The following is a 72,089-nucleotide window of genomic DNA, read 5'->3' as shown; positions in this document are numbered from 1 at the left end:
AATGTTTTATTTATTTATTTATTTATTTGTTTGTTTGTTTATTTATTATTTATTTATTTATTATTTATTTATTTATTTATTTATTTATAATGGCATCACTAGATCACATTGATTTATTAATCATCGGATGTCAAACATTTGTCATAAACAGGAAACTACATTTTTCAGTTAGTAGCAAAGGGTCATTTATATGCACCATCCCACAGACAGGATAACACATGCCACGGCCTTTGATATACCAGTCGTGGTACATTTGCTGGAACGAGAAATAGCTCAGTGAGCCCACCGACGGGGATCGATCCCAGACCGTTCGCGCATCGAGTGCTTTAACACTGGGCTACGTTCTGTCCCATCCACGCAGCGTTACATACCTTTATATTGATCATTTTCGAGTTCTCTGTAAACAAATAGTTGGCATATTCATCACTAATGCACGCATTAGAGAAAGAAACCCGACAGCATCTACGTATTCAACCGGAACATTGTCTGGTTTCTTCCTGTAGTGTGTGCATTATTGATTAATATGTGCAATATTTGTTATTGGCGAACTCGAAAATGATCTATGTAATGGCATTTAACGTCAAACATATGCTTATTGTTGCATTATAGCGGGAATCTTTGCCAATCTAATTAAAATTAGCTCCACAATTACATGTGGATCTAACACCAGCCAGTTGGAGCTCATGTCCACCAAACAAAACCTTACTTGCAGAATCCTGCCAGTGATTTAAAACTAACAACACTGCGTAGTCCCCAATGTCCAGGTAACATTTCGTCTGTAAATAATAATTTAAATATTGACCAATCACACTTCGCCTTTTATAACGGAGCATACAAATTCTAAAAATATCGGGCGAGTCTATTTTAGTGGCCGCAGTACAGCGAACCATACCAATACGTACGGGGTGGGTTATCAGTCTTCAATTTTACATTAAAAATTATTTATTTATTTATAAAAAACCCCAACTAAATCAGTCTTCAGTTTTACATTACAAATTATTTATAAAAAACCGGCCTCGGTGGCGTCGTGGCAGGCCATCGGTCTACAGGCTGGTAGGTACTGGGTTCGGATCCCAGTCGAGGCATGGGATTTTTAATCCAGATACCGACTCAAAACCCTGAGTGAGTGCTCCGCAAGGCTCAATGGGTAGGTGTAAACCACTTGCACCGACCAGTGATCCATAACTGGTTCAACAAAGGCCATGGTTTGTGCTATCCTGCCTGTGGGAAGCGCAAATAAAAGATCCCTTGCTGCTAATCGGAAGAGTAGCCCATGTAGTGGCGACAGCGGGTTTCCTCTTAAAATCTGTGTGGTCCTTAACCATATGTCTGACGCCATATAACCGTAAATATAATGTGTTGAGTGCGTCGTTAAATAAAACATTTCTTTCTTTCTTTCTGGATTAAAAATCCCATGCCTCCACTGGTATCCGAACCCAGTACCTAGAAGCCAACGAGGCCGGTCTCAGCTAACAAGTACAGTGTAAAAAATCAACATTGGTCGACCACAATTTTTTTTCAGTCGGCCACCTTCATATCAGAGTAAGCCTACCGCCCCGTGTTGCTGTTACACAAGTGGCACTATACCACTTGTACAGTTGTTATCAGTTAGTACTACATACAACGAGCCACCTTCATATCAGAGTAAGCCTACCGCCCCGTGTTGCTGTTATACAAGTGGCACTATACCACTTGTACAGTTGTTATCAGTTAGTCCTACATATAACGAGCCACCTTCATATCAGAGTAAGCCTACCGCCCCGTGTTGCTGTTACACAAGTGGCACTATACCACTTGTACAGTTGTTATCAGTTAGTACTACATATAACGAGCCACCTTCATATCAGAGTAAGCCTACCGCCCCGTGTTGCTGTTACACAAGTGGCACTATACCACTTGTACAGTTGTTATCAGTTAGTACTACATATAACGAGCCACCTTCATATCAGAGTAAGCCTACCGCCCCGTGTTGCTGTTATACAAGTGGCACCATACCACTTGTACAGTTGTTATCAGTTAGTACTACATATAACGAGCCACCTTCATATCAGAGTAAGCCTACCGCCCCGTGTTGCTGTTACACAAGTGGCACTATACCACTTGTACAGTTGTTATCAGTTAGTACTACATATAACGAGCCACCTTCATATCAGAGTAAGCCTACCGCCCCGTGTTGCTGTTACACAAGTGGCACTATACCACTTGTACAGTTGTTATCAGTTAGTACTACATATAACGAGCCACCTTCATATCAGAGTAAGCCTACCGCCCCGTGTTGCTGTTACACAAGTGGCACTATACCACTTGTACAGTTGTTATCAGTTAGTACTACATATAACGAGCCACCTTCATATCAGAGTAAGCCTACCGCCCCGTGTTGCTGTTACACAAGTGGCACTATACCACTTGTACAGTTGTTATCAGTTAGTACTACATATAACGAGCCACCTTCATATCAGAGTAAGCCTACCGCCCCGTGTTGCTGTTATACAAGTGGCACCATACCACTTGTACAGTTGTTATCAGTTAGTACTACATATAACGAGCCACCTTCATATCAGAGTAAGCCTACCGCCCCGTGTTGCTGTTACACAAGTGGCACTATACCACTTGTACAGTTGTTATCAGTTAGTACTACATATAACGAGCCACCTTCATATCAGAGTAAGCCTACCGCCCCGTGTTGCTGTTACACAAGTGGCACTATACCACTTGTACAGTTGTTATCAGTTAGTACTACATATAACGAGCCACCTTCATATCAGAGTAAGCCTACCGCCCCGTGTTGCTGTTATACAAGTGGCACCATACCACTTGTACAGTTGTTATCAGTTAGTACTACATATAACGAGCCACCTTCATATCAGAGTAAGCCTACCGCCCCGTGTTGCTGTTACACAAGTGGCACTATACCACTTGTACAGTTGTTATCAGTTAGTACTACATATAACGAGCCACCTTCATATCAGAGTAAGCCTACCGCCCCGTGTTGCTGTTACACAAGTGACACTATACCACTCGCACAGTTGTTATCAGTTAGTACTACATATAACGAGTTACTTTGACAAAGCCCTGGGTCACTTAAATACTACAGAGGTCAGCCTTCTTGTAATCATCAAAGAAAGATACAAAAAGGCATATAATAATTTTGTAGTATTGTTACTTCTAGCGTCCAATGAAAATACCTAGTAAGTCACATTTTGCAAAAAAATTAGTTACGGTCAAAATGGGACTTACTAGGTTTGTTCCAACGTAAATTCATTACAATCATTTGAAAAATGTTCACCAGTGCTTCCGTATTACAGAGGGAAAACATAACAAGTCCACCACCTTGACAGACATCCAAAGGTAAAACCTAGTAAGATCACTTGCTAGCTTTTTCCATTGTGCATTCCACAGGCAACTTGTGAGTTGCTAGGTTTTTAGATGTTGCCTCTGCCTATATAAAATGTGTCGTCTTTTGTGGGTCCAAGAAGGTTCTATTCTGGGTTGATAACTGCGCGGGACAGAACACAAACTGGACACTTTTTACAGTTCTTGTGTCATGCGTAAATTCTGAATGGGGCCCAGACATGATAAAAATCAAATATCTTGTAAAGGGTCATACATACATGGCTGCTGATAATGTGCACGGTAGTATAGGGATCAACATGCGGAAGGCACATGAGATCCACACCTTTGATGATTTCGTTGCTCTGGTTGACAACTCTGCCAAAGATATTAAGCCAGTAGTTTTGCAGGTCACTGATTTCTATGATGCCCAGGCAGGAAATAAATCTCGGAATTCCAAATCGGTTACAATGCCTCTCCTGAGCAATATTGTTGAGGTTGAATTCAGGAAGTCCTCTACATCCTTGTATTTCAAAGAAGGCTCATTTAAGAATCCAACCAAGGAAGTCGCATTTCTGAAGCGGAATTTTGTTGCTGAAATGCCAAGCAAACACACCACCCCTCGAGGTATTCCTGCTGCGGGTATCGTCAACGTGTTGCAGTCAGGTGTACTTCCAGCAAAGAAGAAATGTTGGCTAGATATCCCAGAGATCGATGTCCCAGATCTTACAGACAATAATTCCTAGAGTATGGGATCTATACTTTCATGACTTTCATGTCGTTGAAACAACTATTGTAATGAAACCTACACCATGACATGTTTGATGTATATTTACTGGCATGGCTAGGATATGTAGCTATAGGCCAAAGCTCCAAGCCAGTCATCACGATGAATGGGCATAGGCCTGTATTCATCATCATTGGGGTAAATGTTTAAATCCTGTACTTCCACACACTTACAAAACTTACTGACTGATGAGACTGCTCCGAACTGTGACTTACTATGTTTTACATTTGCATGAATGCCAAGGTAAAACATAGTAAATCACACTAAATCATGTTATATAAAATATTTTGGACTGCCTCTAAAAGGTATTTCAGAACAACTGATAAATAATGTTCTCCACCATTAAACTCCTCAAAAGTATCTCAGTGAATCTTTATGTAAGGGTTAGTCACATATACCCATTTTTCTCTAAAGTGAGACAATGTGACTTATTAGGTATTTCCATTGGACGCTGGACTTAATGGGGAACTATTTCCTACAACAGACTATATTAAGTTGCTACAACAAGTAACGACACATTAACGAGCTACTCTCGATTCACTAATATCAAAATCTAGCTCGGCCATTTAACTTTCGACCGACCGTTCAAAATTGCGCCAAATTCCCTCGATCAAAATTGCGCCCCCTTTTCTCTTTGGCATTTAACTGCTCCATTCAAATTCCATAGCACCACCACCACCCCCACCCGCCTGCTACCGATTTGATCGGGCTGCTGGTGCTCCCTTGCACCTGCCAGTGCAGGCGGTCCCTACTCTCCCCCCCCCCCCCCCCACCTTTCCTGTCATGGACGGAGGAGCCAGCCAAGGCCGGCTCTTGTGCTCACGACAGACACGCGCTACAACAGCTTGTTCTGAATGTGCACGTAAAACCCTATGACATGACATAACAGTAACGACACACCAAATCGTGGTGTGTTGTGTTGCCTTCACAGGTGTATCAAAGTGTATGTATTCTTGTCCGTGGGAAAGTATAAATGCTGTCAAGCGTAACGTCTTTCCGGGACATTGTTGTGTATGTGTATGTGCCAATTTGCCTGTGAGAGGGAGTACGTATAGATAATTATGTGCGTGAGTTTGTATATGCATGTATATACATGCGTATTTACCTGTGTCAGTCAGAGTGAATGTGGGTAGGTATTTTCCTTCCTGTGTTGGAGAGAGAGAGAGAGAGAGAGAGAGAGAGAGAGAGAGAGAGAGAGAGAGAGAGAGAGAGAGAGAGAGAGAGAGAGAGAGAGAGAGAGAGAGAGGGAGAGACAGAGACAGGGAGAGAGAGAGGGAGAGACAGATACAGATAGAGAGAGGGAGGGGGATGGAGAGATAGAGAGGGGAGGCAGAGAGAGAGGCAGTGAGTGAGAGAGAAGGAGGGACGGATGAAGAGAGAGAGAGAGAGAGAGAGAGAGAGAGAGAGAGAGAGAGAGAGAGAGAGAGAGAGAGTCTGTGTGTATAAGATTATAGCTACACTAATGCAGCCACCTGCATTAACGGGATACTGGTCTTAAGAATTTCCCATTGTCACACATTTTCTGTTGGATATTTGCTCGTATCAGTCGACCACCAAGACTTCACTGAGCGTGGCCGACTGACAATCACGGGCTTCCCTGTAAGATATACTAGCCTACTCACTAACAAGTTGAGCAGTTTATGATACAAATGATCTGTTTGTCTAACTGGAATGATGAATAATCGTCAAACATCCACGTGCCATCCAAATGGGTCATTAAACTGGAATGATTAAAACAAGACACGTGGTTTGATGTAATACCCTAGTGTGTCATAATCAAACGTATGCTGAATAAAAAAAAAGTTAATACAAACATAAAGCTAAAGGTATTAGCTACTGGATGTCAACCATACATCTTACCTAGAACAATCTGTTTATTAAACCGGCCTCGGCGGCGTTGTGGTTAGTTCGTCGGTCTACAGGCCGGTAGGTACTGGGTTCGGATCCCAGTCAAGGCATGGGATTTATAATCCAGATACCGACTCCAAACCCCGAGTGAGTGCACCGCAAGGCTCAGTGGGTAGGTGTAAACCACTTGCACCGACCACTGATCCATAACTGGTTCAACAAAGGCCATGGTTTGTGCTATCCTGCCTCTGGGAAGCGCAACTAAAAAATCCCTAAAAAACGGTGTCAGAATGACCATATTTTTTACGCCCAATAGCCGATGATAAGATAAAAAATAAATGTGCTTTAGTGGCGTCGTTAAATAAAACAAACTTTACTTTACTGTTTATTAGAGTTATTGTTATTAAGTAGTTATCGTCATCAGGCGTTGTTATACCTTCGCGACCAGAGCTCGGGCTGTCGGTAAACCATCCAGTGTTGCAATACCTGGTAATCGTCCATGAGATGCGCTGTTTAATCTTTAGGGGTCATATTCCCATTTACCATTCCCATGACCTCACTGCTAGTTAAATGTTGCCTAGCCGTGTCTATAGTATGTACACACAGGTAAAACTTAAAATTGTTTTTTTTAATTTAACGACACCACTAGAGCACATGTTTTATTAATAATCGGCAACTGGATGTCAAACATTTGGTAATTTTGACATATAATATTAGAGAGGAAACCCGCTACATTTTGTTTTGTATTAGTAGCAAGGGAAGGGGTGGCCGGATGTATCCCAGTGGTTTTATTTAACGACGCACTCAACCATCGGTCTACATGCTGGTACGTACTGGGTTCGGATCCCAGTCGAGGCATGGGATTTTTAATCCAGATACCGACTCCAAACCCTGAGTGAGTGCTCCGCACGGCTCATTGGGTAGGTGTAAACCACTTGCACCGACCAGTGATCCATAACTGGTTCAACAAAGGCCATGGTTTGTGCTATCCTGCCTGTGGGAAGCGCAAATAAAAGATCCCTTGCTGCTAATCGGAAGAGTAGCCCATGTACTGGCGACAGCGGGTTTCCTCTCAAAATCTGTGTGGTCCTTAACCATATGTCTGACGTCATATAACCGTAAATAAAATGTGTTGAGTGCGTCGTTAAATAAAACACTTCTTTCTTTCTTTCCATAACTGGTTCAACAAAGGCCATGGTTTGTGATATCCTGCCTGTGGAAAGCGCAAATAAAAGATCCCTTGCTGCTAATCGGAAGAGTAGCCCATGTAGTGTCGACAGCGGGTTTCCTCTCAAAATCTGTGTGGTCCTTAACCATATGTCTGACGTCATATAACCGTAAATAAAATTTCTTGCGTGCATCGTTAAATAAAACATTTCTTTCAATCTCCATTGACGTCACACGCATACAATATGTATGGCGTTGTCATGACATTATTGTCTCAGACTCTATTAAATGTATTATAAGCACCAGGCCAGGTCACCAGTGTCATACATTCAATGACAAAACAGCGCGATCGAAATCGATTACATTGTGAAGTGTAGTTAACCTGACAATCATTTGTCTGTGACGCGTAAGTTAGCTACATGTGCAACAGCTGTAAATAACGTGTAGTCCAAAAAGATGTTAAAATTTGCTTAAAACCTGGGGTTTTTTTTAGGATATGTAAGATATAGAATACTACATTCTTGTCCGTTAGATACCACTTATCAACATACAACTGAAAATAATATTTATCAGGGAAAAAGCTCAACTAATAAAAATTGTCTTAACTGTTTGTAGGTAGTATATCTGTACGACCCAGTGAACTCTAGAAGGCTTTTGCTGATAAGATAGCAATACTAATTTTAAACATATTATTATGTATGTAAATCTTGCATTTTTCCTCACATTTAGATAGACGCTCGACAAAAAAACCCCAATATAACATCGTCTCAGCTCTTTTTATATAGAAAAATAACCCAGTGGTAAAGCGCTCGCTTGATGCGCGGTCGGTCTGGGATCGATCCCCGTCGGTGGGCCCACTGGACTATTTCTCGTCACAACCAGTGCACCACGATTGGTATATCAAAGACCGTTGTATGTGCTATCCTGTCTATTAGGTGGTGCTACTAATGGAAAAATGTAAAGGGTTTCCTCTCTATGACTGTGTCAAAATGACCAAATGTTTGAAATCCAATAGTTGATTATTGATAAAACAATGTGCTCTAGTGGTGTCGTTAAACTAAACAAACTTTATTCATCCATTAATTGCATTCAGCATTTTGGACAGAAGTTCCTGTTAAGAGTTACCCTAAATCCGTGTTGCCAGAAAGAAAGTAAAAATTTCAAGATTATTTTAGTTAACGACACCACTAGAGCATATTGATATATTAATCATCAGCTATTGGATGTCAAACATTTGGTAATTTTGACATATAATCTTAGAGAAGAAACCCGCTACGGGTAGCATGGGATTTTTTATATGCACTATCCCACAGACAGGATATCACATACCTCAGCCTTTGATATACTAGTCGTGGTGCACTGGCAGGGACGAGAAATAGCGCAATGTGCCTACCGACGGGGATCGATCTTAGACCGACCGCGCATCAGGGGATTGCTGTACCACTTGGCTACGCCCCCCCCCCCCACCACCACCCCCTCTCCGTTATTGATCAGCTTTTGAATACTCCCCAAGTTTATCGGGGTAGTCTGCAGTTTAATAAATCAATGTGCTCTAGTGGCGTTTTGGCTAGAAGTTCCTGTTGAACGTAACCATGTTTCCGTTTTGCCAGAATGAAAGTTAACAATTACATTTTATTTTTTTAACGACACCAATAAAGCACATTAATTAATTAATCATCGGCTATGGGATGTCATACATATTGTCATTTTGACACAGACATATAGAGGAAACCCGCTACATTTTTCCATTAGTAGCAAGGGATGTTTTATATATGCAGCATCCCACTGAGAGGATAGCACATACCACGGCATTTGATATACCAGTCGTGATGCACTGGTTTGAATGAGAAATAACCCAATCGGCCCACCGACGGGGATCGATCGCAAACCGACCACACATCAAGATTGCACTTTACCACTGTGCTACGTCCCGCCCTGTGTTCATATAAAACTTCCTTGCTGCTAAATGAAAATCGTACCTCATAGGACTGGAGGTAGTGAGTTTCTTCTCTCGTTCCGACCAGTGCACCACGACTGGTCAAAGACCTTGCTATGTGATTTCCTGTCTGTGGGAAAGTGCATATAAAAGATCCCTAGATGCATTAAAAAAAAATGACGCGGGTTTCCTCTGATGACGAGTCAGAATTACCAAATGTGTGACATCCAATAGCCGATGATTAATTAATCAATGTGCTCTAGTGGTGTCGTTAAACAAAAATACTCTTTTAACTCTCCTTATGTGTGTGGTCCTTTTCAATATGTCTAACACCATATAACCGTACAGGCCTCGGTGGCGTCCTGGTTGGCCATCGGTCTGCAGGCTGGTAGGTACTGGGTTCGGATCCCAGTCAAGGCATTTGGAAATACGGCGAACACTTTGACGCAATAATAACTTGACGCACTTTGTTTAGACTCATTCCCAATACCAAAAATGTGCAGGATTTTACTGTAATACTTCTCAATAAAATAAAAATGTATAATATAAAGATGAAACAAAATACAAAAACAATTTTTCTTAAACGTCTTTTTGTGAATACTTTAAGAATATTTCTTTCATTTCAAAGTTGCCATTTTATTTTCACTTTCCTGGAATATCATAGCAGTTATATAATACAGTGATGTTCCAAATGTTTTGTTTTTAAAAAGCTCATTTTGCGATGTGAGTATTTTTCAAATTTTCTTACACTTCTGGATTACTGTATACATTTAAACTGTTTTGAACATTTGTAAAATTATAATCAACACATTTTATTACTAAATATATTCCTGTAAAAATGAAACAGTAGAAAATTATATAACCGTAACCAACAATCCGTGAGTATTGTTTCAAAACATTTGGCTCGACTCTATACATGGCATTTAAATTTAGACTGGTCGCAAGTTGTCACTGTTGCAATATATCGCATTTGTTAACGTCTATTCCTGTGCTGCGCATCAAGTATATTAAATCAGTCTAAAACATTTGTTAGAATAATACGTCTGCGTTCGCGTGAAATATTGTGCCCTGCAATAGCGACCCGTTTACCTTTTATTCCAACTGGTGGATTAATTAGAAGCAGAACAGAACTTTATTTCACTCAGGTCGCTATTCAGCGGCATATGAGGGGAATCATCCCACTATCCCTGATTTCACTAGCCCTGGTACCACTAGCCCTGAAAAATGACCAATTAATGGCTGCCATGGATGTTCCATTTCTTTAGACTACTCCCCTGTACATATAAACTATTAATAAATAAACATGTCTTGTTTTACTGATTAACTAGACACAATAGATGAGATACCCTTTTAATGCCACGGATTGATGAGTTTAATACGTACTTTAGGGTGACATGATTAAATGGTCAGTATCCTTTGGTTCAATGGAACTTTTTTAAGCATGAAGGTCCTCGCACAAAATCACGTAGAAGGTTTCCACGCTCGCCTGCAAAAGAAAGCCGAAATATTGCATCCAAATATATACGAAGTTGTTGAATTGTTTGCTCATGAAGAAACTTCAACTGCTGTATCCATGCTCCAACTCGAATCTGGACAGAAAGCACCCAAATGAAGACGAAAGTATATTGACATTGACACTCGTACTTGACAAACTCGGGCTTGCCTACATTACAACAGAACGGACCCTAGACTCCCACCTCAGTGCCATTGGTCATCTGATGGATAGGAAGTGTTGAACAATCAGTTGCTAAATGTGTCAGTGCTATGACGTATGTTGCATTGTTTGTATTGTTTTGAAATGTCATGTTTTAAATGTATTAATTTAAGTGCTATTACAGTGCTATTACCATAAACACTATCGAATAAAACATTTATTTAACTATATTCATTTTTGTAATTTTTGTAATTATTTATTTGATTTAGTTTGTTTATAATGGGGATGACAACCGGTGGCAGTAACAGCCAATATGACTGACAATCTGGGGCTAGTGGAATCAGGGCTAGTGGGGCTAACTCATATGAGGTACATTAACATTAATTATATGACAGTGACAAGATGGGGGTTTACAGGAGAAAATTTACATGTACAATATCAAAACAAAAAAATTCTAATAATAATAATAATACAAAATGAAATATATTTCTAATAGTAATAATCTATATATATATATATATATATATATATATATATATATATATATATATATATATATATATGCAAACATGGATAGTAGTAGTCGGAATAAGACAGCATAAGCTTGGGAAACAATTCTTATTAAGGTTTACCGAATTTATCCGTAATTTCTTTTATTAATTTGCACAACTTTTTTAGAAGACTTATTTTGTCATTTGTCATTAGTTGTTTAAATTTAAGCATATTGGGTTTGTTATAATAATATGGCTTTAACAAATTTTTTCGGGAGTTATTAAAGAAAGAGCATGTAAGTAGATAGTGAAATTCGTCTGAGATGTCATTTTTGTTACATAGTGTACATAGTCTGCTTTCTACTGGGGTGTTGTTCCATCGTCCTGTTTCGATTGGTAAGTAATGGTTTGATGTTCTAAATTTTAGTAACGTAGTCCAGGATATTTGTGGTAATTTTATAATATATTTTTCTAATGTTAGGTGTTCTTTAAATGTGGTGTACATTTTACCCCTTGATGATGAAGCTATGTCGCTATTCCATTGTTGTAGGTACTGGTCGTTTTGTCTTAATTTAACGTGATGAATAAGTAGTGGTATAGATGAAAAGCTTTGTGACTTCCAAATACTGGCCATACCTAGTTGGTTAAATATATGTTCCACGTGTTTTATCCACTTATAATTATATCCACATATGTTAGAGTCGTGTAACATTAGTTTATACAATAAGAAGGATGTTTTTGTTTGTTTTCCAGAAACAATTCGGGCCCAGATACTTATCATCCTTTGTTGGATAATTAATTTAAGGGGTTTTCTTCCAAGTTCACCGTATATCATGAATAGTGGGGTTCCTTTCCTTACTGGTAGGATGTGTTTTAAACATTTAATATGAATAGCTTCAATAATATCAATATTTTCATGGCCCCATATTTCACATCCATATAAAAAAATCGCGACAACCATGGAATCAAATAATTTTAATTTACATTCAACTGAAAAGTTATTGTCTTTAGATTTTGATAGGATAAAGTACATTGCTTTTGTCGCCTTTTGTGTTAGCAGTTTTTCTGGTGATTTTAAACCTATTTAATTTGGTAAAAGTTAACCCTAAATATTTGTACTCTTTTACGTTTTCGAGTGTTTGGTTTCCTAATGTAAATACCTTCTTGTAGTCAGTAGAAGTACCATTAAAAATTATTATTTTAGTTGTGTTTACGTTAACTTTAAGTTTCCATTTATTGCAATATTGTGAAAAGGCATTAAGGGATTGTTGTAAATCGAAGGCGTTTGTTGCGAGAAGCGCAGTATCGTCGGCATATAATAAGCATAGAAAATAAAGAATGATTTCCGAGATTGTTACTATGTCATCTGTGGCTATAGATACCCCAGTACAATTGTGGCTTTTTAAGTAATTATCTAGATCATTTAAATAAATAGAAAACAAAACAGGTGACAAAATTTCTCCTTGACGGACACCGATATTGCAAGGGAATAGATCTGATGTTTCATTGTTTGTACAAATGCAAGATTTTATTCTTTGATACATTTTGATAGATAATTTTGAAGAATTTTCCATTTATGTTTAAACAATTTTTGCCAAAGACATGTCCTAGAGATTAGATCAAATGCTTTTTGAAAATCTACGAAAGCGGAAAATAATTTCTTTTTTCTTTTCTTCAGAATTTCGATTAATGAATGTATATTAAATAGGTGATCAGTGGTAGAGTAACCTTTTCTGAAAGCTGTTTGAGCTTCGTTTAATATATTATTTTCTTCAATAAAGGTATTTAATCGGTTGTTTAAAATAGTCGTAAATAGTTTCGAGATGCAACAGAGCAGCGTTATCGGCCTATAGTTTTCAGGGAGTAAACGATTTCCTTTATTTTTAAAAATGGGTTTAATTACCCCCGTCAACCACTAATTTGGAAAAACACTGTTATCGAGAATTATGTTAAATAACTTGGAATAAATTGGAAGCATCATGTCGGCAGTCACTTTAATGTATTTATTTATAATATTATCGATTCCAGGTGCCTTGCCATTTTTCAGTTGTTTTATAGCATATAATATTTCTCCTTCTTCTATCTTTCTGTTTAAAACATTTTCACTGTGTGTATCTATGTTATCCAGATTTATATTTATTTCGTCTTCGTCCGGTTCGCCTTCATTTAAAGTTTTGAAAAAATGATAAAAATCGTCAAGTGGGGGGAAGTTATTTTCTTCATTCTGTGGTTTTAGTAATTTGTAAAAAGCTTTGGGGTCATTTGTTCTTAAGATACGCATTTTCTTTTCAATATTGAATTTATTTACGGAATGTTCCTTTATCAACGACTTTTTATACGATTTACTTGCATTAATAAGTCCTAGTTTATTTTCTAATGTTTTTTTTTAAAGTTGTAATTCTTTTTAGCCTGATGATATTTTCCACGGAGTACTCGACAACCATGCGACTTTCCGTACAGTGACTGATGACCTTTGGGTTTTGCACGTCGGTTGATCGTGCGAGAGCGTGCTTGACCTAGAGTTGATTCAGCCGCGTCTAAAAATTGGTTTTTCATTGTCTCTGTTGTATTTTCGACACGTGTTTGGATGTCAATAGACGAGTTGTTTAGGGTTGTTAGTATGTTATCGAGTGAGTCTTTATTAATGCTATTTTTAAATTCAGTAGACGCTTCGGGTTTCCACTTATTAGGCTTGTTATTTGTTTAGTATATAATACAATTTGGAATATCGTTATCACTACATGCAGCATTCTCGTTTACATTCAAGGTAAGTATTAGGCCGCAGTGTACATCTGACAGAAGTGGGTCAAATTCATACACTTGAAAATATTAGCTATTTTAAATATATGATGGGTGCCAATGGCATAGTCAACCACACTGCTACCTTTACAAGTAACTTTTCCAATGTTTCTGTCATCTCCTATTCGACCATTTACTATATAAAGATTGTGTGATTTACATAGGTTCAGTAATTTCATCCCATGCCCGTTGGATTTGCCCATATCTTGGCTTGTTCTTTCTATGGGTACATTATATGATTCTAATTTGAATATGTCATTAAAGAAATCTAACATATCATTATCTATGTCGTAAAATATGTCTATGTCTGTGTCAATTATAGTGTAATCTGGAAAACATTTAGTTCTAGCATTAAAATCACCTAACAGTAAAAGTGGGCTGTGTTGTGCTGCATTTTTAGTAATTTCATTATCAATTTGGTCAAATGTATCTTCTTTATAATATGGGGATCCAATGGGGGGGGGGGGGGGGGGGGGGTGTATACAGCACCAATAGTAAGTTTTTCACAAAGGCCTGTCATTTCTCGAGGATGCTAATCCAAGACACATATTCAGAATTATTTGTAACATTAAAATCTATACTAGATGACAATTCATTTTTTTTATACCAATGGCTATTCCGCCAGATGGACATAATCTTTTTCTGCGGTTATTCAAAAGAATGTTTAGCCTGGTAGTAATGTTGACATGCAGTCGGTTTGATCTGTTTTTGTTTCAGTAAGACAAAGAATGTCATACTTGGATACAAATTCTACAAACTCAGGAATTTTAAGTTTACTTCTGAGTCCACACACATTAATACTGAGAAAGGTTAATTTGGTATTTTTAGAACTGTCACAAGAGGCCAGTGGTTTGGGGATGTTGTGGTCTTTTTTCTTAGCTACACAAGGCTGATCAGTTGTGACAGTGCTAATAGGATGGGAGTCAACAGTTGTATAGGACATAGGAGCTGTATGTACATTTGAGGTATATAAATATGGTGGATATACATATGGAGGTAAAAATACATTTGTACTACTACAACATGGTGGGTCAATATATGCCGGTAAATTATTACCCGTTTGTGGATATACATTTCGAGGTAAAAATACATTTGTGCTACAATAACATGGTGGGTCAATATATGCTGATAAATTATTATCTGTTACTGAGTATACATTTGTAATATTATCACAGGGTGGGAGAACATTTATACATGAAGTATTGATAGGGGGTAAATATAGGCTTGTGTGACGGAACATACTCTTATCTTTTCGCCGAAAATAAGTTGAAAATGAAATTAAGGCCAGACCGCTACGCGTTATGTGATATAGGTACTATATATCAGGACACAATATTTCACACGAACGGTCGTTCTGTTCACGTGTCGGTTACGCAGCTTTAATTCCACACAAACTGCCAGTTGGTTACGTGGTGAATCGTCACATTCTATAATTAATCGGTTACCTGGATGAAAATCACGTGAACAGAGTTTCGGTTACCTAATATTTTAAAATATTGTCACCTGTATATGGAACATAACAAAAACATAAAAAAACATCCGCTCATTCACATATACATGCATATGTCCTTATCAGTATACCCGTCCATACATTTATATACTTGTTCGTCCGTCCGTCCGTCCGTCCATCCATCCATCCATCCATCAATTCATCCTTGAACTAAAAACAATCACTGCAACACTTTCATTCCTTCTCTTCTTCCCTCTCTCATTTCCTTCCTCCCACCTTCCATTCATCCATCAATTCATCCATATATAGATATCTGTCAGTCCGTCCGTCTGTCCATTCATCCATCTATCCATCCATCAAATCATCCTTGCAGTGAAAACGCCAATCACTGTATCTCTCCCTCATTCATTCTCTTCTTCCCTCTCTCAATTCCTTCCTCCCACCTTCCATCCATCCATCGATCCATCCATCCATTCTTCCATGTATGTTCTTTGGTTTTGTCTTGCATGCGTGTAACTACATAGATTTACCGATGGCGGGAGGTAGCCCAGTGGTAGAGCGCTCGCTTGATGTGCAATCGGTCTAGGGTCGATCACCGCCGCTATTTCTCGTTCCAGCCAGTGCACCGTGACTGGTATATCAAAGACCGTGGTATGTGCTATCCTGGCTGTGGTGTGGCGCATATAAAAAGATTCCTTGCTACTAATTGAACAATATAGCGGGTTTCCTCTAAATGTCAGTTTATCAAATGTTTGAAATTCAATAGCTGATGATTAATACATCAATGTACTCTAGCGGTGTCGTTAAACAAAACAAACTTTCTTTAACGCTGCGTGGAGTGAAAACTGAAAAAACACCGATTCTGGTTCAAGCACGCTGTTCTGAACACACACACCTCGGCTATCATAGCTGTCTGTCATGCACAGGGCTTAGAGGTTAGTGGCTGGTAATGTGAAAATGTAACGGGTTTCTTCTCTTAGACTATATGCCAAAATTACCAAATGTTTGACATCCAGTAGCAGATGATTAATAAATCAATGTGCTCTAGTGGTGTCGTCAAACAAACAAACAAACAAACACACATTTACAATTGCTTAAACGTCTGCATTTCATAAATTCATAACAAAAGGCTTAACAGAATGGGTTGGAATGAAAAACAGTTATTTTATGAAAAAGGAATGAACCCTTGCATGTGTAAGTGCAATACGGAGTGATGATAATGCTAAACCAAATAACTTCCTAGGTAAAGTTCGAGGTGCACCCAACGTTTGGTACAACAGTTAATACCACAAGTCCTGTGATTGGTGATACGTGTGAGTATGTTGGTCGTAAAAAAAGTATAAATAGTTTGATCTGAGCAAAAAATGTATGCAATTTTATTTCATCTAGTATTACTGTGTCAAGTAGCCTTGTGCTTGAAGCATGTATGGGATACCTGTGAAAAACAGGTACTCAGATTTTGTGCGAAGACGCTACCCGGTATCTCTGAAATGAGCAGCTTGACTCCCATTATTTTCTGATTCACGGTTCGCCTTCATTTAAAGTTTTGAAAAATTTATAAAAATCGTCAAGTGGGGGGAAGTTATTTTCTTCATTGTGTGGTCTTAGTAATTTGTAAAAAGCTTTGGGGTCATTTGTTCTTAAGATACGCATTTTCTTTTCAATATTGAATTTATTTACGGAATGTTCCTTTATCAACGACTTTTTATACGATTTACTTGCATTAATAAGTCCTAGTTTATTTTCTAATGTTTTTTTTTAAAGTTGTAATTCTTTTTAGCCTGATGATATTTTCCACGGAGTACTCGACAACCATGCGACTTTCCGTACAGTGACTGATGACCTTTGGGTTTTGCACGTCGGTTGATCGTGCGAGAGCGTGCTTGACCTAGAGTTGATTCAGCCGCGTCTAAAAATTGGTTTTTCATTGTCTCTGTTGTATTTTCGACACGTGTTTGGATGTCAATAGACGAGTTGTTTAGGGTTGTTAGTATGTTATCGAGTGAGTCTTTATTAATGCTATTTTTAAATTCAGTAGACGCTTCGGGTTTCCACTTATTAGGCTTGTTATTTGTTTAGTATATAATACAATTTGGAATATCGTTATCACTACATGCAGCATTCTCGTTTACATTCAAGGTAAGTATTAGGCCGCAGTGTACATCTGACAGAAGTGGGTCAAATTCATACACTTGAAAATTATTAGCTATTTTAAATATATGATGGGTGCCAATGGCATAGTCAACCACACTGCTACCTTTACAAGTAACTTTTCCAATGTTTCTGTCATCTCCTATTCGACCATTTACTATATAAAGATTGTGTGATTTACATAGGTTCAGTAATTTCATCCCATGCCCGTTGGATTTGCCCATATCTTGGCTTGTTCTTTCTATGGGTACATTATATGATTCTAATTTGAATATGTCATTAAAGAAATCTAACATATCATTATCTATGTCGTAAAATATGTCTATGTCTGTGTCAATTATAGTGTAATCTGGAAAACATTTAGTTCTAGCATTAAAATCACCTAACAGTAAAAGTGGGCTGTGTTGTGCTGCATTTTTAGTAATTTCATTATCAATTTGGTCAAATGTATCTTCTTTATAATATGGGGATCCAATGGGGGGGGGGGGGGGGGGGGGGGTGTGTACAGCACCAATAGTAAGTTTTTCACAAAGGCCTGTCATTTCTCGAGGATGCTAATCCAAGACACATATTCAGAATTATTTGTAACATTAAAATCTATAGTAGATGACAATTCATTTTGTTTATACCAATGGCTATTCCGCCAGATGGACATAATCTTTTTCTGCGGTTATTCAAAAGAATGTTTAGCCTGGTAGTAATGTTGACATGCAGTCGGTTTGATCTGTTTTTGTTTCAGTAAGACAAAGAATGTCATACTTGGATACAAATTCTACAAACTCAGGAATTTTAAGTTTACTTCTGAGTCCACACACATTAATACTGAGAAAGGTTAATTTGGTATTTTTAGAACTGTCACAAGAGGCCAGTGGTTTGGGGATGTTGTGGTATTTTTTCTTAGCTACACAAGGCTGATCAGTTGTGACAGTGCTAATAGGATGGGAGTCAACAGTTGTATAGGAGATAGGAGCTGTATGTACATTTGAGGTATATAAATATGGTGGATATACATATGGAGGTAAAAATACATTTGTACTACTACAACATGGTGGGTCAATATATGCCGGTAAATTATTACCCGTTTGTGGATATACATTTCGAGGTAAAAATACATTTGTGCTACAATAACATGGTGGGTCAATATATGCTGATAAATTATTATCTGTTACTGAGTATACATTTGTAATATTATCACAGGGTGGGAGAACATTTATACATGAAGTATTGATAGGGGGTAAATATAGGCTTGTGTGACGGAACATGCTCTTATCTTTTCGCCTGTGGCGATGTTAATTGTTTTAGAGGGCCGTGTGCACTTGGTTACGTAATACCTCCGCGCGACCGTACCCCATAATACACACTTAGACCACTTGTGGAGGCCATGTGGCCTGTAGTTACGTAATAACTCCGGTATTGCGGTTTACGACCGGGGTATTTCTGGCGAACTAGGCGACAGTAAGTCTGGCCATCTAAGAAAAAATGCCGTCTCTGGGTGTTGTGGCAATATCACATGATAGGTGAGGTACCACGTTGTGCCCCCAGGCGATATTCGCCGTCTCTGAGATTTTTGAATAAATAGATAGGATTTTAGATATATCGGGGAGAAACATTGGAAGGCTCCCGGGGAACGTAGTCCGAATGGACTGGTAAATCTATTTTTCTGCTCTGTTGTATAACCTTGATGTGACTGATGTGACTTTAAATATTTTAATACTGTATTATACCAATATTCTTTAGACAGTGTCTCCGGTAATCTGACGAAGTAAATTGTAGGCTTCACTGTTCTAATATTTTTATACGAGTATTTGGTAAGATAAAGCTTAGCCGGTCATCCTAGAGGACCTAGGTAAACTGTAGGTTATTGTCTTTATTGTGATATGTACCAGTATTAATTCTGTATTACAAGGTTACTGAATGAGTAATTAAGGGTTAATTAAAAATTAACCAGTTAGGGATAGAGTTGTAATTCCTTTATTAATTAAGTTCCCCTGGCAGCGTTTCTCAATTATCATACGTGTGTGTGTTGTATAACGGTGAAGTGATTAGAATATTGTGTAAACTAGACACCTAGTGATTAACTAATTAAGTGATTAGTTCTGGGTTGTTATTATATTGTTGTTGTTAATTAACTACTGCGGCAAGTACATTTGTCAGCGCAGTGTTAATACAAATTCCAAAGTGTATTGTGTTTTGTTGTGTTTTCTAGTGAACTAAACGTGCTACATATACTCTTCAAAAGAAGAAACGCAAAACCACATTGTCGTAACATTTGGAGAATTGATTTAATTATTGAATGGTGAGTCCGATAATTACCAAATGTTGCAGGATTGTTCACAATTCACTCTAGTCCATTGTGAGTAAGTGATAGGACACACCACCAAGGTCAAGGTCATCTGGAATCAATACCGGGTGTGGCCTCCGCGTGTGTTGACAACTGCCTGGCACCGCCTGCCCATTGAAGCAACCAGAGTACGGATGACGTCCCGGGGGATGGTGGCCCACTCGGCCTGCAAGGCTGCTGCCAGCTCGGGCAGGGTCTGGGGCTGTGGTTGTCGCTGTCGGAGGCGTCGGTCCAACTCGTCCCATAGATGCTCAATTGGGTTCAAATCCGGTGATTTCGATGGCCAAGGAAGGACATTAATGTTGTTGTTCTGTAGGAAAGCCGTTGTGAGACGTGCTGTGTGAGGCCTGGCGTTGTCATGTTGGAACACTGCGTTGGCGTTGGCCATAACTGGAACGATGTGTGGCCGGAGGATCTGGTCAATGTAGCCCTGTGCATTCAGGTTGCCCTGCACGTGGACCAGGTCAGTTCTGCCAGTGTGTGAGATGGCTGCCCACACCATGACACTACCCCCGCCGAATCTGTCCACTTCCTGCACGCAGTTTGCCGCATAACGTTCACCACGACGCCTATACACGCGACATCTTCCATCATGACGTCGGAGCAGAAATCGGGACTCGTCACTGAACCACACCTGTCTCCATCGCAGTTGAGGCCATTGTCGATGAATCTGGCACCACTGCAGTCGGAGTCGACGGTGTTGTGGTGTTAAGATGACACCTCGAACTGGACGTCTGGCACGAATTCCTACCTCACGTAGGCGGTTCCGTACGGTCTGGTCGGATATCCTGCGCAAACCTGGTATTGCTGCGGCTGTGGAGGTGGCAGTAGTCAATCGTTCCCGAAGGTAGCGTACCCGGATGTAGCGGTCCTGCCCGGGGGTAGTGATCCGTGGTCGACCGGATCTAGGGAGGTCACGTGTTGATCCATGTTGCTGGTAACGGTCCCACAGTCTGGAGATGGTGCTTGGGGACACATGGAATGCCCTGGCAACGGCCGTTCTGGATTCGCCTGCGTCTAGTCGGCCGATGGCATTGTTTCTCTGCGGTCCACTGAGACGTGGCATGTCCTGGATTGTCAACTGTCGGCCAGATACAGAGGCCAGGCAAGCGAACACCCTGCACTTTTATACTGTCGGTGTTCATGTTGCACGTGCAGACAACGCACGTGCAGTGGTGACATGGTTTGCACGTGGCTGCGTTGTTGCGAATATTCACATTTTGGAACTTTATTGTACAGTAGCTGCGTTTTATCGAATGTAACCGTGGGAATGTGTTTGGGACATGCAATGACCTTATATTCACAAAGCATGAACCGGTAGGAAACATAAAATCGGAGTTATAACCCATTTGTACCCTTTTGCGTTTCTTTTTTTGAAGAGTATATATATTTTTTTATATAAGATCTTATCTCTGATTATACATAGAGCCGAGCCACTCGGGTATTAGACTGCCCGATACAGAGAGATCTAAAAGATATACAGTTAGGAGAGATATTTGGATACTCGTGTTTTATTCAGTTACGGGTATTATAGGATCCCCGTGACAGCTTGTAATATCAGTATTATCTCCAGGTGAGTTGATATTTGTAGTTTTTACTGATGGGATACAACCAGTTGTGTTACTACTATAAGTTGAATCAACATATGCATTGTTAACAAATGGTATATGGAGATATGTGGGACTCTCAGGTAAGACAACATTTGCACTATTAACACAATCTAAGTTAACAATTTCACTATTTTCATATGGTAAGTCAACATATGCACTATTAACACAATCTAAGTCAACATATTCACTATTTACACATGGTAGGTCAACATTTGCACTATATACACAGTCTAAGTCAACATATTCACTATTTACAAATGATAAGTCAACATTTGCACTATTAACACAATCAACGTCAGCATATGCTCTGTTAACACATGGTAAGTCAGCATCTGTAGTATTATTAGTAATAGTATTAGAAGTATAGTTTATATTTGTCCTGCTTATACTAGTTAAGTCAACATTTGTGGCAGTACATGTATATGTTGGTGGGATTACATAGACTTTACCTTCACACAGTAAATCAGCAGGTTTGGTACCGACATTTGTAGCAGCATAACAAGGAAATTCAGCACATGTAGTTTGTACAGAAGATAAACTGACATTTGTAGTACAGCTAGGAGGTAAGTCAGATATAGGGGGATTGACACAGATTGAGTCTGGAATCAAAGATTTTTCACAAAGATGATCAACATTTGGAGTATGTGCATGTGGTGATCTGAGTTCAAATATTGTTTCTGTGCTGTAAATACTTTGTTCTTAAAGGTTCAATGTTTGTGACACTGATAATGTTAGGTGTAACATCAACACATGGCATACTGTTAAATATGCTTTGATCATGTGGGATACTGAAACTACCAAGTAGGCTACTAGTATTTTTGTTAACATTAATTGATACTGTCAGACATTTACTAGACACATTGGGAACAAGGTATTTTCTAGGTAAATATCTATCTGTTCTAGCTGTCACATATATAGGACTCTTAGTATTATTAGTATTTACCATGGGGTCATGTAACATTTGGTCATTCTGACTTGTCGTCTTCAGAGAAAACCCGTTACATTTTTTCAACTAGTTGCAAGGTATCTTTTATACGCATCACCCCACGGACAGGATAGCACACACCATGGTATTTGATATACCGGCCTCTGGTTTAGCTAAGGCTGGTAGGTACTGGGTTCGCAGCCCTATACCGGCTCCCAGCCAGTGCGAGTTTTAACGACAACTAACCCACTGTCCTAGACAGACAGCCCAGATAGCTGAGGTGTGCGACCAGGACAGTGTGCTTGAACCTTAATTTGATATAAACACGGAAATAAGTTGAAACGAAAAAGATATACCAGTGGTGGGACACGGGTTTGGATGGTGGGGGGAATAGCAGAATGGATCCACCAAGAGGATTTGATCCTTCGACCAAATCACCTCAGGCGAGCCATCTACCCATTGACTAACTCTAACTCCGCCCCTGTTTAGAGAAATACGATGATCTTAATGTTATGCATTAAGATGGTCTTGTCCACGGCACTAGATAACGATCGCCGGTGGTAGGTGGGAGAAGAAGACTGTTAACAATAAGAGAAACAGTGCTGGGTACGGGTTTCTTCTCCCCCTCCCTCCCATTCTCTCTCTCTCTCTCTCTCTCTCTCTCTCTCTCTCTCTCTCTCTCTCTCTCTCTCTCTCGTTGTATGTTTCTCTTTCTCTCTCTATCTATATCTGTCTGTCTGTCCGTCTCCCCCCTCTCTCTGTCTCTCTTTCTCTCTTTCTGTATGGTTCTCTTTCTCTCTCTATCTATATCTGTCTGTTCTTTCTGTCCGTCCGCCCGTGGGTCTGTCTGTCTGTATGTCTGCCTGGCTCATTCTGTCTCTCTTTCGCTCGCTCTCTCTCTCTCTCTCTCTCTCTCTCTCTCTCTCTCTCTCTCTCTCTCTCTCTCTCTCGTTCTCTCTCGTTCTCTCTGGCTTTCTGTCTGTCAGTCTCTCACAACCAAATGTAGAAATAACCCTAGAATTAGACATCATACAGCCGAACGTTATTAGTTACTATTCAATGTGCTGAAATGTTTCTAAACATATAGTCCTTTCATTTATATTCATAAAACTTTAATAACAGTATTACTTATTTTGAAAAGTATAACGAGTAAAGACGCGTTCTATTCTACATGCCACGCAAGAGTGACGATCGCAGTGTTCGCCTATTGATCAAGCGAATCCCTGGTACTTGACAAAGGTGGCTGTGACCCGAGTGGTAAAGGAATCAATAGGCATAGTGTCGTAACAGAATTTTATAAAAGGAGGGGACAATTAAGGCATTTGGCCTGGTATGCATATTCAACGATATATAATGCACATTAATGCTTAATATCAACAAGTATAATCGTATAATTAATTAATAAAATGATTAAATGTGACAGCTATTATATAAAACGGGCGCAGCCATTTTGTACCATCCCAGTGAATACGTCCTCTGGCGAGCTGGTGGTTACGTAATACCTAACGTGTCACGTCAGGAATTAGTCTTCGAACTGAAGAAACAAAACATACCTGATTTTTGCGGATGCATCGCAATGCTCGGTAATAATATCCATCCCAGTAAAACAGCAACGTGTATATGTGGTTTATTTTTCCACCCACGTAAATTAACCCACGTATTGAAATAATAGTCGGAGTGTTTTCTTGGTTAACTGGTCTTTTCTTTCTTTCTGGCCTGTACCTGTGGTTCCTGATTGGCAGGTGTATATTTAGACGGTCCCCAGACACAGTGTCTAGACACACTAAACAGACGTGCCTCTTTTATTAAGTTCACAGGGTATTGTGTGATAACCTCAAATCGTAATGGACCGTCCTGCTTTATTACTGTAAGTAATTCTGTAAAAACCTTGATTAAGTAGACTTTCCCATCTAAAATCACAAAACCGACCAATTACGTCGTCCCAAAGAAAAGAAAAGTATCATTTGGGTATCGTGAGTGGTCGTTTTTGCTCGAACGTGCCCTACCCATAGGCCTAATAATATGCATTTTTCTTTGTATTTAAAAAAAAAGAAAAATACTGCAACTCCATTTCGTTCTATTGATGCAACCTTAAATATATTTAGTTAAATAGTTTATTATACTATCAAGTCATTTATGTTGTTTTACAAGTCGGGTTGATGAAAGAGAAGCACCTTGTCATAAATTAGCGCATTTGTTTATATTACACTGTGCATTGAAGAGATGGACCGAGCTGACGTCACTTCGCCCCAAGCTATACCACCGGACGCCACAAAAACGAAACAAAATGGCTACCCCCCAATTAGCAGGAATAATCATGTTTTTTTATTAACTCTAAAATTACGCGTTTTTCATTTGTTAAAGTGTCAGTATGTATTGGTGGTCCGGGTATGCATATTTCCAACACATAAGGCTCTTGTTTGAGTTGACCCTACCTTTAAGGCCAGGCAATCTGATTACAGGCTGGTAAGTACAGGGTTCGCAGCCCGGTACCGGCTCCAACCCAGAGCAAATTCTTAAGGGCTCAATGTGCAGGAGTAAGGCCACTACACCATCTTCTCTGTCACTAACCACTAACCAACTAACAGCTAACTCACTGTCCTTGACAGACAGCCCAGAAAGCTGAGGTGTGTGCTCAGGACAGCGTGCTTGAACCGTAATTGGATTTAAGCACGAAAATAAGTTGAAAATTAAATTAAGGCCAGACCGCTACGCGTTAAGTGATATAGGTACTATATATCAGGACACAATATTTCACACGAACGGTCGTTCTGTTCACGTGTCGGTTACGCAGCTTTAATTCCACACAAACTGCCAGTTGGTTACGTGGTGAATCGTCACATTCTATAATTAATCGGTTACCTGGATGAAAATCACGTGAACAGAGTTTCGGTTACCTAATATTTTAAAATATTGTCACCTGTATATGGAACATAACAAAAACATAAAAAACATCCGCTCATTCACATATACATGCATATGTCCTTATCAGTATACCCGTCCATACATTTATATACTTGTTCGTCCGTCCGTCCGTCCGTCCGTCCGTCCCTCCGTCCGTCCATCCATCCATCCATCAATTCATCCTTGAACTTAAAACAATCACTGCAACACTTTCATTCCTTCTCTTCTTCCCTCTCTCATTTCCTTCCTCCCACCTTCCATTCATCCATCAATTCATCCATATATAGATATCTGTCAGTCCGTCCGTCTGTCCATTCATCCATCTATCCATCCATCAAATCATCCTTGCAGTGAAAACGCCAATCACTGTATCTCTCCCTCATTCATTCTCTTCTTCCCTCTCTCAATTCCTTCCTCCCACCTTCCATCCATCCATCGATCCATCCATCCATCCATTCTTCCATGTATGTTCTTTGGTTTTGTCTTGCATGCGTGTAACTACATAGATTTACCGATGGCGGGAGGTAGCCCAGTGGTAGAGCGCTCGCTTGATGTGCAATCGGTCTAGGGTCGATCACCGCCGCTATTTCTCGTTCCAGCCAGTGCACCGTGACTGGTATATCAAAGACCGTGGTATGTGCTATCCTGGCTGTGGTGTGGCGCATATAAAAAGATTCCTTGCTACTAATTGAACAATATAGCGGGTTTCCTCTAAATGTCAGTTTATCAAATGTTTGAAATTCAATAGCTGATGATTAATACATCAATGTACTCTAGCGGTGTCGTTAAACAAAACAAACTTTCTTTAACGCTGCGTGGAGTGAAAACTGAAAAACACCGATTCTGGTTCAAGCACGCTGTTCTGAACACACACACCTCGGCTATCATAGCTGTCTGTCATGCACAGGGCTTAGAGGTTAGTGGCTGGTAATGTGAAAATGTAACGGGTTTCTTCTCTTAGACTATATGCCAAAATTACCAAATGTTTGACATCCAGTAGCAGATGATTAATAAATCAATGTGCTCTAGTGGTGTCGTCAAACAAACAAACAAACAAACACACATTTACAATTGCTTAAACGTCTGCATTACATAAATTCATAACAAAAGGCTTAACAGAATGGGTTGGAATGAAAAACAGTTATTTTATGAAAAAGGAATGAACCCTTGCATGTGTAAGTGCAATACGGAGTGATGATAATGCTAAACCAAATAACTTCCTAGGTAAAGTTCGAGGTGCACCCAACGTTTGGTACAACAGTTAATACCACAAGTCCTGTGATTGGTGATACGTGTGAGTATGTTGGTCGTAAAAAAAGTATAAATAGTTTGATCTGAGCAAAAAATGTATGCAATTTTATTTCATCTAGTATTACTGTGTCAAGTAGCCTTGTGCTTGAAGCATGTATGGGATACCTGTGAAAAACAGGTACTCAGATTTTGTGCGAAGACGCTACCCGGTATCTCTGAAATGAGCAGCTTGACTCCCATTATTTTCTGATTCACTTTAAGGGTGATAGGTGGTAGTATTCATATCCGTGGTGTCTATGTCGATTGATACGCTGTTGGTAGGAGTTTTAGCCACATTTGTTACTATTGTTGTCCATGGGATTTGATTTGATGGTATACACCCTGATAACGAGATGACTGCACACATATATAACACTTTCACAAAACGTACAAGGTTAATAGAGAGAGAGAGAGAGAGAGAGAGAGAGAGAGAGAGAGAGAGAGAGAGAGAGAGAGAGAGAGAGAGAGAGAGAGAGAGAGGTGAAAATGACTTCAATTCAAACACAAGAACTATAAAATAGTAAATGGCAAAGGAAAAAATTAAGAAACAATTGGACAATATAGAACAAAAAAGAAACGATTATCATTGTTTTATTCCAAAACATTTGTTATCAAGAGTATATACAAATTAAGACTTGTACAGCTGAAATAGTATTTTAACAATATACTGACTATTGTATATAATGATGATGATAAAGTTAAAGGTTTTTTTTTTTTTTTAACGACACCACTGGAACACATTGTTTAATTAATCATTGGCTATTTGATGTCAAGCATTTGGTAATTCTGACACGTAGTCATCAGGAAACCCGCTTCATATTTTCCCAGTGCAACAAGGGATCTTTTATATGCACATTTCCACAGACAGGATAACACATACCACGGCCTTTGACCAGTTGTGGTGCACTGGTTGGAACGGGAAACAAAACCCAATCAGTTGAATGGATTCAAAGAGGTGGTTGCATTGCATACCAAACCAAACATTGCTCACAATGAACGCACACGTCTGTAACTGATGATAATTTCTAGTCGGGAGTAACACACGTGCAACAGAGATAGCTTGTAACTGATGACAGTTACTACTCGGAGTAACACAAGCGTATCCGTTAAAACAATCAGTAAATTAGTTACAACAATGTTATATAATCTAATAATGTATATTTTAATGGTTATGATAAATTATTTTGGGGTTGTTTTGAAAACAAAAATCTACTAAGTAAACATGATAAAGCGACATTACTCTCATTTCCTTCCTCCCACCTTCCATTCATCCATCAATCAATCCATATATATCTGTCGGTCCGTCCATTCATCCATCTATCCATCCATCAAATCATCCTTGCAGTCAAAATCCCAAACAATCACTGCCCCCCCCCCTCTCTCTCTCTCTCTCTCTCTCTCTCTCTCTCTCTCTCTCTCTCTCTCTTGTACGTGTGTGTTTTATGTGTGTGTGTGTGTGTGTGTGTGTGTGTGTGTGTGTGTGTGTACGTGTTTGTTAAGTCTCCCAAGCTACAAACAGTCTGCCTATCTAGCTATACATTTGTATCTCTGTCCCTTTGTCTGTGTGTCTGTGTGTTTGTCTATGTCTATCTCCAGTGTGTGGAATGGTACACGTCTCTCCATCGCTATCTCTGTCTCTATGTACACGTGTTTGTTAAGTCTTTGTCTGTCTCAAGCTGTCACACAGTCTGCCTATCTAGCTCTCTCTTTCTCTCTGTCCCTTTGTCTCTCTGTGTGTCTGTGTGTTTGTCTATGTGTCTGTGTTCCAGTGTGTGGTGTGTGGTACGTGTTTGTTAAGTCTCTCTACACACAGTCGCTATCTCTGTATCTCTGTCCCTTTGTCTGTGTGTCTCTGTGGTGTTTGTCTATGTCTATCTCCAGTGTGTGGAATGGTACACGTCTCTCCATCGCTATCTCTGTCTCTATGTCTCTCTCTCTCTCTGTCTCTCTTTGTCTGTCTCACTGTCTGTCTCTCTCTCTCTCTCTCTCTCTCTCTCTCTCTCTCTCTCTCTCTCTCTCTCTCTCTCTCTCTCTCTCTCTCACACACACACACACACACAATGCAAATATCACAGACACAGGCACGTGAAACATTAGAATAACTCAAAGAACCCCTATTGGAATGTGCCACAATACAAACAAACAGTATATACCTTCTTAATAAACAACATTCATCACCGCACCCACTAACAACGTAACTACAACAGAAACGGCGTTTAAACTGTACACGGTTCTTTGTGACGATGATGACGTAGACTCGTCATCTGCAGAACCTGTCGTCATTTCCGGTTTCCAATTTCCGCATTTGGGAAAACCCTTTGACGGTGTCACCATCTGGTGAATGTCGCCAACTTTAAAGATCATACTCAGTCCAATCTGGGCGTGGAATTCACTGTGACAATGGAACAGCCAAAATCCTGAAATATACGAATTAACCAAATGGATGCCTATAATATCTTTAAGCAAAGTTAAAATCTAATTGACTAAATTATTCTAGTCACAGCAAGTTATGGACCAGTATCAAATTTTACCTTACTTTTTTTCAAAAATAAAACACAAAACAATCAGGGGCGGTGATAGTTAATAAAAAGTAGGTTACAGACTTAAATAAAGCATTTCAGATTACATATACATGAGCCTTTTACTCTCAGCTTGTTTGGTTGCCGGTAGAAAGTGTATGGCAAATAATGTAAAAATCCCAGATTGTTTGACGTTTTAAAACTTTTTTTCTCACTAAAAAAAATGCATGGTGCACGTGAAACATAATTTTTATGTTAACACTTTTCATATTTGATTAGGGTTAGGAACGTATAGATTTCTTTGCAGTCTTGCTTCGAATAACCATGCCACCAAAACGTAAACATTCTTGACTGTAGTCGAGCCCTGCCATGTCTGAATGACAGCATATCCATGATACACGTAGCGAGATGCCTGCAAGTGAGCCATTCCATCATCCATTAACTGCAAGAGCGTTTCCATACCCCTGGTACAGCGAATGGGCTACCCATCTCAGACGCAGTGACCACGTGACCTTTAACTTGTTGTGTCTCTTTATCTACTGTCGACTTCATGGCTGGCTGATTTCCTCTCTCGATAATTGTTGGACAGATGATGGAAAGAAGGTAGGATGAAGTGAAGGAATGGAGATATGGAGGGAGGGTTTAACGAATGAATGAATAAACGAATGAACGAACGAGCGGACAAACGAACGACACAATGAATAAATGAATGAAAATAATTGATGAAATGGATGAAATGAATGAATGAATGAATGAATGAATGAATGAATATCAATGAATGAATGGATAAATGAATTAATTAATGGACAAATGAATACATTAATGGACATAGGATGGATGGATGGATGGGTGCCTGGGCGGACGGACGGTCGCTCGGACGGACGAATGGACATATGTATGGATGTATGGACGGCTGGATGGTAGGCTCGAATTTATTTAGAATCAAACGTTTAATGCTAATCTTAGACTACCAACTGCCAATACAAAGTTGACCAACTTTCTTTTCTCATGACTTCTATGACTATTCATTTGCATGGCTGAGCAGTTACAACTTGATTCTAGTCATATAACCCATTAGTTGTTAATCTGAGAGCATCCGTCGTAAAAAGTAAAGTTTTTTTTAGAGGAAACTCGTCGCCACACAGGCTACTCTTTTTTGACAGGCAGCAAGGGATCTTTTATATGCGCATCCTACAGGCAGGATAGCACAAACCATCGCCTTTGTCGAACCAGTTATGGATCACTGGTCGGTGCAAGTGTTTTACACCTACACATTGAGCCTTGCGAAGCACTCACTCAGGGTTTGGAGTCGGTATCTGGATTAAAAATCCCATGTCTCGACTGGGATCCGAACCCAGTACCTACCAGTCTGTAGACCGATGGCCTAACCACGACGCCACCGAGGCCGATACACCCGTCGTAAGTCAGGAGTCGGGGAAATTATAACACAACTGTCGACTTGGCCAACTTTGTGCTGGCAGTTGGTGGTATGATCCTAGCATCAGACAAGACTAAATACAGACACAGTACCTGGATTAGTGGCGTGAAAACGTACCACCGTGTATCCGCCATCAGGAACATTCACTGTATCCTTGAGCGGCGCACCACTCAGCTTCCTCTTTATGTGTCCTTCCGCGTCCAGCCGCTTCACTTCCTCCAGTGTAGTCCTGCCATTTTTCTAAATAATACAGTTTGTATAGTCTGTTAATGGTGAATGATGAATGATTTTGAGATGTTTTTACTCGTTCATTCATTCATTCATTTGTGAGTTCTTTCATGCAACGAATTATGTTTTCTAAACAAAACCTCGATCATGTGTTGAAATAGTCATATTATGCATACTTCTTATTATAGTTCGTCCCATCCTCCAACAAAAATGTTGTTTGTTTGTTTTGTGTGTGTGAATAATTTCACTTTGGTTTGACTTAAAGGGACAGACGCTAGTTTCAACCCGTGAAAATTAACACTAAGTTTAGTTAAAGGGACAGACCCTAGTTTCAACCCGTGAAAATTAACACTAAGTTTAGTTAAAGGGACAGACCCTAGTTTCAACCCGTGAAAATTAACACTAAGTTTAGTTAATCTACAAACCTATAACACATTTGGATAACGTTACAAATTAGTAAACATGAGTCTATGACGTTAAAATGGTGAAATACCCTCTAAAAATAGACTAACACTCAACTCCATAACTGATACTTCTCAGACGCACGTGCGTTTTTTAAAAAAATATGAAAAATGCATTTTGTGATATTAAAACACCAGGATGACCAAAAACACTTCGAATGTACGGAACTTGATAATCTAAACAATAAAATCTAAGTAAAGTATGAGTTCAGTTATCAAAACTGACTACAATAGTAAAAAATATTCCTTAGTGTTTAAAAACTAGGATATGTCCCTTTAAGAAGAAAAGTAAAAGTGTTTTGGAAATATTGTTTTGTAAAACTATTTTTTGTATATGCAATTTAGAAAACAGTCTGCTCAGAAATGAATAACTTGTGTTAAATTCCATAATATGAAAATATGCGTTCCCTGTGAGACGGACTATAGACACCAACATAGCCATGATTTAAAACCATTCTTTCCCTACAATACAAATGAGTCATATTTCTGTATTCCATATATACATTAATTGATTATTATGTATTATACACTCATTAATGCATTCATATAGTTATTCATTTATTCGTTTGCTTTTGTTGTATTTTTTAATGTAAAACAATTGCTACTCGTACATTAGTCACAACAAGTTAAGGGCCAGTATCAAATTTTACCTTACGTTTTCAAAAATTAAAAAACAAAACAAATCCGGGGCGGTGATAGGTAATGAAACGTAGGTTACAGACTTCAATAAAGCATTCAGCGTATGCGTAAGCCTTTTACTCACAATTTGTGACTGAAAACTGCATGGTGCAAGTGAAATTCGTTTTTTATGTTAACACTTTTAACACCATGGAACAAGTAGTAAGATGCTGAAAGTGAGCCATTCCGTCATCCATTAAAGGGACATTCCTGAGTTTGCTGCATTGTAAGATGTTTCTCTTAAAGGGGACATTCCTGACTTTGCTGCATTGTAATATGTTTCTCTTAAAGGGACATTCCTGACTTTGCTGCATTGTAAGATGTTTCTCTTAAAGGGACATTCCTGACTTTGCTGCATTGTAAGATGTTTCCGACTAATAAAATGTTTCTTCGATTAAACTTACATATTAAATATATTTTCTTGTTTAGAATATCAGTTGTCTGTATATTCAATGTGTTTCTGGTCGTCTTAATATTTGTAAGAAGCCCAAACTGGATTTTGTCTTCAAATAATTTCGTACGTACGTAAAACAATATTTAAAAAAATAAAATGAAATTTAACCTAGTACAAATATTAGAACGATCAGAAACAGGTTTAATATACAACCACTAATATTTTATGCAGAAAACTATATTTGATATGTAATTACAATCGTTAAAAAGTCTCTGTTAGTCGATAACATCTTAAAAATTGCAGCAAACTCAGGATTGCCCCTTTAACTGTAAGAGCGTTTCCGTACCACTGGAATAGAGAATGGGCTACCCCTCTCAGATACAGTGTTCATGTGGCCCTTAATTGGCCCTTAATTGGCCCTTAACTTGTAGCTAGTGCATAAATATAATTACATATGTGTAAAAATGCAACCTTCTTGAGTTTGTAGCCAGTAGCGTTAGTGATTTCCCTAGAAATTAGGCAAGGCATGGTAGACCAAACACTTTTGGGGCATTTTCACCATTTTCGGGGCACTTATTAAACATTAATGCAATTTATGTGCTTGCTTTAATAAATGAATGGCAAAAAGTATAAAATGCATATTTTATTAAATAATAATACCTTTTTGTGTTTTATAAAGGCAATTTTAGAATTAATTACTGAAAAAGGCTTGTTTAATCTCAAGGCAGCATGATGCTGATTAAGGCAAGATGGTGCTAGACTATTGAGGCATGGTGCTGCACTATGCTAAAAGAAGCTAGGGAAAACACTATGTAGTAGATATGAGTAATTCAATCTGAAATCATATTTCAAATTCTTTAAAGACCAATTGCGAAATTAACCATAAATATTGAACTAAAAGTTTGTTTCCATTAACGACACCACTAGAGCACAGTGATTTATTAATCATAGGCTATTGGAAGTGAAACATTTGGTAATTCTGATATGTGGCCTTAGAGAGGAAACCCGCTACATTTTTCCGTTAGTAGCAAGAGATCTTTTATATGGAACCATCCCACAAATTGTTAGATGCGAAATTATAGTAAACAAATATACATACTGAACTACTACAAAAAGTATGAAGAGTAGAAACGCGCCTGTATTTAGTATTATATATAGACGTCCATATTCTAAGCAAGAAAATATAATTATATTTTTGTAGTGGTGGATCCAGAAAATCCATTTAGGGGGTCCTCAATGACATGCGACCGTAGGCCACAAACGTTAGCGAAAGGATTCCTCGAGTTCTCCAACATAAAAAAATAAATAAAAAATATAACTGGTGCATACTTTTAGGTGTATGTGTGTGTGGGGGGAGGGGGGGAGGGACGGGGCCGCTTTTTACCGCCACTGTTTTATATTATATTATAAAATACTTTATTGGCTACAAACTCAACGTAGTCCTTTTATATTCCCTGTACTGCATACTTGTTTGCTGACTTTTTCCAAAGCGACGACGCGAAACTGGTGGCCGTGGAGATGAAAGGGGTGGTTACTCCAGTGTGATTGCCCTTCATCCACTATAACCAGTTCTATGACGTCATTAAGTCGCACGTCCTGCACGTGCACGCACTCGCAGAATTCCAGCGTACAGTTCTTCTTGACCGTGCGTTCGTTGCAAAACATCTCCTAGAGCGACACACAAAACGAACATACTAGAGTCCTAAGAGAAATTATACATTGAAACCCCTCTAAACCGGACACGCTCGGGAACAAGTACAATGTCCGGTTTTTAGAGGTATCCAGTTTAGAGAGGTTCTCTCCTGCACAGATATTTAAAAAGGGACCACGAAAGGCGTCCAGTTTTGAGGGAATTCCGGTTTACAGAGGGTCCAGTTTTAGGAGGTTTCACCTAATAGGTTTTGTTTTGCAGTGGGTTTTAGGTGGGTTTGTTTTTTGTGCGAGCGCACGCGTGCAAGTTTGTGAGTGTGTGCGTGTGTGCGTGCGTGTGGGCTGTTTGTTTTGATTTTGGTTTTGATGGGGGAGGTTTTCTCTTTGTTTTTTTCTTATATACACGATTCATAAAAATGTCTTTCCAGGTTTTCTTACCATTGATTTGAAAGCATTGTGTATAGTCTACCAAGTCAAAATGGGTGGGTATAATTTTGATGGTGACTTGAATAGGTTACATTATTTCGTTCATTTCTATCCAATTCCATGCTTATCTAATTAAAGTTAAAGTTTGCTTTTGTTTAACGGCACCACTAGAGCACACTGATTTATCTATCATCGGCTATTGGATGTCAAACATTTGGTAATTCTGACATACAGTCTTAGAGATGAAACCCGCCAGTTTTTTCATCAGTATTAAGGGATGTTTTATATGTACCTTCCCATAGACAAGATAGCACATACCACGACCTTTGATATACCAGTCGTGGTGCACTGGCTGGGACGAGAACTAGCTTAATGGGCCCACTGACGGGATCGACCCTAGACCGAACATGTATCAAGCGAGCGCTTTACCACTGGATTACGTCCCGCCGTCTAATGACAAATGGCGGAATTGCAATAGCTTGCCACTAGTATTATTAGTGTGTATATGGAGTCTAGGGAACGTAAGTAACGTATACTAATTTTACCACACAATAAAGCTATGGAGTACGTTCGTTTTATTATAAATTCCAGGCCCTTAGGACCGATACCTGGGGGTGTGTGTGCATAATCAGGGGCGTAGACTGGGGTGGGGGGGGGGGGGGGGGGGGGGGTCACGCACGCACACTTGAAGCTAATGGTCCGCTTTCAGAACTAAAACAAACAGGTTTATACATATGGAGTTTCTGGTGGTGCAAAAACAAAAAATAAAAGGTCCACTTGGCTCATATTCGAACCCCCCCATGTCCAGCTCAGGCTACGCCCCTGATAATCTTTAGTTGGCGAGAGAGGCAGGAGCCAGGGGCCTAATTCACAAAGGTCTCTTAGGCTCTGCTAGACAACACAGCATCCTCTTTGCAAGTCTTTTTAGCATTGCACTGCGAGATCGCAAAGTTGCGAGAGTTTAGTGAATTAGGCCCCTAATTTGTATCTGTATTTATATAGTGTAGGCAAACAAAATGTTTTACCTCAAATGTGTGTGTGTGTGTGTGTGGGGGGGGGGGGGGGGGGGGCACATATCCGACCGATTCATATGGGCTTGATTTCGCAAAAGGACAAAGATTACTAAATGTAGCTAATCGAAATGGAGTGGGGTGAGGTGTTATAGGTGGAAGGTTTTGTATTGTTTTGTTTGAACGTTTTTTGTTCATTTCTTGCTTTTTGTGTGTGTGTTTTTGTGTTGTTGTTATTTGTGTGTTTTTTGTGTGTTTTTTTGTGTGGGTTTTTTCTTTCTTTTTTTAATTTTTTGTGTGTGTGTGTGTGTGTGGGTGTGTGGTCTAACCCACCTCTGGAACATCCCCATGTTGCGTCAGTAACGGAGAGGGGGGTAGAATGGACGATATGTAGTTGATCTGGTTTGTGAGCAGCTCCATCGCCGACGTGACGTTTTCTAGCGGGTACAGCTCGGGGCTGTGGTAGTTGTAGTTGTTGATGCGGTTGAAGTCAACTCGCAGATAAAACTTCTTGTCGGGCGTGGCTTTCAGTGTGACGTCATCGGGGTGAAGTGACGTCATCTCCACAACATGCCGGCTAGTGGCTGGACCATTCGTGTTGTAAGGACTCAAAAACTAGGTTAAAAAAGAGTAAGTTTGGTTTGTTTAAAGACACCACTAGAGCACATTGATTTATTAATCATCGGCTATTGGATGTCAAACATTTCGTAATTTTGACATATAGTCTTAGAGAGGAAACCCGCGACATTTTGCTATTAGTAACAATATAAGTTGTAGAAGCATCACGAGGGGTATATGGCTTTTTATGTACCCTCTGTGTGTTCTTTTACCCCGAGCCGAAGGCGAGGGGGTAAAAGAACACACAGAGGGTACATAAAAAGCCATATACCCCGAAAGATGCTTCTACAACGAATTTATCTTGCCGACATGTTAAACCATATAGCCAAATAATCAAAATAACGCCAGACAATAATTGTTAACAATTTATTAACGGAGCCGTACCACGCGGACGCGAACGAAACCACTTGCCACTTGAAAAATAGTTCCATCGATAAACGAGTTTTTAACTTCAAATGTTTGTAATACGAAATTGTCTGAAACAGATATGAATAAAAAATAAAAAATAAACACTTTTTTTTTATCAGAAATGTATATAGTAAAAAAATTAAAATATTAAAAACAAAAAAAAAAAACTTTTGCTAATCGCACATTAATACAATAACACCACGACCGTAATTAGGTGGCCGAGTTCAACATTGCAGCTTTTAAAAGTATTGAAATAGTGTATTTTATAGTAAAAATAAAATTAATTATGTATACTTGATTGATTATCAATGTTATTTATAATCTAATTATTGCTTTAGCATTAACTGGGGCGGCTGGAAACTGTTGGAAATTACAGGCGGGGTATAAGAGAATTTGGCTCCGCCCACAGGGGGATAAGGGATTTGTCCAACGGCAAACAACCAATGAGATTAAAGAATTTTACATGAAGGCGAGATAAGTGATATTTTATATGCACCGTCCAACAGACACGATACTACACACATAGTAATAGGAGGCGAAGGTTGCATCGTTGAAATAAATGAAGCAAAGTTTGGCAAAAGAAAGTACCACAGACGTCGTACGGTGGAAGGTCAGTGGGTTTTTAAGCGGGATTTGTAGAGAAGCAAAAAGAGCTTTTGGTTTTAGTTGCTAAAAGAGACGCGAACACTCTAATGAATTTGATTTGTAAACACATCAAACCCAAGACAAAAATAACATCGGACAAATGGCTGCATATTCAAAGATTTGCGGAGTTGGGAAAGGGGTATACCCATAAAACGGTGAATCATTCCGATAATTATGTTGGTAAATATATAGAGAATAATACATTGAGTGTCCGTTAGATACCATCTCACAACGAGTTTTTTTAAATGTATCTAACGAGCAAAATTTAACATCTTTTTCGACTAAATGTTATTTACAGCCGTTGCACTTGTATAGCTATACAGGGTTACAAACGAATCACTACGCATTTTTACATGGATTACAACTAATTTTGAGGGTAGAACGATGGAAATACATGTTAAAAAGATCTCAAGTTAGCGCTTTTTGCCCGAACATCTGTATAATTTTTGCCCGAATTTGAGGTTTTGCTCCAGTACTAGGGGGTAGTTGTCCCCATTCTCCTGCCTCCCTGTCTCGTACGCTTATGGACCGGGGCTTGCACAAGACAGATGGTGGTGTATAAAGAAGCAGTTGCCAAGCATGCATAGCACAAGCGGAAACTTTTCACTACATCTAACTGAATTTATGTGGCGGTGTAAACATGCGAAGATATCGTGTTTCTTTCCCTCACAGAGGCTATCGAGCAAGAGTACCATTGTTAAATTGATAACAATGGCGGAAATATTACCTGTTATGTGAGACGATTCGTTATTTATGATTATTTAATTCATAATACATATATAGTGTGTGTATATATATATATATATATATATATATATATATATATATATATATATATATATATATATATATATATATCATACTCACCTCTTAAGTATGTTTTATTAAATTTTTATCTGTACAGTACAAATGAAATATTGTACAATGTTTGGGAATTTTAGCTATGTCACTGGCTAACAGTCGCTTACCCGATCAGATTGTGTAGCAATTTTAAAATCTGTCGCTGCTGTAGGAACAACTTCCGGTGCGCCAGTATACCTCAGTATAGCCAGAGTCATGGCCCGCAGGAAGTAGAAGCCGCAAGATCCGTCTCCGGTAACACGCAGCCAATAATTTCCCACGCTCTGATTGGCTGATAAAACGAAATCTATTCTCTCGCCACCAAAAATATTGATGACGTCAAACGGCTCTGGCTGGATGGGAGATCCGTCAAGGGCGATAACTAGAAGCGTGTGGTTATCCACCGACACCTGCATTGGACAGTTCTGGGCGGCGTTACTGATGACACGGAAGCGATACCTGTGACCTTGTTTGACGTCAAATACTGAATACGGAATGTGAGTGGTTTCATTGGTGTTGTTTAAGGTAATCTTATGGAACTGGCTTCTTCCTGAAGAAAAAGATGAAAGAATGAAGTGAAATAGGGAAATGAATGTTTGCAACGGAGAATCTGTAGAAAATATTGTGTTCAGTATCGCGTCGCGATTCGCTACTCAAGTCTCGGAGATTGTTACACAATATTAAAACATTAATCAGTAGTTTAATTGACTAGAAATATCGCTAATCCAGATTTTGAAAACAAAATATTCCAGTGTAACAGAAAAATACGAGAGTCTAGCGCTCTGCCAACTGAGCTAATAGGGAAATACCCACTAGCTACTGCCAGTAGGAGCACTTTATACCAACACTCCTACACTGATACTACTAAATGACCTACCATTGACCAGCAACGACTGCGGGAAAGCGGGTCCGCCGCTGTGGTGTTTGTCTGTGAATACTTCCACACTCGTCTTCCGCATCCAGTCCATTAACGTGATCGTGTGTTCCGATTCGTCCAAGTCGTACAACTTCCGGTGCGGTTCCCTCGCGGCCGACTGGCGGACGACAAACGACCCGAAAAGACCATCACCCCTCTGTACCCCGGCGTGAGCGTGCCAGAAGTGAGTACCGGGTGAGCGCGCAGAAAACCTGAACATAATTATATGTCTTGTATTAAGAGTCAAATTCAGGTACGGATCTAGCAAATATTGGGGGTTGGTTAGGGAAGGGGGGTTGGGGGTGGGGGCAAAGGTTTAATTACACAGTTCACTTCCGGGTGAGAGTTCATTGATCACGGTCCACAATAATTCCTAATTGTGACACAAGTTATGGTTCACATATTCACTTCTAGGAAATGGTGAAGAATTAAAACAATATGTATGTTTAATGGTAAGCCTCCTGGCTGTATTTTCCCCATTCTGTTTTGTAATATTGTGTATTGACCTTTTGGAACATGGGTGTATAGCACAATAGACAGCCGGAGTGAATCGGTTAAAGAACCACCTGCTCAGACCGGTACTACAGCCAGATGCGGTCATATAGCAAATACTGAGACGGAAATGTTCTCAATTTTGGAGTGAAAATAAATGCTTATATAATATATGTTCGCAATAGTGCATGTTGTTAAAGTTGGGCAATTTAACATGGATTTCAATGGCATATGACATCTGTGTAGTGAGACCTAAGTGGAAAAAGCTTATGGACCAACTTGTGAAAAGGCAATACAGCGAAAACTTGTTTTTAAAGAAGCAAGAAAAAACGAAACATTTAAATATAGTTCAGGAGGACCGGTCCTCTTAAATCACCCCCCCCCCCACACACACACACACACTCCCGCCCTTTGGACCCGCCTCTGAAACGTGAATAAAAGACAATGGCCTTAAATATTGCCATCTATTATAGCTTTTTGTTAAAGTCGCAGACCTAAGTTATAGCCTGTGAAAATGGACACTACGTTTGGTTAATCTACAAACCTGTCACAGAGTTGTATAAAGGTAATACTAATGTGAAACAAATGTCTGTGACGTTGGAACGGAGAACCCTCAACTGGTCTAAGAACGGCTGTGGTATGTACTACCCTGTCTGTAGGATGGTGCACATAAAAGATCCCTTGCTGCTAATCGAAAAGAGTAGCCTATGAAGTGGCGACAGGGGGTTTCCTCTCTCAATATCTGCGTGATCCTTAACCATATAACCGTAAATAAAATGTGTTGAGTGCGTCGTTAAATAAAACATTTCTTTCTTTTTGAAACGGAGAAATGTCCTAAAACAAAGATGGTGGCACTCGTCTTGATAACCGTTACTTTACAGAGGTACGTGCGTCTTTCGATATTACAAGAACCAGGATGACCAGGAATACTCGGATGTATGGACAGTAAAGTTTGTTTTATTTAACGACGCCGCTAGAGCACATTGATTTTTTATCTTATCATCGGCTATTGGACGTCAAGCATATGGTCATTCTGACACTGTTTTTAGAGGAAACCCGCTGTCGCCACATAGGCTACTCTTTTTACGACAGGCAGCAAGGGATCTTTTATTTGCGCTTCCCACAGGCAGGATAGCACAAACCATGGCCTTTGTTGAACCAGTTATGGATCACTGGTCGGTGCAAGTGGTTTACACCTACCCATTGAGCCTTGCGGAGCACTCATTCAGGGTTTGGAGTCGGTATCTCGATTAAAAATCCCATGCCTCGACTGGGATCCGAACCCAGTACCTACCAGCCTGTAGACCGATGGCCTGCCACGACGCCACCGAGGCCGGTTGTATGGACAGGGATAATCTAAACCAAAAAAAAAAAAAAAAAAAAAAAAAGAAGTAAGTGATGTCTGATTTGAGTTATCAAAACCGGATCTAATACTGAGAAAAAGTAAAGTTTGTTTTATTTAACGACGCCACTAGAGCACATTGATTTTCTGTCTTATCATCGGCTATTGGACGTCAAACATATGGTCATTCTGACACTGTTTTTTAGAGGAAACTGGCTGTCGCCACACAGGCTACTCTTTTTTTGACAGGCAGCAAGGGATCTTTTATTTGCGCTTCCCACAGGCAAGATAACACAAACCATGGCCTTTGTTGAACCAGTTATGGATCACTGGTCGGTGCAAGTGGTTTACACCTACCCATTGAGCCTTGCGGAGCACTCGCTCAGGGTTTGGAGTCGGTATCTGCATTAAAAATCCCATGCCTCGACTGGGATCCGAACCCAGTACCTACCAGCCTGTAGACCGATGACCTAACCACGACGCCACCGAGGCCGGTCTAATACTGAGAAATACGCGGTAGTGTTTAAAAAACTAGGGTCTGTCGCTTTAATAGTTATAGCTTAGTTAAGTGTTGCTTAAAATATGAATTTTGGCAAGTCCAGTAACTTATTAAGAAGGAAGGAAGGAAATATTTTATTTAACGACGCACTCAACACATTTTATTTACGGTTATATTTGTGGCGTTAGACATATGGTTAAGGACCACACAGATATTAAAAGAGGAAACCCGCTGTCGCCATTTCAAAGGCTACTCTTTTCGATTAGCAGCAAGGGACCTTTTATGTGCACCACCCCCACATACAGGATAGAACATACCACGGCCTTTGTTATACCAGTTGTAGAGCACTGGCTGGGACGAGAAATAGCCCAATGGGTCCACCGACGGGGATCGATCCTGGACCGAACACTTTATAACTGGGCTATGTCCCGCCCCAGTACTTATTTAGCTTCTGAGGAAAGAGCAAACAAATGTCACTGGTTTAAAGGTGTAGACTATAGTAAATTATTCAGTTATCAAGTATACACTAAATCATAAATCTATCGAAATATTTTGTGCTATTACTAGAAAGCAAAGGAAAGAGGAATATTATAAAAAAAAAAAATTTTTTTTTAAATTATGGGTTGATTTAGAGTGATAGTAAGAAACTTTGGAATTAATTGTCCTTATATCTATTCAAAGTTAAAGTACGCTATCCTGGGCACGCACCTCGACTATCTGGGCTGCCTGTCGTCTTACGCCTCCTCGTTCAGCTATTAAAACACATTATAGACGGCACTCTGTGTAAATATGCGATCCCACTACCTGATAAACTAAACAACCTAATAATAACCGCTCTATCACCAGCAATACCGTGCTCTTAGTAGTAAGGGACGCAACTCAATCAGATCAGCAGGACCATTTCTCTTCAGGAGTTATTTCCCCGTGACAAGAAAACATCGACAGTCGTTTTCTATCAAAGACGTCGGCTTGAACGTATTATAATGCCTACAAACACGTATATGGGTATACGTTTAAGACATCATTCAGTCTCCACTTAGAAGATTCGAACAAGGAATGTCTTCATTGAAACTAAGTAATTTCCGGACTTTGCCTTTCGGAGCAGCACTTAATAGAACAGATCCGTAGACACCGGAGAGGGTAGGAAATTGCGTTTGAGGCTATCCAGAGATTAAAATATCGCGTGGCAGAATACCACCCTCTCCCTCTCCCACCCACATACACACGCCGATATATCATGACCGCATATATAACGCATATATTTTCGGTCAGTTCTGACCCTGTCAATCTAATTAAAATTAGCTCCACTGGTTAATTACCATTACCTGTGGATCTAACAGCACCCCGTTGGAGGTCATGTCCAGTTGACCTTTCATTCGACGAATCAAAACCTTACTTGCAAAATCATGCCAGTGATTTGAAAAGAATTTGAAAACATTCGGGATTATGCGAAATGGGTATACGAAATGATTCGGGTGAATTACGAATTATGCCGGAAACTAATTTCAATATAAAAGTTTATATAAAATTCGTTTCAAGACAAAAAAACAAAAACAACGTGATGGTATAGCGATAAAATTTGTTTATACTAGTATACAATCCAGAGTTTATTACTGCATTCCACCAACCAGTAGACCAGTAAAGCTAATTTTAATCAGATTGCGACTCTGTTTACGGTCTATTCTATATAAATACTTCTACACACGTACATCACTGGCCTATCTTCGTTAGAAAGGAAGAGCGCTGGAAGATGTCATTTGTACAAAGAGGGGTGGGGTTGTGGTCGAACCCCTCTCCCGTTCCAAGCTAGTTTTCTTCATTCTAATGTATTTTAGGGGCTATGACCCGAACCCCCTAAAACATTTGATCGCAACAGTCTACACCCTTCTCCAGTGAACAATATTCGGTACGGGCACCTGGTCTCAGACCATAATTAATTACACTAAGTTTTCTCATATAGCCCCAGTGGCTGTAGTACTTTTATTAATTCCATCAGACCATTGGCATTTCACAAGAAACATTACCTGCCTGGGGCCAGTGAACACTCAAAAGGACGACCTCTGTTGTCCACCTCTTTTTCACGTTATATCAATGTAAACAAACACACGTGGGCTTAAGGACCGAATCACACCCATTTCTGTGCATTTTATACAAATGTTGCATGACTTCAAGGTGCTGTGGGGGACATTATGCAGTATCCAGTGTAAACCAAGTTCACATATTCACAAACTGCATCATCTTCCCTGTCAAACCCAGTGTAACAATTCAGCATACAAAGCAGCTCCCCAGCCATTAATCACATAACACGAACACTATATTTTCTCGTATTCGTTTCCGTATTTTGGGCAACCAAATGGGTGGATAACTCTAGTATGATGCCACCTGCGACAGGGATTCGAATTTGGAAATGCTAATGACGATGTCGTCTGCTTACCGATACTGAAATGTCGAATGCGCATGTATGGGGCACTGTGTGACAAGCACAGCTCCGTCCATTTCCGGTGTTCCCCGCTGGTGCAGCCCGTGCCAGTGAATGGTCGTCCCCTCACCCCCAATCATCTTGTTATGGACGTTGACCACCACTTCGTCGCCTTCGCACACCTGTTACACGGAGAAGGAAAGGATTGTTATTCAACGACAACCTTACATAAAGAGAGACAGAGACAGACAGAGAGAGAGAGAGACACAGAGAGAAAAAATATACCCGCTTCCTCTACAAAGGCGACTCCTGTCTTGAAGAAGCGGGGCGGGAAGAAATACTTTATATGCTCCTCTCTTATAATTGGCACAACATTTATAGCACGGCATTTGATACACCAGTCGTGGAACTCTGACCGGGACACCCTTGCGCGTGTTGTAACCTCACCGTGGTGCAGGGGTGTAACATTCTCTTTGAGAATGGCCAATACAGCACAAATTGAAATTTTGAGTAAAAGTCAGTATCTATCTGTGATATTTGTGTTTTTGCACAGTTCTTGACAATGTTTTTATTTAAATCTTGAATTTTTCTATTGATGTTGATCATCACTTTATTTGTTTGCATTACTATAGTTTGACACCCAATAGCCGATGTATTTTTCGTGCTGGGGTGTCGTTAAACATTCATTTATTCATTCATTCATTCTGGCTGGGACAGGTGAACACGGAATTGAGGGCGATCGATCCTGCGTTGTACCGCATGTCAGGCGAGCTCTGTACCACTGAGCTACATCCTTCCCTCGTTTGTTTGGTAGGTACTAAAGTGCTTATATCCCGAAGGTTCAAACACGCTTACTGTAGGCACAGCCTCTGATTAAAATCTGGGTTTGTTCCCATAGTAAGAGGGCTTAATCTCATTAGAGAAAGAAAGAAATGTTTTATTTAACGACGCACTCAACACATTTTATTTACGGTTATATGGCGTCAGACATATGGTTAAGGACCACACAGATTTTAAGAGGAAACCCGCTGTCGCCACTATATGGGCTACTCTTCCGATTAGCAGCAAGGGATCTTTTATTTGCGCTTCCCACGGGCAGGATAGCACAAAGCATGGCCTTTGTTGAAGCAGTTATGGATCACTGGTCGGTGCAAGTGGTTTACACCTACCCATTGAGCCTTGCGGAGCACTCACTCAGGGGGAGCACTCCCACCTCAGGGATTGGAGTCCCAGTACCTACCAGCCTGGATGGCGTAAAAATCCCCGAGGCCTCGACTAGCAAGATTCCTTAGAGATTTATTAATTTAAATTATAGTTATCTTAGTGCTTATATCCAGAACACTGTCCTGGGCACACACCTCAGCTATATGGACTTGTCCGTCCTGGATAGGGGTTTAGTCGATCAATCAATCAGCCATTTGACTCGTGTTTACATCCACTGAAGGTTCGAGCACGACTGCCATGGGCACAGTTTCTGAGATTCCTCAGTGGATGTGTCCAAGGCAGGGGGTTGGTGGGGTAATAAGGCTATGAAATTTATAATTTGAATTAGAAGAGATAGAAACAAAAGCATATTTTAAAGCATCATAATAACTAAATATACAGTTAGAATTAAACAAAAAATATTGTTTGTGTCAGGCCTAAATATGGAATAAATTAGTCACAAATAGTCCACAACTGGTATATCAAAGGCCGTGGTATTCGCTATCCTGTCTATGGGATGGTGCATATAAAAGATCCCTTGCTGCTAATCGAAAAGAGTAGCCCATGAAGTGGCGACAGCGGGTTTCCTCCCTCAATATCTGTGTGGTCCTTAACCATATGTTTGACGCCATATAACCGTAAATAAAATGTGTTGAGTTCGTCATTAAATAAAACATTTCCTTCCTTCCATTCCAGTCCACGACTGGTATATCAAAGGCCGTGGCATGTGCTATCCTGTCTATGGGATGGTGCATATAAAAGATCCCTTGCTGCTAATCGAAAAGAGTAGCCCATGAAGTGGCGACAGCGGGTTTCCTCCCTCAATATCTGTGTGGTCCTTAACCATATGTTCGACGCCATATAACCGTAAATAAAATGTGTTGAGTTCGTCGTTAAATAAAACATTTCCTTCCTTTCTTCATCTCTGGCAGGAGGTTTGTGTTATTGCGTGGTGTATATATATGTATGTAGTTTATACATGGACTACTCGTTTCGATTAGCAGCAAGGGGACTTTTATATGCACCATCTCACTGACAGGATAGTACATACCACGGCTTTGCTTACTATACAATATATACAGCATACAAATATAAGGTATTAAAAGAGCAACAAGAGTAGTAGTTACATCGAGAATAATACATGAGTGGCCGTTAGATACCGTTATCTTACAACGAGTTGTTTTAAAACTTAAGATAAATGGTATCTAACGGACACGAATTTAGTATTCTATTTGTTACATATCTTCAGAAAACAGCTTAAAAATAAATTTAAACGCCTTTTCCATCCAAAACCTATTTTAGGCCCTAGCGCTTTTAGTTAACTTGTGCGTCACAGACAAGTCAATTTCAGGTTAACTTGTACGTCACATCTAGTGATCGATTTCTACCGTGCTTTTTTATTGGATGGTATGGCATTTGTGACCCGGTCATGACCTAGGTGCAGTCAGTCGTATATCTGTAAAATGTTATCGCACATATATGTGTTAACAAGTATGTGTTGTAAAAATAACGAATAATGTTCTCACCAACGGGTGTGTAAGAAAACAAGAGAAACACAAATTCAGTTAGAATGTAATAAAAATTAAAATGTTAAAAACTTAAATCTTTACTTGGTTAGTCAGTAGATATTTTGAATTCATGGTTTTATAATTACCTGTATGGATGGACCAGAAAGCATTCGATTCGCAACAATAACCGACCTCGGGTTGCCGTCTCCCGGGATGCAGTGCGGCCGGAAGCAGTCGGAGGGGGTGAAGGGGCAGTCGTAGCAGGCTTTGGTACGCGTCGCGTAGTTCTCCACGGTGAAGTTATACTCGCACACTCTAGGGGGCGCTGTCGAGTCGCATTCACGAAGGCACGGGTGGCTCGTGTAGTCTGGGAATGAGAGTTACTTACTGTCAGAATGGAAAAGGACGACCCCTCTCTCTCTCTCTCTCTCTCTCTCTCTCTCTCTCTCCCCCCCCCCCCCCCCCCCCCCCGAATTTGAATAACAAAATTTACTACCAAAGCAGCTATATAGAGTTGCTAACGAATAACTACGCATGTTTACATGGATTACAAGTATTTTTGAAGGTAGACTGATGGAAATGCATGGTTAAAAGGTCTCAGGTTAGCACATTTTGCTCAAATATCTTTATCGTTTTTACGCGAATTTGAGGTTTTGTTCCAGCACTAGGATGGCAGCTGTTTCCCCCCCCCCCCCCCCCTGCCCCCTACCTCGTACGCTTATGCCTCTCCCCACCCCCTCAACCCCAATGTGCTGTCACAGATTTAAGGACCATATTTATCTAAAATTGGATAATAAATAATTGTTAGAAACCAAATCTAGCTATTGCATCATCTTAACTAAACCATGATGGAGTGAAATCCATGTCATGCCTCTCGGCAATTTTAGTTTTTGAATTATGGACCATTGCCATAATTCAATTATTTTTGCAAAATATTATTAATAAATAGAGTATGGTGCTTATGAAGATGGTTGAATAAAGTACATTTTGGGACAAATCAAATTATTTTTGTTCAGGTAATACTTTGTTAGACCATTAAATAGGTCAGTGGTCTGTGACAATATGCCTTTAAATAAAACAAACTTTACTTTACTTTACTCATAATTACCTGGCATAGAAAGGCACGACGTATTAGTTAAGACAGAAAGTAAACAAATCAAAATGGCCACCGCTATAGATTGGACAGGCATCTGAAAAAAAACCGATGAAAACAGAAATATGAGAAATATTTATTTAAACTAAAAAAATAAGTATTTTAATATAGGCTCGTTATAGTTACGTAGCAGTATACCATGTACGTCTATTTGTGTCATGTCAACAAAAACAATTTTGTATGTGAGCGTGCGCGCTTGTGTGTGTGTATGTGAATGTGCGCGTGCGCCCATATTATGTAAAAAGGCTGTAAAAGAATGAACGAATGCTTAACGACACCCTAGCATAAAAATAGATATCGGTAATTGGGTGTCAAACATGGTAAGTACATCAATATGATTAAGTGAATGTGTGTTTTGTATGTAAGTGTGCGTGTATATGCGCGCGCGTGTGTGCGTGTGTGCGTGTGTGTATATATGTTATCATGTATCTGGCCTAAGACTATCGCTGACAATTCGTTTTACATGTATATGTTTGTAAATATAACCGTTTAAGCCTCACTTATTAGTTTATCTGTTTTGGAAATAAATATTCTAATTGAATGTAAGGCCAAACAAAATAAATCTCTGGTCTCTGGTCAGCGCACGTCACCATTTTGTTTTCCGGTATGACGTCGATTTTGGTCGAACTTTGACGTAAAACCGCATTTGGAGCCAAAATGCCATCGCGCATGAACTAGGACGTGCATTCTGATTTCAATTTAAATATGCCCCATATTTCGGTATGAAATATACCCACCTTTTCTGTGCAATCCATGCTTTACAAAAAAAACAAAAAAAATGCCGCATCAATTCCTGCAACTTTGGTCTGACTGAAAACCGACTTTTTTGTTGTTGCCTAATTTAGATTATTTACTAATTCACTAATTACTATTTACAAATGTACTCACTCAGTGTTGGACAGAAGTAAACCTTGTGTATGTGGCCTAATGCCTATAAATAATAAAACAACTATGTGTTAGTTTAATATTTCTAGGACTTTTGCGTCATATGAAACTAAAGTTTGTTTTGTTTAACGACACCACTAAAGCTGATTGATTTAAAAACCACCAGCTATTGGATGTCAAACATTTGGTAATTTTGACATATAGTCTTAGAGAGGAAATCTGCTACATTGTTTTCATTAGTAGCAAGGGATATTTTATGTGCACCATCCCACAGACAGGATAGCACATACCACGGTCTTTGATATACCAATCGTGGGGCATTGGCTAGAGCGAGAAATGGCCCAATGAGGCCACCGACGGAGACCGATCCCAAACCGACCGCACATCAAGGGAGCACTTAACCACTGGGCTACGTTCCGCCCACATAATCATGAATGACAAATGCCAATTTTCAACTCCACTAGCAGACGATATTCTTCACTATGCAGTGGCGGATCCAGAAAATGTATTGGCGGAATGCCAATGGGGGAGGTTTGGAGGGGATCGTAAAAAAAAAAGAAAATTATATATAATAAAATTATAACTGTTGAAATATTTAGGGGTGGGGGTGGGCCTGGCCCACCCACCCCCTTTCCTAGATCCGCCTCTGCTATGGATGAGTACTGCTGTTTTATTTGTATGTTAACCAATGATTTTACAAATATTACATAAATAGAACATCTTTGGTTACCAGCAAAACAAATTTTCTGTTCGTTTTATGTAAACCAAACTTGAATTATTGACAAAAATAATTTTTAAAAGGAGACTAGTAAGAGAACGGAACATAGAAATACAACTTTTTCAGTTTCCTTACCTTACACGCCATCGTGTTCGATGCTTGTGTTTAGCCAGTACGACATGCGGTAGAATTTATATAGAATACCCGCCAAAATATCGCATCCGGTATTAGTGGGTAAACACGCGCAATAATAACACATTACGTGTTAGCGCATTCCCTCTGTTCCATCCTGGAAGTGTCAGAACTAATAGAACTTGCCATGCCAGACACCGGACCCGGGATGGACGGGTCCGAAACGTGTGTGGTATACAAACTCGTTAAAGTAACGGACCCTAGTTTTCAAACACTACGACGTAAGTTTCATTATTAAAGCCGTCTTTGATAATTTAAGTTAGACGTGTTTACATTTTATTATTTAGAATATTAATCTGCATACACCAGAAGTGGTTCTGGTCATCCAGGGTTTTGTAATATCCTAAAAAATTATTTTTAATAATTCTAAAAAGGCACGTTCGTCTGAGAAGTAATGGCTATCAGACAAGCTCTACTTATTTTTAGACGGCATTTCTCCGTTTAAACATATGGTATTTTAGCTTCTCTCTGTTATATATTAATCCAAATGTATTGCGCAGGTTTATGTATTAACTAAACTAAGTGTCCTTTTTCACAGGCTGAAAAATAGAGTATGCTCCTTTAATATAGTTCTCATTCACAACTAATATACTCTTCAAAAAAAAAAGTAGGGGAACTCTAATAAGAATTTGCAATTGGCAAAATTGTAAGGTATATTAGCTGTGGGGAATGGCTATATGATAATAGTGAATTAACTGGGCAAACATTACAACCGGTAGTTCAGTATTACAGTAGGTTTTATGACCACCAAAGATCTTGAAGGACGATTGATGTCAGAAGTGAAATTTGAAAGTTGACGTTTTTTTTATCAGTAAATCGCAAATTCAAACAATAAAAATGACTAAAAACAAAACAATAACAACTGTATTATCAACAGAATGAAAAAGATTGACAGAAATAATTTTCCACAGTGATTAATGGATCTTCCTAGAAATTGTCAAACTCGAAAATGACATCCCACGCACGTGTACGGGGCAACTGCGTGATGCACGTGCAAACTATGAAATGTGTTTCGGTGTGTTGATAAACAGACCTGAACGTTCTTTACTAGGATGCCTATGGTCAAAACGTATGTTCGGTCTAAAAGTTGATATTAACATTAATATTTCAGGTTCCCCCACTTTTTTTGAAGAGTATATATTTGTTGATACACGACACTCATGGTCGACATAATACTCTTTTTAAATTTTGTCATTTGTGTTTTGTTCCCCAAAATAAATTGAAGTAGGCGTCAGGGAACCAGACTTTCTTCTCCCTAATCGTAAACCCCAACCAAAACTCTGAGATTGATTTTGAAACGCCGTGACCTAGTTTATATCAACAAGTAAACAGTGAAGAACCTAAGCTGCCAAATGGTGACACTGCCAAGGCGGACATCCGGTATTGTGTTGTCTAAAACATGTTGTTTTGTTCATCTTTACCACGGGGGCGGGATTTAGTTCAGTCGGTTGAGCGCTCGCTTGAAGTGCTTGCGTCGCAGAACTGAATCATCTTGGCGTTTTTCTGGTTCCAAACAATGCACCACGACTGGTATATCAAAGGACGTGGTATGTGCTATACTGTCTGTGGGACAGATGTTGCATATAAAAGATCCCTTGCTGGATTAGGAAAAGTGTAGTGGGTTTCGTCTGATTGTTGATTGTTTTTTGGATGGATGGGTGTAGGTAGTTGTTGGTTTTTGTGTCTTATTTGTGCTTATTTTTGTGTGTATGGGTTTTTAAAAAATATTTTGTTATGTCGATATGTGTCGTTCTTTTTCATGAATGTGACGCTGTCATAGCTATTTGCTCTGTGTTTTATTGTTTATCGGCATATCCCTTTTTTGTCACACAAAAGCCGATGTATTTGTTTCTGCTGGGGTGTCGTTAAATATACAGTTATTCTTCTACATAGAATACGGGAAGGGTTTTTCGAAACAAAAACTGTATATATATATATATATATATATATATATATATATATATATATATATATATATATATATATATATATTTCATAAATCTATAGTAGTTTTGGAATAATATTTCTATTTCTCGATCATGCTCATAATTTTGTTTTCCAATAAGTGAGCAGAAGAAATATAATTTGTTTATCGTGTCTAAACTCAGAAGACGAAGTAGCAAGATTGCACGACACACCAGTTTAATCCAAAATCCAATTTTTTTAACGAAATACATTTTCTAAAGTAGGAAGATGAACAAATGAATACAAAATTCAATATTATATTACTCATGTACTATGTATATGGTCTGAGTGAATAAAGAATTGAATTGAAAGAAGATATTTTTATTGGTGTGACCTTGGTTTGGTTTTCATTCAGTTTTGGTAACATGTCGTTTTGCTTTTGTTTGGACTTCTACGACTGCCCAGTTTCCAGTCTGAGCGCTCTTACAACTCGATTCTCGTCGTATAACCTGTTAGTTGTTAATCCGAGTTCACCCGTTGTAAGCTGGGAAATTACAACGCAATCGTCTATTTTGCCAACTTCGTCGTGGCAACTGACAGTCTAATGCTAGCATTACTAAGTAACTTCCCGTTCCTTTAAACATTTCTTCTTCCACGAAACATTCAGTCCTTAATCTTTATTTTAATTCACACAGCCTCGTGTCAGCTGATTATCTTTGTCATAATTTTTATCTCCAAAAAAAATAACGATTGAAGCAAAACAGTTGACAGCGATCGCATAAAAAAATACTTCGTTGTTATCCGGTTCCTCATTTCACGGAAACGAGTCATGAGTTCTTGTAAAGTAACCCGAGATGATGTTCCGAGAAGAGGGATGAGTTCAGCCAGCCGTCTGTCGATAACGCTTGTCCCCAAGAGCCGAGCTTATAGAGCCTGTTTATGTCTTACATACATTTACAATGCTTAAACACTTGCTTTTAAGAAGAAGAAGAAGAAGAAGAAGAAGAAGAAGAAAGGCTTCGTAAATTCGGCCCGATGTTGTTGTTTTTCGCTACACATTAAATCGAATAACCACTTCCCAGTTAAAATTGTTCGCAAGCGTTTAGAGAAAAACAACTGACTGAATTCAGTCCATGGTTCCTGCTGACGCTTCAAGGTAGCCTGGTATCTTTAGTGCTGTTATGATTTTGACTGATGACGTGTGCACCACGACGATGCCATTTTGTCAGGCTAGTCGAAAGATAACTGCAAATATAAAGCAAAATATCTGGAAATGGTGGCACATGCCCCCTTGTCCCCCCCCCCACGGCACCTTGCCACCCCCCCCCCCCCCCCCCCCCCGCTTCCTACGCCAGTGATTTAGTAATTTTGATATACAGTCTTAGAGTGGAAATCCGCTGCATGTATTCATTCATTTCAACTTCGTCCCTTGCTTATATCCAATTAAGGCTCAAACACGCTGTCCTGGGCACACACTTTAGCTATCTGAGCTGTCTGTCCAGGGCAGTGGGTTAGTTGTTAGTTTGTTAGTGGTTAGTGAGAGAGAAGAGGATGTAATGGTCTTACACATACCCTCGGAGTCGTTAAAACTTGCTCTGGGTGAGAGCCGGTATCGGGCGGCGAACCCAGTACATACCAGCCTCATGTCGGATTGCTTAACCACGACACCACCGATGCCGGTAACCCGCTACATTTTCCATTAGAAGCAAGGGATTTTTAAAATTATTTTTTATATATATATTTTTTATTATATGTGCCATCCCACAGACAGGATAGCAACTACCACGGCCTTTGATATACCAGTCGTGCTGCACTTGCGTCATCCAATAGGAAGCACTATGTTGTACTATATGCAAAAGAAATTCTCAGGCGACAGTGTTAAAGGTTAACTTTATAACAACTTAAAGACAGGAAAACAATGTTTATGTGCTTGCCTTTGTTTGACGCTCAGTAGCCGATATATATTTTTGTGCTGGAGTGTCGTTTAAAGGCACACATCCTAGTTTCAGTTGGAAATGGACACTTAGTTTATAACAGAGAAAAGCTGAAGTTTGTGATGTTTAAACAGGGAAATACCATCAAAAATAACTAGAGCTTGTCTCTATAACATAATCATTACTTCTCAGACAAACGTGCGTTTTTAGAATTATCACAAATGTATTTTGGGGTAATGCAAAAACCTGGCTGACCAGAACCACTACAAGTGTATGAAATTTAATATTGTAAATAACTAAATTTAAGTACTTCTAATTTAGATAAAAAAACGGCTTTAATGGTGAACAAATATGTTGTAGTGTTTAAAATCTCGGATCTGTCGCTTCATTCATTCATTCGTTCGTTCGCTCATTTGTTCTTCCGTCCGTCCGTCCTTTCGTCCGTCCATCCGTCCGTCCGTCCGTCCTTTCATTCATTCATACATTCATTCGTCCGACCGTGCGTGCGTTCGTTCGTTCGTTCGTTCGTTAATTCATTCAGTCATTCCTCCGTCCGTCCGTCCGTCCGTCCGTCCGTCCGTCCGTTCGTTCGTTCGTTCGTCCATTCATTGATTCAGTCATTCATTCATTCGTCCAAACTTTTTTTTGGTATTGAGCTACTGTAAACGATATGGCAATCAATACGGCATTCTTGATTTATTAATCATCGGCTACTGGATGTCAAACATTTGGTAATTTTTTACAAAAAGAAAGAAAACCCGCTACATTTGTTTTCCATTAGTAGCAAGGGAAATTTTATACGCACCATCCCCCAGATAGGATAAAATATACCACGACCTTTGATATACCAGTCGTGGTGCATTGGCTGGAACGAGAAATAGCCCAATGGGCCCTTCGACGGGGATCGATCCCAAACCGACCGCGTATCAGGAGGAAGCTTTACCACTGGGATTCAAGCCCCCCCCCCCCCCCCCCTTCTCCGCAAACAAAAAAACAGCAACAAAAATGCCAAACGAAAACAACAAAAACAAACAACAACCCAAACACGTCAAACAACAATGGTTAAATGCACGCACAGATATGCGCAGAATGATACTGCAAGCAAGAAACTCCGTGTGTTACAGGAATTAAACGAACGAAATGTTGTATTTAACAACGCACTCAACACATTTTATTTAGGCCTACGGTAATATGGCGCCTGACATATGGTTAAGGACCAGTCAGATATTGAGAGAAGAAACCCGCTGTCGCCACTTCATGGGCTACTCTTTTCGACAAGCAGCAAGGGATCATTTGTAAGCGCCATCCCACAGACAGGGTAGTACATAACACGACTTTTGATAATCCGTACTCTGTCCGGTCATAATAAAGAGCCACTTTCGGAATACTAAAAGCAAAACCTATTGGCTCTCTTCACTATTTCAATTAGAACGACCATCAAAATTGCGCCAAATTTCCTTCATGTAAAACGCGCACGTCTTCCTCTTTGACATAATCCTACGGGACTTTCAAAATTCTATAGCACCAAATACCCCCCGCCTGTCACCAACATTGGACTGCTGGTGCTCCCTTGCACTTGCGAGTGCAGGCGTTCTCTCTCTACAACCCTCCCCCAACCCTTTCCTGTCCTGGACAGAGGGAACCGGCCAAGGCCGGTCCCTGTGGCCAGGATAGGCGTGTGCTACAACAGCTTGCTCTCTTTGTCATTGTCATTGTCATTGTACTCTGTCTACTCCGGACTCCGGATAAAAAATCAAGAACGAAAGAACCGTTCATGCATTAATTACCTCTGTCTACACCGGATTGGGATTTGACTGACCGACGGGCTGCTTAATTAGTTGAACAATGATCGTCAATTGCCAAGTGCGATTTTCCTCTCCTATGCATTTTGATGATGATGATGATAACTAGTTTAACGTGCCCATATACCACTAGGGTTTCGAACACGCCTATCCCCAGTCCGACCTCCGATAAGATCGGTGGCCTGACTCGGGATGGAAGGGAGGGGGGTGGGGAGGGGGGTTGAAAATGGGCAGAATTTTGCCGAACATTGATATAATTTGCAGCATTTTAGAAGGACAGTCCAAAATTAAATAAGAGAAAGAAGAGAGGATCGGACTATTTAATAACATTTTTAAAAAAGAAGTAATTTCGACATAAAATTTTGAACGCAGATCTAAAAGTTTAAAGTCCGATCGATTTGTCCACGCGAGTGGCCTCGTTAAGGCCGTTTGGGTGCACACCTTAAAAGGACGAGATGGGTTGCATCCCGTCAAGAAAACCCCTAGATTGACAGTCGATAGACGTTGAAGGTGTAGTGCTGTGCTGAAATACAGATCTTGAGAAGCCGGATCCGTCTGAACGAGAGAGAGTATCAACTAGGGTATAGTCCAGTCATCATGGGTTGGTATGGTAGTGCGGACGGGCCCGACTCCGGAGGGTACGAGATGGTATCACTATAAAGCAAGGTAAAGTCTAGAAAAAGAGTGGTAGGGGCCGACCCCGCTTCCTATGTCTTCTTAGAGTGGGGCGGTCAATCTTCCAGTGCTGCTAGGACAGGCTCGGACATGTAGAACAACCGTGGCGTTCTGCAGAATGGCCGTCATACGAGTCACGAAAAAAACGAGTCGACAGTCAGACGGAGAAATGACGTGGAGGCAAGGAATCTCGCTAAAAAATAATCCAACCTGGTGGTGCAGGCTGTCGAAACAAGAAGCGTTCTAGCTATCAATCAGTTGCCATGGCCGCATACATCCCAGTAGAAAACTTCATATCGCTGACAAAAACAACGAAATGAAGGACCCCCAAGTCAAGCACGTGCAGTGTGCACAAGCGAAACAAACACGTCTTACCGCGTGGAGCTCCAGACTGGGAATAATGCATTTTGAGGAGTGTCATTTCCACTCCCCTCGTAAGCATTTTGAGGAGTGTGATTTTTAGCACTCCTGGGTTTTTCAAAAACGAAGGTCTGACAAATGGAAAGTTTGAAAATCTAAATGGATTGTTGCACCAATGGTTTAACCAGACAAGATCTAAAACTCTACGTTTTAACATCAACAGACACGTTTAATATGCAGCCACTAATATTTTATGCAGAAAAATATATTTGATATTTAATTACAATCGTTAAAAAGTCTCTGTTCGTGTGAAATAATCGATTGAAAGTCTGACTTGTATGACTATGTTTCCCAACCATCCATGGGTTCAAATGTCATTGTTGATCGCGAGTTGTCGATCATTTAAGAACCATAACTCTGGATGAACTCTGTCTAAACCGGTCCTCTATGTAAACCGGACTATTTCGACGGTACGAAGTGAGTCCCCCCCCTTCGGCTTCCTACGCCAGTGTTGTATAAAACAAAACAAAGCAAAAATTTCACATTTAACACTGGCATCAATTTGGGACGACCTGACAGATATTGTATCGAATATGTGACAGTGACGCCCGATAGACTGTTAATTAAAAACTGAAATATCTGTAATCTAGTTAACAAAAATTAATATGTTTTGGACAGAGTTTAATGCTACTTATCACTCGACTGGCGGAGCGCTGGGACTGAAAGCTGTGAGTGCTTCGCACGTGATTCAATTAATATGGCGTCGCAAAGATCGTAAAGGGAGACAATTTGAAGTCAGCTCTCTGGTTGTTCTTTCTTAAATCTAATTTTAATTTATTTTCGTTTTTATATCTAATTACGGTTCAAGCCCGCTGATCTGGCCTATTTAAACACTATTCCCATATTTTTTCTCGTTTCAACAAGTGCACCGACGAGGATCGATCCCAAACCAACTGCGCATCAAGCAACACTTTACCACTGGGCTACGTCCTGCCCAATGCGCTCTAGTAATGTCGTTAAACAAAACAAACGTGTTACTATTCCCAGAACTAGTGACTTGTGAGAGACGAGATTTGCATTACACATTCCGACTAGTTTCTCGTTTCAGCTAGTGCTCCACAACTGGTGTACCAAAGGCCGTGTTATGTACTATCCTGTCTGTGGGATGGTGCATATGAAAGATCCCTTGCTGCTAATCGAAAAGAGTAGCGTATGAAGTGGTGACAGCGGATTTCCTCTCTCAATATCTGTGTGGTTTTTAACCATATGTCCGACGCCATATAACCGTAAGTAAAATGAGTTGAGTGCCTCGTTGAATAAAAACAAAAAATAAAAAATAAAAATACCTGCCATTTACATATCGTTCGGGGCGGGACACACGGCCCAGATAGCTGACCATGAAGTCTGTGCCCAGGATAGCGTGCTACAACCGTAATTGAATATAAGCACAGTAATAGGTTTCAACCCAGATATGGTCCGGCATATGCCTCAGCGGTGGAGTGTTTTCTTTATTATAATTGTTTAACGACACCACTAGAGCACGCTGATTATTGAATGTAAAAAATTTGATAATGTTGATATAGTCTTAGATAGGAAACCCACTACATTTTTTACCATCGGTAGCAAGGGATCGTTTATATGCACCGTCCCACAGGGGGTGGGATGTAGCTCAGTCGGGGGAGTCCTCGCCTAGTGTACTTGCAAAAAGGCCGTGGTATGTGCTTTCCTGTCTGTGGGTTTCCTACCTATGACTCTATGTAAGAATTACCAAATGTTTCACATCCTATAGCCAAAGACTGATTAATCAATGTGCTCAAGTGATGTCGTTAAACTAAACAAAAAAATCATCCTACAGACAGGACATCACATACCACGGCCTTTAATATACCAGTCGCGGAACACTGTCCGTCACTCTCTCTCTCTCGCTCTCTCTCTCTGAGAATCCACTCTCTCTCTTAACCACTACCTCTCTCTCTCTCTCTCTATCATCTACTCTCTCTCTTCTCATCCCACACTTCCCTCTCTCTCCCCTCCATCCCCTCTCCCTCTCCCGCTCGTTTTTATAATGATACTGTGTATCCTCATCTATCTCTCCTCTCTCCTCTCTCTCTCTCTCTCTCTTTTGCTCTCTCTCTCTATCTTTCTCTCTTTTCTCTCCCTCTCTTCCCCTCTCCCCATCTCTCTCCCTCTCCCCCCCTCTTTACATCCTTTCTTTTCTCTCCCTTCCGTGTTTCGCCCCTCCTTCTTCTCTGTCCCCCTCTTTATTGATCTATCTCTCCTCTCGCTCTCTCTCTCTCTCTCTCTCTTTCTCTCTCTCCTTCTCCTCTCTCTCTCTCTCCCTCCTCTTCTCTCCCTCCCTCTCCCTTTTCCCCCTCTCCCCCTCTCGTCTCTCCCTCCATCCCCTCTCTCTTCTCGTTTTATAAGAAGTATGTGTATCTCTTCATCCCCTCTCTCTCCCTCTCGTCGAAAGCTCTCTCTCGCTCTTTCTCTCCTCTCCCTACTTCTCTCCTTTTTCCTCTCATCGTCCCTCTCTCTCCCCTCCCCCCCCCTCTTTTCTCAAAAAGATATGTCTCTATGTCTCTTCATTCTCCTCTCTCTATCTCCCAGAATCTTTTTTCCCTCTATCTTCTCTCCCTCCTCTCCCCCCCTCTTCTCTTCCTTTCTCTCGATCTCCCCCCCTCTCTCCCTTATCTCTTTCCCGCTCTCTCCAAGCCCCCCTCTCTCTCCCTCCTTCTCTCTCTCTCTCTCCCCCCCCTTCCCCTCTTTCCTCTCCCCCCTCCTCTTCCCCCCTCCCCTATCGTGTCTCTGCCCCCCCTCTTTCTCCCCCCTTCCCCTCGCTTTCTCTTCTCTCGCTCCTCTTTGTTCCGCCCTCCTCTCGCCCCTCCCCCTCCTTTTCCCTCCCCCCTAGAATCTTCTTTCCCCTCCCCCCCTCTCTCTCTCCCGTTTCGCCCTCTCTCGTCCGCTTTCTCTACTTTCCTTCTGCTCTCTCCTCTCTCCTCTCTTACTCTCTTCTCCCCCGCATCTCCTCTTCTCCCTCCCTTCTCTATCCCCACCTCTCTTTCTCCTCATTCTCCCCCCTTTCTTTTACTTCCCTAATCCCCCTTTCTCCTCCCCCTTGTCCGATATTTTATTCTCTTTGTCTCAATTCTCTCTCTCTCTCTCCCTCCCTCTCTCTCTCCCCTCTCCCCTCCCTCTCTCGCCTTTTCCTCTCCCCTCTCGACTTACTTTTATCCTCCCATCTCTCCTCCCTATCTCTATCTTTCCCTCAATCACCTCTCTCTGTCTCGTTTTCTAATGTATTTGTGTATTCTTCATCGCTCTCTCTCCTCTCTCCTCTCTCCTATCTATCTCTCTCTCTAGTCTATACCTTATCGTCTCTTTATCTCATCACTATCTCTCCTCTCTCTATCCCTCCCCCCCCCTCTATCTTCTTCAACGCCCCTCTCTGTCTTCTGGTCTCTCTTCTCTCATTCCTCTAACTCTCTCCCATCTCGCTATCTCTCTCTCTCTCTCTCATCTGTATCTACTCTCTCATGTCTAGGTATTCTCATAATCTCTTCTCTAACTCTTACTCTCTCTACATCTCTCTCTTTTCTCTCTCTCTCTCCCTCACTCTCTCAGGAGAGACCCTCTCTTTATCCCCACACCTTTATCTCTCTCTCTCCCTCTTCTCTCTCTCTCCTCTCTCTCTCTCTCCTCTCTATCTCTCCCCTCTCTCTCCCCCTCTCTCTCCCCTCTCTCTCCACTCCTCTCCAAATGCCGTGCTATAAATGTTGTGCCAATTATAGGGGAGGAGCATATAAAGTATTTCTTCCCGCCCCGCTTCTTCAAGACAGGAGTCGCCTTTGTAGAGGAAGCGGGTATACTCTCTCTCTCTCTCTCTCTCTCTCTCTCTCTCTCTCTCTCTCTCTCTCTCTCTCTCTCTCTCTCTCTCTCTCTCTTCTCTTTCATGTCTGTCTCTCTCTGTTTCTCTCTGTCTCTCTCTCTCTCTCTCTCTGTCTCTCTCTCTCTCTCTCTCTCTCTCTCTCTCTCTCTCTCTCTCTCTCTCTCTCTCTCTCTCTCTCTCTCTCTCTCTCTCTCTCTCTCTCTCTCTCTCTCTCTCTCTCTCTCTCTCCACATTATTGGTCATGTTACCGTAGACTCGGTTAGATCATGATAACCTTTTTCTTCTTGTTATCTGGAACTCTACTGGGTCAGTGCAACCATTTTCGCATTCTTCATTGATTTATTATATTTATCACAGTTATGTATTTTTAACATTACAATAAAAATAACCTCTAGATTTAATTGTAGGGTTTACTCTGGAGGGGCGTGGCAGTCTACTCACAAAGATTTACCGTGTGGATAGGTTTACTGGGAGGGGTACGACTGTCAGCTCGCAAAGACTTGAACTGTGGACAGGGTTTACTTGGAAGGGCGTGACAGTCTACTCACAAAGCCTTAAAGTGTGGCATGTCATGTCATGTCATAGGGCTTTACGTGCACATTCAAAGCAAGCTGTTGTGATCGTGCTATGGAATTTTGAATGGAGCAAGAATTATGCCAAAAGAGAAAAGGTGCACAAGATTGATTGAGGAATTTGGGCGCAGTTTTGAACGGTCGGTCAAAAAGAAAGTTCCGGAGCTAATAGGTTTTGACATTAGTGAATCGAGAGTAGCTCGTTAATTAGACCTCTATGATGCTGTGGTGTCTCCCTAGGTTGGCCAAAGGGCCCTTAAAAAGGGCCTGACCGCCTCTGGTTGTGGCATGACAACCCATAAAGTGTGGTATGTCATGTCATGTCATAGGGTTTTACGTGCACATTCAGAACAAGCTGTTGTAGCGCACGCCTGTCGTGGGCACAAGAGCCGGCCTTGGCCGGCTCCTCCGTCCATGACAGGAAAGGTGGGGGGGGGGGGGGGCAAGGAGGGACCGTCTGCGCTAGCAGGTGCAAGGGAGCACCAGCAGCCCGATTGAATCGGTAGCAGGCGGGAGGGGTGGTGATGGTGCTATGGAATTTGAATGGAGCTGTTAATGCCAAAGAGAAAAGGGTGCGCAATTTTGTTGAGAAGTTTGGCGCAATTTTGAACGGTCGGTCGAAAGGTAAATGTGCGATCTAGTATAGGTTTTGAATCGAGAATAGCTCGTTAGTGGGTCGAGAGTAGCTTCCAGAATGGGCTTTTATGGGACTCTCATAGCATCCGAACAAATTTGATACGACTGCTCCGATTGGTTGGATTTTTGAAAGTAGACGTTTCCTATAACGACTTTCCTGAATGTATTAAGAGAACCTGTTATGCATCATTACATGCCACTCGAAATGTGTTTTCCTTTTTTGGCATTAATAATGATGACTTCCCCTCCGTGTGCCCAGTCATTTTCTGGAATTAAATGCAAATTAATGTCTTATCGATTTTCCATTACGGCTTGGTATATATTATCTGTGTCAGTAAGACTATTTTGGAAAATATTATAAAGCTGTAAGCCTAACCTGATAAAACAGAAACTGAACAGAAAGGAATAATGCCTATTTTTGCGACGCCCAAGCAAATTTAAAGTTTTGTTTTGTTTAACGACAGCACTAGAGCCCATTGATTTATTAATCATCGCCTATTGGAAGGAAGGAAGGAAAGAAAGAAATATTTTATTTAACGACGCACTCAACACATTTTATTTACGGTTATATGGCGTCAGACATATGATTAAGGACCACACAGCTATTGAGAGAGGAAACCCTCTGTCGCCACTTCATGGGCTACTCTTTTCGATTAGCAACAAGAGATCTTTTATATGCACCATCCCACAGACAGGACAGTACATACCATGGCCTTTGATATGCCAGTCGTTATGCACTGGCTGTTACGAGAAATAGCCCAATGGGCCTACCGACGGGGATCGATCCCAGACCGATCGCGCATCGAGCGAGCGCTTTACCTCTGGGCTAATTCCCGCTATTGGATGTCAAACATTTGGTGATTTTGACTTATAGTCTTAGAGAGGAAACCCGCTACATTTCTTCCATCAGTAGCAAGGGATATATCATATGCACCATCCTACAGACAAGATACCAGATACAACGGCTTTGTTATACCAGTCGTGGTGCACAAGCTGGAGCGAGAAATAGCCCAATGGATCCACCGACGGGGATCGATCCCAGACTGACCGCGCATCAGGCGGACACTTTACCTCTGGACTACGTCCGGCCCCGGTTATTTAATAATGCCAGACCCATCTTTCTGTCACATCTTTGAACACAGTTAAAATAACCAGTCGAAGCTAAGGGTGCGCTCCTTTCACTCTCCCGGAGAGCCAGAGTACTCCGCACAGCAATGGGAACGGGAACGGGAACACTGTCCAGGACTTACTCTGCCTCTGCTAGTCGATGACGTGGTGCAGCCGGAAGACAAAATGGCGGACAATGCAAGGTTTGTGTTTTAGGAAAGTACAAATTACTAATTATCTAGCCAAATGTAGGTATAAAGATTACAAGGACTAGTTAAACAACATAACCACCAGTCAAAGAGGCGACATCGTTGTTCTGATTTACTGTAGTGTGTATGTTAAAGCGTTTATTTTATGTTTAATAATTGAAACGATCGAATGCTTGACCACAACAAAAGAGGCAGCCATGTTGTTGAAGTAACTTCCTGTTCTAAAATAGTTCCTTTCGCTGTCCAGGACAAAACAGTTGGAACATGTCCAGGAGAGGTGAAAGGAGCGCACCCTAAGAAATCGGGGTTTCCGACTGACAGCGAACTTGAAATACGGAAATTACCGAGAGGGACACCAGTAAATCATGTGACCTATTTCACGTGGGTGAGCACTGTAGTTATTGGCTTCCATAAAATCTGACGCAGATCGACACAGAATAAGTTATTATTATTACTACTATTACTATTACTATTATTAGAGTAGCCATGACGTGGCGACAGCGGGTTTCCTCTCTCAATACCTGTGTGGTCCATAACCATATGCCTGATGCTATATAACCGTAAATAAAATGTGTTGAGTGCGTCGTTAATTAAAACTTTCCTTCCTGTCCATCTGCCTCTCTTAACGATCGTACTTATTTTTTCGTGCTTATATCCAATTAAGGTTCAAGCACGCTGTCCTGGGCACACACCTCAGCTACCTGGGCTGTCTGTCCAGGACAGTAGGTTAATTGTTAGTTGGTTAGTAGTTAGTGAGAGTGAAGAGGGTGTAGTGGCCTTACACCTACCCATTGAGCCCTTAAGAACTCGCTCTGGGTTGGAGCCGGTACCGGGCTGCGAACCTGTACCTACTAGCCTGTAGTCCGATGGCTTAACCACTACGCCACCGACGCCGGTTCTCCGTTCCAAGTGAAATATCTCATGTTTTAACTAGCACTACAAATTAATTGATAATGGCATGCGTGTCTGTCTTGAGAAGATTCCCATTAACGACATGCAGACAAACACGAGATTACCTTTTACACCGCTGTCACCATTTTCCGTCGTCAGTAATGGTTTCCCTGACAGAGGTTTCGCATTAAACCCAGATCGGTACGTGTCTCTGTTAATAACGAGCCGGTGTCTGCGATCATTTACGTAACAAGCCGTGAGTGAGAGTGTGACGAATGTAACGAACATGCTCCAGATAATGTTTTCTTTCACAGGTCCATTAATTCCCGACTAAACTGATTAACGGCCCGGGGCGGGACGTAGCCCAGTGGTAGAGCGTTCGCTTCATTGCGCGGTCGGTCTAGAATCGATCCCAGTCGGTGGACCCATTGGGCTATTTCTCGTTCCAGCCAGGGCACCAAGACTGGTATATCAAAAACCGTGGTACATGTATGTCCTATCCTGTCTGTGAGATGGTGCATATAAAAGATCCATTGCTGCTAATCGAAAAGAGTAGCCCCTGAAGTGGCGACAGCGGGTTTCCTCTCTCAGTACATGTGTGGTCCTTAACTATATGTCCGACGCCATATAACCGTAAATACAATGTGTTGAGTGTGTCGTTAAATAAAACATTTGCTTCCTTCTTTCCTGATTAGCGGCCTCGGTAGTGCAGTGGCAGTTGGGACTTGGGGCGAAATTAATTAATTTGTAGTTATTGTGTGTGTGTTTATATACCGACCTCGGTGACGCAGTTGTTCGCAGCCCGGTACCGGTGTCACATATAATTTGTACTCCCCTGGATTTGTACTGCCCAGTCAAGATTATACGTAGAATAAGCACTCCCCAGTGCATATTATATATATATATACTATGCACTCCCTCTGAATAATATGCACTCCCTCAGTTTATATTACACGTAGATTACAATCATGTTTTAAGAATTCACATAATGATATTTTTTTTAGCGTTTTTTGATATTTGTATGGCCAGTGCATTTTGTAAAAGTTGATATAAATATCAGTGCCGAATCTAGATGGCTATGTCAATCAGGGGCGGATCATATCGGTCAAAATGTGTAAATCGTCAAGAAAGTCACACTTTATCTCTAATGGTATATGTTAAAAATTATATACCAAATTTCAGCTCAATATCTCGAGGAATTGTGGAAAAAACCTATCCACAAAACTTTATGTGGGACAGACAGACGGACAGACTCCAGAGTGACAGACAGAAGAACGGAGATGAAACCTATAGATAACCCTTCCGGTTGGACCGATAAGGGACTAACAATGAATGTGGATTTTATTCACTGAAGTATTCAAACATAGTAGTGGAGAGTGCACGTTATATGTATAGTAATACCTAGGGGAGTGCAAATAATTCAAGGGGAGTACGTATTACACGTATAATAATAACTGGGGGAGTGCAAATTATACGTATAATAATGACTGGGGAGTGCATATTCTTGGGGAGTGCAAATTAAATGCTACACCGGTATATCATTTTGCAATGTGTTGGACTTAGTATTAAGACACTGAACATAACTGGTCTGACTATTTTGGTAGCGTGTTTACGTAAATTTTAGGGGAGCATTGGCTACCGTGGGAATTGTTTTTAATTATATGCTTGAAGATAAATTCATTACGCCAAATGAAAATATCAATAATACGTTTTTGGTTTAAAATATTTGGTATGTGGCTAAAGGTCCCTAGCTCCTCTGCTACGTCGTGCCTGTAAAATGTTATCATATTTTTAGGCACATAACTATGATGTTTTTAAGAAGGGGTGACTTTCTGTGCACCCGCTTAATGCGCGGTCGGTCTGGGATGGATCCACGTCTGTGGACCCATTCGGCTATTTCTCGCTCCATCGATTGCACCGCGACTGGTATATCAAAGGTCGTGGTATGTGCTATCCTGTCTATGGGATGGTGCATATAAAAGATCCCTTGCTACTAATGAAAACATGTAGCGGGTTTCCTTTCTAAGACTAGACGCCAAATGTGTGACATCCAATAGCCGATGATTAATAAATCAATGTGCTATAGTGGTGTCGTGAAACATAAACCATTCATTAATTCTTGTGAATGTGAATGCATATGTAGAAAGGTTGTGTTATATATATATATATATATATATATATATATATATATATATATATATATATATATATATATATATATATATATATATAACGTGTACCTATAATTTTGCATTGATTTATTTTATAAACATCATGTTAATACTCAAGCGCGCCAATATCACTAATGTGACCGAATTGTGTAAATACGATTTTACGTTATAAAAGTTGTATACAAACATTATATCTCTGTATATATGTATATAGCAATGTGCTCAAGGTCCATTAGGTCTAATGCGAATAAAGCTCTGTTCATTCATTCGTATACTGGTTGTTTGTACATTGGTGTTGCGTACGTGGTATCTGTTGTTCCTTGTTGAAAATATATATTTCCACAAGGGTTACTGATCAATATTTACAATCATGGTACACCCACGTTAATAACTCATCCAAAGCTTCAAATCATAAATTATTAAACAATACTGTTGCATTTGAGACATATCTCACACTTATAGAGAAAAAACACTGGTGTCCATTATTACGATTCATAATCTTCCTATTGAAACTGGCAGATGGAAAAATGTATCACTAAACAATCGAATATTTCCATTATGTAAAAATTACGACATCGGAGATGAGTTCATTATATATTTACATGCATGTTTTTTAAGAATGAAAGAAATCGCTATTTACCCGCTTTCTGTTAATCAAAACCAAATATATATAAATTTTATAAATTATTTAACTCAAAAAAAGCTGGTGTCCTTAGAAAACTTTCTATATTTTGTAACTTAGTTATGGATACTTTCAAACCCGCTGGCTGATTTTCTGTGTGTTTTTGTATTTATGTATGTCATTGTACTTTCACCATCTTGTCACAATGTATTAATTGTTCTATGTAAACATGTCCTCATATGCCGTAGAATACGGCCTGAGTGTAAATACAGTTCAGTTCAGTTCAGTCATTTGTTTCCTTGCACTGGTTTTCAGCTTGGGGTTTAATTAACTCCACAGCTGTGTACAGGTTTAACAAGGTGAACACTTTACTCACTATCCCTGTCCGTGTTTCGTTTGCTAACTTGCTGTTTTGAGTCAGACAGTTCATTACATTTGGACATGGAACAACCTGTCAAAAACTTCTCTTCAAAATGTGAGATCTATTTGAAGAAAATTAGGAAACGTTGTCCACGTAAAAAGGTAAAAGTACCTCATGACTTTATTTCAAATGTCGTAGTTTTAATGAAATATGTTGTGAATTTATTATCTTGAGAATACAAAACCCTCCCACAAAACCCCCCAAAACAAACCAGCGTTCGATCGGGTATATATGGCCGTATATATCAATATTTAACAGGAAGCCATTGTTTACTTTTTATTTATACATTTCATTTATACATATATTTGTTTACAATTGATGATTAGATTCTTTGATTTTTAGTTTTAGTTTTTATACCAAGTAAAAGTTGATATTTTATTAATATACAATTTATAGAGAACGTCTGGTTTCTTATTTTAAACACCAACACTAAACCAAACTTAACACTAACACCTAAACTAACACCTAAACTAACACTAACACCTACACTAACACTAACACCTAAACTAACATTAACACTAACACTAAAACAAACTTAGCACTAACACTAACACTTACACTTAAACTAACACCAACACCAAACTCAACACCAACATCAACACTAACACTAACATTAAACCAAACGTCCACTAACACTAACACCTAAACTAACAGCAACACCAACACAGGCACCAACACCAACACAGGCAGCAACACAGGCACCAACACCAACACCAACACAGACACCAACACAGGCACCAACACCAACATTAACACTAACACTAATACTAAACCAAACTGCACTAACCCTAACACTAACACCTAAGCTAACACTAACGCTAACACCTAAGCTAACACTAACACCTAAGCTAACACTAACACTAACACCTAAGCTAACACTAACACCTAAGCTAACACTAACACTAACACCTAAGCTAACACTAACACTAACACCTAAGCTAACACTAACACCTAAGCTAACACTAACACTAACACCTAAGCTAACACTAACACCTAAGCTAACACTAACACTAACACCTAAGCTAACACTAACGCTAACACCTAAGCTAACACTAACACCTAAGCTAACACTAACACTAACACCTAAGCTAACACTAACACCTAAGCTAACACTAACACTAACACCTAAGCTAACACTAACGCTAACACCTAAGCTAACACTAACACCTAAGCTAACACTAACACTAACACCTAAGCTAACACTAACGCTAACACCTAAGCTAACACTAACACCTAAGCTAACACTAACACTAACACCTAAGCTAACACTAACACCTAAGCTAACACTAACACTAACACCTAAGCTAACACTAACACCTAAACTAACACTAACACTAAAACAAACTTAGCACTAACAATAACACGTAAACTAACACCGACACCAACACCAACACCGACACCAACACCAACACCAACGCCAACGCCAACAGCAACGCCAACACCAAACCTAAACTTTATACTAACATTTCTTAACACTTTATGCTAATAATAATATTCTTAACACTACTAACAATAATACGTTTAACGCTTTAATACTAACACTAACACTAACAATAACACTGGTAACACTAACACTTTAACAGATATTAATAATTAACTGTAACGTTAACACTGGTAACACTATCATTTTGAACACGAACACGTCTAACACTAAACATCTTAATACTAACACGGTTAACACCGAACCCAAACCACCACCACCCTAAATAAACCTACCGGTAACTAACGTAAACTTAATATAATAACTTAATATGCCCAGTTTGCTCTTTGATCCATTTTGAATCTTCAACCTGTGTATCATTCTGTTTAATCTTCAGCTATTAAGCTTTTGTGACCATGTGTCTACAATATATTGACGAAGAATACTGAATTGTCTGTAGTATATAAGCAGCATATAAAGTTAGTTTTGCGACTGTTGCACTCATTTAGTAATATTATACTTCGATCGGTCCAACCGGAGTGGACTATATGTTTCACCTCCGTCTGTCTATTTGTCTGCCCCACATACAGTTTTCTGGATTTTTTAAGATATTGAGCTGAAATTTTGTATATAACTTTATCATATACCATTACAGATCAAGCTAGACTTTAATAACGATTTACTCATTTTGACCGAATTATAGTCCTTGAACTTATGGAATGCGGAATTTGTTTTTCCCCAATGTCCCGAGCTATTGAGCTGAAATTTTACGTATAGTGTTTCTTTACAGATCAAGTTTGACTTTCATGACGATTTACCTATTTCTGTCTCTTGAATTAATGAATTTAGGAGATACGAAATTTATTTTTCCGGACTTTATTTTTGCAATGCCTCAAGATACTGAGCTGAAATTTTGTATCATATATTATTACAGATCAAGTTTGACTTTCATGACGATTTGGGAAGGGAAGTAACCCAGTGGTAAAGCGCTCGCTTGATGCGCGGTTGGTCTGGGGTCGATCCCCGTCGGTGGGCCCATTGGACTAATTGTTCGCTCCAGTCAGTGCACCATGACTGGTACATCAAAGGCCGAGGTATGTGCTATCCTGTCCATGGGATGATGAATATAAAATATCCCTGGCTACTCACATTCATTACAATTCATCATTGTAATATGTATTCCACATTCATTAGTATACATGTACATAATAATAATGTACACATCATATTTATACACTTCATATTCATCACAGTACATATAATCTACACTCCACATGCTTTATTATACACGTGATTTAAACACTTTTCTTTAGTATACATATAACCTTCACTCTGCATTCATTAATATAAATATATTCTGCATTCCACAATTATGATTATATAGATCACTGCATTCATTACTATGCATACAAAAAAGAATGTATTGTGTAGTTTATATGAATAATAATGAACGGGAAGTGCAGATTATGTGTATAACAATGAATGTGGGGAGTAGATTATAAATATAATAACCAATGGTGAGTGCACATTATATGTAGATTTAAAAACACAAAATGTCATTTGTCGTGATTGTCAATTGATGGTAATGAATGGGGAGTGTATATTATATGTATAATAATGAATGGGGAGCGCAGATTTTATGTATAGTAATGAATGGGGATGAAAGATTATATGTATAGTAATGAATGGGGGAGTGCAGATTATATTTATATAGTAATGAATGGGGAGTGCAGATTATATGTATTATACTACTACAGTAATGAATGTATAGTATGGAATGTATAGTAATGAATGTATAGATTATATGTATAATAATGAATTATTATATGATTATATATATAGTGCAGATTATATTTATATAGTAATGAATGGGGAGTGCAGATTATATGTATGGTAATAAACGGAGAGTGTATACTATGTGTATAATAATGAATGGGGAGTGCAGAATTTATGTATAATAATGAATGGAAAGTGCAGCGTATATGTATAATAATGAATGGGGAGAGTAGATTTGTCGTATAATAAGGAATGGTGTGTGTGTAGACTAGGTGTATAATAATGAATGTTGAGGGTAGGTTATAGGTATAATAATCCATGTGTATATTATTGTCTAATACGCTGATACCCACATATGTCACTAACATGCACCACAATTAAGTTGCCTTTATTTGATCTTCATTCTTCTGTACAATTAGTTTCCATTTTTAACGGAAAATCGTTTGCAAGGTCGTCTAAAATTCGCTTGTTTTTCCATTGTCTTTCAAATCGTCCATCTAACTTCTTTTAGTTAAAATATTATAAATGTCGTTAAACAAACAATGGTTGTTCATGTCGAAACTTTAAGCATACAAGGTGGCACTTAATTGAGGTGGGGATGGGTCTGATGTAATTATTTTGTGATTATACAATATGAACCTGTTTAAGTAAGGGAAGCCAGTGATGGGTGAAGAGATTCTGGGATCCATGCGATCACCACATATGATGAGTTATCAGTTTTATTCTGCAAATATGCGAGGACGGATTCAGAAGAGTTTTAGCCTCTTTGGGTCCGCCCCTGATTCATATACCCAACACCCTTGTTTAGATTTGCCACTGAGATTTATACCAACATTGTCAAAGTGCACTGGCTATACAAACGTCAAAAAAAAACAATATATAATTATGTGAATACTTAAAAAATATATTCCCTATGTGTAACGGGGGAGTGTACATTATTCAGAGGGTTTGCATATTATACATTTATTACCCCAGCAGGCAGTCATAAAAATCTGAGAAATTATCATGCATTGGTCTAACGAACAATACTACTGGATGATTTGACGCTAAAACTCGTGACAACTGAACATTATTTTAATCAGGACATAAATTTGATAATAACTGGGAACTCGTTTATTATCTTCTATATAATATAGACTGGGGGAGTGTACATTACACGTATAATATGCGATGGGGAGTGCTTATTCTACGTATAATGTTGACTGGGGAGTGCAAATCCAGGGGAGTGCAAATAATATGTGACACCGGCTCCAACCCAGAGCGAGTTCTTAATGGCTCAATGTGTAGGTGCAAGGCCACTACACCCTCTTCTCTCTCACTAACCACTACCCAACTAACAAATAACCTACTGTCCTGGACAGACATGCCATATAGCTGAGGTGTGTGTCCAGGACAGCGTGCTTGAACCTTTTTAAAATTATTTAATATTTTCATTCATATCTTTATTTTGTTTTTCCCCATTATGACCGTAATGCGTTTTGTATAACTTCCCATTTTTCTTTAATTCTCTTTGCTTTTCGGGATGTGTATATTTATAATTCTTTTATAATAATTAATATGGTCTATACATGAAATATAATTAGTTTTTTGCTGTTTCATTCTATAGACACGTATATAATGCTTTACTAAAAGCACACATAAGTTTATGATACCAACATTTATATTTTTAGTAAAAAGTATAAAAAGAAGAGTGTCAGCCGTATTCGGTACAAGAATATTACTTTTTGATTTTAAGTTGTTAAGAAAACAGCACCAAATAGATTTGAAATGAAGACATTCAAGTAACAAGTGAATAATGGTTTCTTTAGTTTCACCACAAAAAGTACACAATACAGTTTGCTGTTGGTGTAATAAATTCGATGGTTAATTTTAAATTGAAAGGATTGCAATTTTGTGTCATCAGTTATCTTAAAAGGCATTATGTAAATGTTGTCCCAATAGTTGTTGCGCAGTGGGGTTTTCATCCAATTAATCGATAAATAACTGATAGAAGGATTTTCATACTTACTCATATTTTTTAATATTTAATATATTTCCTAATTTAAAATCAATATTTCTAATTATGATTTTCCATCTATTTGGTATTGCGTTCATTTAGCCATAATATTGTAAGTAATTTAGATTCAGGTGATACTTTCTGCAAAAGTTATCATATGTAAGAAAATTTCCATGATTATCCAACAAATCATTAACAAAATAAATATCTTTTTCGTACCACGTATTGTAAAAAAACCTGATTTATTATTGACTGTAATATTTGGGTTAAACCAAAGAGGTTGGGATAATATGTCATGTGGGGTTTTGTTGGATTTCTGCCCAACCTAAAAAAACATCTTACCAAAAATCGTTGAATTTTGAACAAACCTTTTTTATAGCA

The 72,089-nt window shown here is 39.7% G+C and overlaps 1 protein-coding gene across 1 annotated transcript; it reads right to left on the bottom strand.

Moving 5' to 3' along the window:
• Nucleotides 1-28,559: 28,559 nt before the first annotated feature.
• Nucleotides 28,560-63,590, bottom strand: LOC121380427 (laccase-2-like). The gene is made up of 10 exons (XM_041509279.1): nucleotides 63,428-63,590; nucleotides 46,524-46,744; nucleotides 43,682-43,848; nucleotides 38,876-39,126; nucleotides 38,127-38,548; nucleotides 35,821-36,102; nucleotides 33,869-34,069; nucleotides 32,070-32,081; nucleotides 30,733-30,856; nucleotides 28,560-29,100 (listed from the first exon to the last, which is right to left on the bottom strand). The coding sequence occupies exons 1-10, from the start codon at nucleotides 63,588-63,590 to the stop codon at nucleotides 28,841-28,843; spliced, it is 2,103 nt and encodes a 700-aa protein (XP_041365213.1). The 3' UTR covers nucleotides 28,560-28,840.
• Between the last annotated feature and the right edge of the window lie 8,499 nt (nucleotides 63,591-72,089).

This window comes from Gigantopelta aegis, chromosome 1 (assembly GCF_016097555.1).
Source record: "Gigantopelta aegis isolate Gae_Host chromosome 1, Gae_host_genome, whole genome shotgun sequence".
Classification (NCBI taxonomy): Eukaryota; Metazoa; Mollusca; class Gastropoda; order Neomphalida; family Peltospiridae; genus Gigantopelta; species Gigantopelta aegis.
This window is presented reverse-complemented; position numbering and strand designations above follow the sequence as displayed.

What these genes read in the sequence shown, in the direction of transcription:
- LOC121380427 (XM_041509279.1), bottom strand. Translation starts at nt 63,590, where the DNA reads ATGTTCGTTACATTCGTCACACTCTCACTCACGGCTTGTTACGTAAAT. An exon ending in TTGCTACACAATCTGATCGG is followed by an intron (nt 36,103 to 38,126) that starts GTAAGCGACTGT and finishes TTTTTAACCTAG; the next exon opens with TTTTTGAGTCCTTACAACAC. An exon ending in TTTTCACGCCACTAATCCAG is followed by an intron (nt 29,101 to 30,732) that starts GTACTGTGTCTG and finishes CGTATATTTCAG; the next exon opens with GATTTTGGCTGTTCCATTGT.